This window comes from Equus asinus, chromosome 5, assembly GCF_041296235.1.
Source record: "Equus asinus isolate D_3611 breed Donkey chromosome 5, EquAss-T2T_v2, whole genome shotgun sequence".
In the NCBI taxonomy this organism is placed as follows: Eukaryota; Metazoa; Chordata; class Mammalia; order Perissodactyla; family Equidae; genus Equus; species Equus asinus.
In genome coordinates, this window is record NC_091794.1 from 76670292 (window position 1) to 76737098 (window position 66807).

The following is a 66807-nucleotide window of genomic DNA, read 5'->3' on the forward strand; positions in this document are numbered from 1 at the left end:
TGGAAAGGAAATCTCAACTATTGTTTGCCTTCGAGTGGCAAGACCCAGATACACAGGCCACCAACCAATATTGTTGGACTGTGTGCCTCAGGGGTTTAAGAATTCCGCTACCCTGTTTAATGAAACTTTGGCAAAAGACTTGAGGGGACTCCAACTCAGTCAGGGAACATTACTACAGTATGTTGATGATTTGCTGATAGCAAGTCCTAGTTACCAGCACTGCTTGAACAACACCATTACAGTGCTAAATCACCTTGCCTGGTGTGGCTACAAAGTATCCCCCACAAAGGCCCAGATCTGTAAACAACAAGTGGCCTATTTGGGTTTCAAATAAGCCAAGGCACCCGCAACTTAATGTCTGACCGACGACAGGCGATTTTGCAGGTGAGAGCTCCTCAAAATCGAAGACAGATAAGGGGATTCTTAGGTATGGCAGGGTTTTGCCGGATCTGGATTCCCAATTTTGGATTGATGGGCAAACCATTATATGATGCTTTGAAGGGAAAAGAAATGGATCCCCTCGTATGGTCAGGAGAATGCCAACAGGCATTTGAGGCTTTAAAGCAAAAGTGGTTGACTGCACCATCCTTGGGCCTTCCAGATCTAAAAAAAGAATTCAAGCTATATGTACATGAGAGACAGGGAATAGCTCTGGGAGTACTGATGCAATGTCTGGGAGAGGTGCCCAGACCAGTGGCTTATTTATCTAAACAATTGGATCACACTCCCAAAGGATGGCTCCCATGTCTGCGGGCTATAGCTGCCACCTGTAATTTACTCCAGGAAGCAGAAAAATTTACCCTGGGATAGCCTATCATGGCATATGTGCCCCACCAAGTGCTTGTCCTCCTTGAACAAAAAGGGGGATATTGGCTAACTGCCGGGAGGATGGGCAGGTACCAAGCTATTTTGGTAGATGACCCCAATATCACTTTAAGGACTGTAACAACCTTAAATCCTGCCACCTTATTACCAACCTCTGAAAATAATATTAACTCTCATAATTGCCTAGAAGTCTTAGAGACTGTGTGTTCCAGCCGATTAGACTTATCAGATCAGCTCTTGACAAATCCTGATTGGGACCTGTTTACTGATGGCAGCAGCTTCATAGAGGATGGGCAAAAATGAGCAGGCTATGCAGTGGTTATGGAAGGCGAGGTTATCGAGGCACAAGCCCTCCCCCCAGGAACATTGGCACAAAAAGCAGAGTTAATTGCTCTTATGAGGGCTTTGCAACTATCCAAAGGGAAAAAACTAAATATATACACAGATTCTAAATATGCATTCATGATAGTCCGTGCACATGGGGCCATACAGAAGGAAAGAGGGCTGCTGACTGCAGGGCAAAAGGAAATAAAATATACCCCAGAAATATTAGCTCTACTACAAGCAGTAACAGAACCAAAGGCAGTAGCCATTATGCAGTGCCCAGGCCATCAAAAGACTGACTCATATGTGGCTGTTGGGAATCGAAAGGCAGACAAGGCTGCCAAGAAAGCCACCAGAGGGTCTAAATTTTGGGGGGGCCTCATCCCACAATTGGACTTAAGTCAATGTGACCCCTCCTATACGGAGGAGGATTTGAAAAGAGCACAAGAATGGGGGTTTAATAATTGGGATCCTTCTCACAAATGGAAAATAAATCCTCATGGTCTCATTCTACTCCCTGAGGCCCTGGTGTGGCCTTTAATAAAATACTTGCATGAATGCACTCATTATGGAAGAGATGCCTTAGTGGACCTCTTACGACCTCACCTCAGGGGGCCTAAGCTACACCAACTGGCTTGAAAGGCCTCCTACTCTTGCCCAATCTGTGCCAGACACAACCTAAAAACAGAAAGGCAACCCTTGAAAAAGGGAACTCAATATTCTGGGGAACAACCTTGTGAGGATTGGCAAGTGGACTTTACACAAATGCCTAAGACAACCGGGAATTTCAAATACTTGTTAGTATTTGTAGACACTTTTTCAGGATGGGTAGAAGCATTCCCCACCAGAACTGAGAAAGCCACAGAGGTAGCCAAATGTTTACTGAAAGAGATTGTCCCTAGGTTCAGATTACCATCTAGCATCCAGAGTGATAACGGACCTGCCTTTGTGGCTGAAGCAACACAACGAGTAAGGTTCTTGGGATCAAATGGAAGCTGCATGCCTCATGGAGACCACAATCCACGGGAAAAATGGAAAAGATGAATCACACTCTAAAGAAGACAATTGCCAAACTCTGTCAAGAAACCCATCTAAAGTGGGACAAAGTGCTACCAATTGCCCTCCTCCGTATCAGAGTGGCCCCTGGAAGTGGACTTGGATTAAGCCCCTATGAAATAATATATGGGAGACCATTCCTAGCTCCATGGGGAAAGGGGGAGGACCCCCATGCAATTATGGAAATTAGATTAAAGCAGTATGTACAGCATCTGGGTCAAATATTAACTACTGCGCATGAGTTTATCTCCTCCAGGTCTCCTCTCCGTCTTGAAACTTCGCTACATCCATTCCAGCCGGGAGACAAAGTACTTCTGAAGGCAGGGAAGGAACAAGGGCCAGAACAACAACTTGAAGAAAATGGAGAGGGCCCTATGATGTGTTGTTAACGACCCATACATCCCTTAAATTGGCAGGTGTAAGACCGTGGGTCCACCACACTTGAGTAAAGAAATGTCCAGATAATTTCCAGCCACAAACGTCTTCTCCTGCTAAGTGGGAAAGTAAACCACTGGAGGGTCTTAAGTTGCTCTTTAGAAAACAATCATGAGATGCTTCATGTTGCTAATTCATTTCTATTCCTTGCATTTTCTAGTTGCAGCCTGGCTGGATAACTCCTTAGTGCGCATTGCACAGACCATTGCTAATGCAACACAAGCAGTGGACTGCTGGATTTGCCTTCCCCGAGCTCAGTCCACTCTGGATCATGGGATCATGGATACATCCCGTATCAGACTTTACTCAGGTTCCTGACAGAGACTGGGTCCCTACACGAGCTCTTAGAACATGCACCCTCATGTACTGGGTGCGCATTAGTCACCTCCCCCTTAAGAACTCCTCTAACATCGCCTGTCTTACACTTCCTCTCTCCTCTAGTACTGCCATATATTGGATTCAGGGTGCCCAATATATACCTGAATACTTTGAAATGACTCTGCCTCCGCCTTTGGGGCAACTCCCCATGTGTTCCCGGCAGCCCACCAGATACCCTGTGGAAGGAATTAAGGCTATAATTGACTATTCATTTCTAGAGTGACCCTGGATGGAACGAATTGGATGCAAAGTTGGTTACTATTTCTATACTAATAGCTTGCAGGTTACTATACTCACAATGAAGCTGAAAGTAAGGTCTTTTGTGCCCCTCCAGGACATGTTTTTGTTTGCAAAATCAATAATTACCCTTGGGCTACGGAATGCCTCCGCAATTTCACTTTTCCCACTCAGTGTCTCCTTGGGAATCTGGTGACTCCTTTCACGCTCCACAACCTAAGTGAATCAAAACATTGGGCAAGTTCCTTAAAATTATATACCTGAGTTACCGGAGACTTGCCAGGAAACATTCCTGATGGAGATGAATATTTCTTTGGGTATACTCTCTTGCCCTGGTGGGGAGTCGCAGACCATCAACATGTGCTCCGCAATCTGTCTCGCACCCTAACAATCATGGGAAATGAAACTGCCAAGTGCCTCCTCAATGTACAAAGCTCTCCCGACTCCTTAGCAAAAGTTGTATTAGATAATCGCATGGCTTTGGACTACATTCTAGCTGAACAAGGTGGAGTTTGTGCCATAGCTAACACCTCTTCTTGCACATATATAAACACTTCATCTCAAGTAGAGACTAGTATTGGAAAGATCAGACAACAGGCTACCTGGCTACAACAAACATTAGATCATCATGCTTCCATCCTAGATGGAATAAAAACAGATATGGGTGACTGGTTTTCAAGCTTATTTTCCTGGATACCAAAAAAAATCCAGTCTGCATTATCTGGCATTTTACATTGTGCTTTATCTATACTTCTATTGATGGCTGGGATACATATTATGTTTAAGTTCCTTTTCTGTTGTATTTCCCGTATTTGCAGGACTGCAACCAGAACACTAACCACCCACAGAAAAAACTGGCAAAAGCATGTACAAGCTTTCCATCACAGGGACCCCCTAGCGTCGCCCCAATACAGCAGGAAGCAACTAGACAACCAGGACGCCCCTTTTCCATAGAAATGGAAAGCACGAAATGACGGTGGGGAATATGTTACAGGCTGTTAACATCAGCCCTGATATCAGTCCCCCCACATTGAACCCAGCATATGTGGGGTTAAAACTAAAACCCCCCCCCACCCCCTTTCCTGCTTCTCTAGCTCCACTCATATGTAAATACCTGTGTCTTTAAACTTTGACTCCTTGAGCTTTACAACTAAATGGGAGTTACAAATTGTTAAAAACCCAGGTGGCCTGGTGTTGGAGGCACACTAAAGTTTAGCTAATCATGTGTCCTTGAAGTTTGCCAGGAAAGCCACTGTCTCAAGAATATCAAGGAGCGGAGGCTTCCCAGACCTCAACTCCTCACTCCCGGCACTGGAACCCGCCTCAAACAGGAAGATGAGACAATGTCAAAGGATGCCCACTTGCCATCCTCCTATCTCACCCCCCGCCCCCGCCTTGCTGCAAGCAGCCTCTCAAGGCCAAACGCAGGCTGGTGAAAAAGCGCTGACCTGCACAGCTACATGTTCCCCCTCCCCTACCCAAACCCCAAATAAAAATCCCTACCCGTTCCTCATCAGGGAGCTAGCAATTTTTCACGCATGAGCCCTTGCTTTACTCCCTGTGCCTGGCATAGTAAAAACCTTTCCTCTTCCACTCAAGACTCTGTTCGCGTTATTTGGGTTGGCATCATGTTCAGAGACTGAACTTTCGGTTACACTATGATGCGCAGGACAGCCCCCCACTACAAAGACTTATCAAGCTCAGAATGTCATCAGTGCCACGGTTGAGACACCTGGAATAGGGGAATGCTTTTGACTATTACTCAAATCCAGATGCAATAAAAGAAAATATTGACAAATCTGACAAAAGAAAAATAAAATTTTTGAAAGGTTTTATTTTGAACAAATGTAACATTTAATCTTTTACCCAATACTTTGCATTTTTTCCATCATAATTATGTAATACAAAGACAACATCAATATTTTTTTCAGCAAGTCCCATGGAGATGCCCCCAAATCCACTCTTTTTTACTTCAATGAGCCACATAAACGTTAACATTTTCTTTGTGGTCCATTATGTGAACAGGTTTGAGAACTCCCGCTGTAAATAATGCCCGTTTATGTCTTAATTGTTTCTAACTTGCTTATCGGACTGTCCTCCTTGCCACATCTAGGTTCATGTGTGCACATATGTCTGTGAGTGTGCAAGTGCAGATGTGTCTCACAAATTTCCTGGGGGCAAATATATCTGATATTTAACCTTTACTCCATGGCAGGCACTCTCCTAAGTGCTTACATACACTAACATATTTAATCATCACCATGAACCTATGAGATTGGTTCTTTTTTATCCCCCTTTTACAAAAGACATTGAGACAAAGCAGTAAGTAACTCGACCAAAGTCACACTGCTAGTAAGTGGTGGAGCTGAGAAAGGATTAGTTAACTGCTTGATAAATATGCTCTATCTGATGCTCATGAAAAGTCATGCTGAATTGCTTAAAAAGTTTAATCTATATCAACTTTTATCTTAGTTTTGCTAAGACTATTTATTTTTGAACTGAGCTTCTTTTACTTTGTTTTTTTATTGTGGTAAGAAGACTTGTCCTGAGATCTACCCACTTAGTGACTTTGCAAGCGTACAACACAGCATAGTGAACTACAGACACTGTGTTGGACAGCAGATCTCCAGAACTTACTCAGCTGGCATAACTGAAACTTCACACCCGTTGAACGACTCCTCATTTCCCTCTTCTTTTCAATATATGTCCATGTTTACTCTGTTCTCCTCTTCATTCCTATGTTGCATGAATGCTCTTAGTTTGTCATCATTATGGCAATCAATGGGCAAAAGCCATAGGCCATGTGTGCCTTGAAATATTAAATGCCCACTTGTTATATTTGTATTCATAAAAATTGTACATAATAAAGACTGTATAATATATAGAAAATTTCTGATAAGACTACCACTACAAATACATCAAACTCTTCTAAGGACTTGTATATCTTTTGAGCAGTGTCCACATAAGAGCTCCATTAAGACAAGAATTCTTTCTCTTGTCACATTGAGGCCTGTTTCTCCAGACAGACACAGTACAATGTTGAAAGCATTACGGCCTCAGGCAGCCCAAACCCAAGAACTGCCCGTGTGCTGATGCAGCACTTGGCTGGTCTCCTGTAAGCAGTGGCCCTCGGGCTAAATTTGAAAAGTATATCGTGGTGATGTAAGTAAATGTACAAATGGAAAAAGATTATTATTCTGGCTTCAAATGTCAATTCTACATAAAGATTATGGGTGCTAGAAGAGAAATTGGGGATAATATGTCAATAAATGACTTAGATAATGGCAAACAAGTGTCTTTTTTGCCCTCCTGTAACTGACCTGTTTATCTGGCAGTTGGTCTCCCGGCTGAAAGCACATGTCATGAGTAAGTCCAGGGCCATCAAGTTGATGTGCTCAAAGACCTCCACAATCGTGTTCTGAGCACCACAAATCTTCTCCCACTTGCCCTGGCACAGGAGGTCAAGATCAACAGCACCACCATCATCACACCGCCTGTATCTGAAGGCTCCTCTCTGACCCTGCCCTTAGGATGTGAGGGAGACAGCTGCGACCAAGCAGGAGCCAAAGATCACAAAGGTCAATAAGCCATGTGCTTCCTTGGCACGAGGAAGGGAAAATGCACCCAGCTGGGTGAGAAAGAGCACGGAGCAAACCAGGTGCCTGGTAAGTGGCTGAGTGAAGGATCTTTGGCCTTTCAATTATTACCATAATACTGCTTTAACACAGATAAGAGTCCCAGTAAAAAGACAGTCTCTGCTACAAGACCGATAATTACAGGGCTTCCTCCATCAGCAGTGCCCAAATTCCTAGACACCTCACCCCATCACTACTCTCAAACACCATAACCACACTTAGAATAAACCTGGAACATCAGGAGGAAAAAGAACCCATTTTCTACTCAGAAGTGGGAGAAAGAGACAAGCCGTGATTGGAGCAGCTGCAAGGAGCTGACACCCAGCCAAGCGCTGCCTGCGTCCACTTTACCTCCCCTGAAAATGTCCTACTCACACCACTGAAAGGTTTTGTGGCTTAAACTGCCACAAAGTCCCCTGTTGAATGTGTATTTGTGATAATAAGCATTCTTTCTGTCAAAATACAAATAAATCTCAACGTTTAAGTTCACATCAACCTATACTTGTTGAGCACCTATGCCTACGGCTGAGTGCAAAGAATTTGGAGGCCACAGAATAAAAGGCAAAGGGATTTTTTTAAAGCTTTTACCTGAGTGTCAATTCTTTAGTCAAGCACTTTCAACCTGAATTTTGTTAGTTTTACTGAGAAGAAGACGTGAGTTTAGAAGAAATGAGAGCAAAGAGGCGGCTTAAAGCTGGAGGCACTTTGGACAACTCAGCAGAGGGAAAGCTGTGAGAGGAATCTCAGGGAAGCATGGGACTGAGAAGCAAGCAAGAGGGAAGTGGTTTATCGAAAAGGAGAGAAACTTAAAGACCACCACTGGCTGGTTTGCAATCCAGCATAAAGCTGCGCAGCACCAAACAGGAGGAACATGCCCCGCCCCTCTAGCCTGTGCCTCTAGCTCTCTGCCTTGAGAACTCACACGGATATTTTCACCACAATCTGGCAAACTTCAGGTTAAATCCGCTTGTGTGAGCTTGGCTGAGAACCCAGCCAATGAGCTGCTAACAGCGGTTTTCGAGAAAATAGATGGGTTTGCAAAAGGGGGAGGGAAACCTGGGCTTTGTTTGTGGTTTTTAAAGTGTTTATGACGAGACTGTATTAATGAGGTACTCGTCTGATTTTTAAATAAGTGCACTTTAAAGGATATCACGTACAGTGGAGTTTGGGAATAGAACTCACTTATACACCAGGGACCGCCCATAGGAATATTCCTCTGCACAGTCCTCCTGCCCCTTTGGAGGGTGCAGGTCAACTCCTAAAGATCACCCGCTGTCTACAAGAGGAAACTCACATCTGCCACTTCAGTGTAGACACTTAGCCTTTGCTAGGTCCCTTACGACCTTCAGGCAAGTCCATTCCAAACTCCAAACCCTTGTTCACACGGACTCACTCTGCCAAGAATGCCCTCGTCCATATGACCCACATGTTCTAGTCCAGCACAGGTTTCATGGTAAATTGGAGTTTCCTCTGAATCTGAAGCTATTGTAGGCGCTCCTGGTTTCCTCACCGGTCACCTACAGCACCTACCGTCTGAATCCTACTACTTGGTCCTTGGTTTACTGCCATAGGATCTCAAAACATATCTAAGATAGATGACCAGATCTTCCTCTTTTTTTAATCACCCCAAGAACCATCCCAAAGCTTTACATAGACACCTATGGCTCAGTGGATACTTGCACATTGGTTAATTTCTAGAAATCATTCCCCTTTGACTCTCACTTGCCATTAAAAATATGTCTAATCCATTCCCTGTTGGAAGCATTTTGCAACACACCGGAGAACTTTTGTCCCTTCACTTACGAGCATTGTGCACACAGAATGGGCCATCACCTCGACATATGATTTCAAGATGTTAAAATTGAATGCAGGAGTTAGTAGGCAACTGTGCTGGAACCACTTGGGTCCATCGAGATTCACTAGTCCTTTTCCTGGAGAAATAAAAGGCACAAAACCTCATGCCATTTTATTAGATAAGCAAGGAAAGGTGAGGAACACAGACATCATGGAGTGACCGTGATGCAAAGGTACTCATGACATAGTGGAATATCAAAGTAGTGCTCATCTATTAAGACTGACTGAAATATCGTTATGTGATGCATGACTGTAATTGAGTAGTTCGCTTAACCTTCCTGAGGCTTGGTTTTCTCAATGCTAAAGTGTGATAATAAAAATCTACTTCATTGTGTTGCTGTGCACATTAAATGAAGGTGAATACATAAGGTACCTAGCCTGGTCTCTAGCTTAAAGCAGAAACACAACAAATATTCATCTCCTCTCCACTCCAAACAAATCCATGAACTACACTTGGAACACAAAATTCACAAGGAACTAGACAAGAGGGTCCACTCTAACCCCAGATATCCCTTCCTTGAGCCCTCGTCTGTGATCACACCTGGAAGTGATACAAAGTGAAAACACTCATCAAGGCTGATGCCTCACAACCTTCTGTTACCAGGGAGGTCACGAAACATTAGACTTTCAAAGGACTTTAACATTTATTAACATATAATTGCCATCATTCACTGAGTCCTTACTCAGTGGGCTAACACACTGGGCTTGTGATGTATGGTCCAGCACTGGTACAATGACACTCATTACACTAAATATTGAAAGCATGTTTCATTTAATCCTCCCAACAGCCCAGAGAGGGAATTCATCCTCATTTTCAAAGAGGAGGGAACAGAGGCTTAGAGAGATTAGATGATTTCCCCAGGATCACAGTCTCTAGTCAGTGGGGTGCGGGTTCATATCCAAGTCACTCCGAATCCAAAACCTACAATGTTTCATTTAATTCCTTCCATGTCTAACATAAATACCAACTCTATGACAAAAAGGCTTGCTTCATCTGCTCATGGAATATTACCAAATTGCACTTTGAAGCAAAATTTTACAGATTTTCATATGGGCCCAAAGTAATTCCAAAAGAAATACAAAGATCCCAGAAAACAAGAGAGAAGACAGAGTAAATGAAGAATATCAATGGTGAGGCTGCAGATTTAAAGACACAGATGGGACAGATTCTCTCATGTGCTGCCCTGAGAAGGAGACTTTGGGGAGAGAAGTGGACGAGGAGGGCTCCTAGGACGTTGGGCTGCACTGACCTTAGTGCTCCCTCTTAACCTTCCCATAGATGACTTCCAGTGGAGATCCACCATTCTCCTAACGTTGTGAATTCTGATTTGAGTTTCTTCAGGATGCTCCCCCATGCAAAGGGGACTGCAAGCGAGACAGTGGGGCACCCCTCTCATTTGTACATACATACCAAGACATGGAATCAAGACCATGCACGGGTACTTGGACTTGGATCTGTAGAGTCAAGCAGAGGAGACAAGAGACAGCATCAGAGGAAGATTACCGGTCACCATTGGTGAAGGTTATCTTCATTTGCCTGCACTAACCACAAACTGTGAGCAAAATGGAGCCCAGAGCTCACTCCCAGCACCCCTTGGCAGGCCCGGGTAAACCCCAAGGCTTGGTTCAGGAACTAGAGAACAGAAGGCCATGAGGCAGACAGGTTGAAAAACCCAGGTTCTTCCCTTGTTTACACTTCCTCCAACAGACACAGAGATTGCTGACAGCCACAAGGTTCCAGGACAGGAGTTGAGACAACATATCGCATCCTTTCTGGAAACCAAATGAACTCAGAGCCGGGACAGCAGACATCAGAGAGGGAGGTACACATGCCGCCTGGGGTCCCCTGAACTCCCACCTGGAGATGTTTAGGCTCTTGTGCTTTAAGAGGTGAGCTTGAGAGGAATCAGCTGGGGGAGGGGCAACATGGAGACTTTCAGGGAAAGGCTGCTTCCTTGTACTAGGTTTGACTGAGAGCAATGGAGACAAGGGCACAGGGACGAAAGACGAGGACATCAGACCACAGTCTTACAGAGTTCATGGAGCAAGGACTGCATGTTTAAATTTTGTGCTATGAGACATTCCACCATGGAAGCCACGGAAAAGGATTGGATGGGGGAGTCAGATGATGTGTGACCCCAAAAGGGAGCACAGTTGAGAAACAGGGAAAAAGGAAAAACAATATTTGGACTGCAATCAAGAGGTTAGACGGGTAGATTAACGATCTAGGAATCAGGTTTATGTACTGAACAAGTAGAGGCAGAGTTATTTCAGCATCCCCTGAAGACTCTGCTCAAGAAAGGGGCTGGGCCATGAAAACTGATAAAATCGGCCCATTCACAACAACATGGATGGACGTTGAGGGCATTAAGTTAAGCGAAATAAGCCAGATAGACGAAGACACACTGTGTAAGATTCCACTCATATGTGGAAGATAAACAAACACATCGGCACAGAACAGATTAGTGGTTACCAGGGGGAAGGGGTGGGGGCTGGGCACAAAGGGTGAAGGGGCGCACCCATAAGATGACTGACAAATAATAACGTACAGCTGTAATTTCACAAGGTTGTAAACTATCATAACCTCAATTAAAAAATAGAAAAAAAATTGTTTAAAAAACAAAGGGGCTGAGGGTACGGAGTGTTGCTGACACTGAAGTCACAGAAGCAACAGAGGCAAAGGAAGCCCCTGGTGATCTGGGGGTGCTGCCTGGCCTCTGGGATACACTGACCTAAAAGGGCCCACGGGAGCCTGAACTAGACCAGCCCTGGGGGACGTGGGATCCTCTTCAGGATTGGCGGGAAACCTCCCCACACTTTCTGCAGTGTCTTCTAAAGGCCCAATACAAATCTTTGCTGCAGAATTCCTTTAGAGTCCTGTGGGTTGTGCATATCTAACTCCTTAATTCATCTCCTCTCCAATTTCATGGGCTCTGAAGATCCCAGCAGAAACTTCACACCCAGTAGAGGATGATGGGAAATAAGGCAAGGGATTCATTTCACACAGGGGATGCCCATGGGCACAGTTTCAGCCAGGTCCCTTTTGAGGCCTTTCTTCTCACAGACCCTGCCCCCAGTGCCTTACTCAGCCCCCAAGGAGGTAGCTCATTCCAGGCCTCCAGCTGATTCTGCCCCAGACACTGTCATTGTTCTCACTGCCACAAGTTGGCACTGTTGGAAACTGGTTTTGCTGCCTGTAAGGCCACCTGGGATCAGTGCTGAGGGACCAGGGATCCTGCCCCAGCTTCAGGCAGGGGCCCAACCTAGGGGGTTGCCAAGGTCACAGTTCCTTTTAGTTGACACCCTCTCCCCATTTGTGTCACTATCCCTCCAGCCCTGTACCAGGAAAAGCTACCCTAACCAGCCACAAACCGAGGCAAAAATCATCCCTTCCCCTACAATCTCCTAAGTCCTCACGTTGAGCATAGTGCCCAGTCTAGAACCTCCCTGTGCACGAAGTAATTTAATTTCAAGGGAATCACTGCCCTTCCCTGCCACTGAGCCTGTCGGGACCACGCTGTCGATCCCCTAATCTCCCCCTTCCCATGGTGCAGCTGAGGGTGGAGCACTCGTCCCTTCCTTACCTGTCTGTCTAAAGAGCTTTGACTCAGAGTGGGACACTTCCTGCCAAACTTCACAAACAAAAGCTCCTATTACCCCCTGAGGTGTCCCAGGTAAATGGATACCTGTTCTCCCTACAACTCAGGGGACTGTCAGAGGACAAAGAGAGTCAGCTTCACAGTGGGCATCTGGTTCTGCTTCTGTGGAGAGGACCTCAAGATTTGTCATTTCAGACTGACCACCTGTCATAGCTACATGGATGGAGGAGGCAGGAAGAACCTCAGAGGAAGGTGTGTTAGTTTTCTATTGCTGCTGTAACAAATTACTGCAAACTTAGTGGCTTAAAGTAACACTAATTTATCATCATTCAGTTCTGTAGGCCAGAAGTCTAACATGGGTCTCGCTGGGTAAGGTCAGGTGTCAGCAGGGCTGCATTTGTTTCTGGACGATCTAGAGGAGAATGCATTTCCTTGCTTTGTCCAGCTTCTAGAGACCACCTGCATTCCTTGATTCCTGGATCCCTTCCTCCATCTAAAGCCAGCAACACTGCATCTCTGTGCCCCTCCTCTGGAGTCACATCTCCCTCTGAGCACAGCCAGGAAAGGGTCTCTGCTTTTAAGGACCCATGTGATTAGATTGGACCCACCCAAATAATGCAGGAATCTCCTCAGCTCACAGCCTTTAACTTAATCACATCTGCAAAGTCCTTTTCTCATGTAGGGCTACATAGTCTCAGGGTCTGAGGATGAGGACGTGGACGTATTGGGGGCCTGTTGTTCTGCCTACCGCAGAAAGGAATCCAAAAGTTAACTGAGGGCTTTGTCCAAGTAACGAAGCAGGTGTTTGAGCCGACATATTTGGCAAACACATCCAAGACAATATAGCATATAGGGTAAGGTCCCTGGGTAAGTATTCAGCACAAACCAATTTCAAATCATGGGCACTGTTTACTCTCTGTGCAGCCCTGAGCAAGTAGCTTTGCCTCTTTGGAGACTCAGTTTCCTCTATTGTAACATGGGCATTTTATAGTGTTTATTCATAGGGCGTGCAGTAGAAGCCCTGTTTCACCTTCAGGATCCCCCTATAGAACTAAGGCTCTCATTCTCCAGGCTCCTTGCTGTGTTGGCTGCTAATGGCTCAAAGCTGCTTCCCTCCCCTGGGATGCCCAGCTGCAGCTGGAGGGCACAAAGACTGAAGATCAGCTCCAGGACCTAATTCCAGGAAGAATAGAGCTCCAGAGAAGGTTGAACTTTCAACCTCATCAAGACTGCCACACCAGGTCAGGGTACCAAATGGGCAGAAGGAGACCCTAATCCATGAGAGAGCAACATCTAAGTCAATGAAGTAGAAAATCTTGGGTTCCCAGATTTCCCCTGAGCAACACCAGAATTTACTCTTAACTCGATTTGCCCAGTTCCAGTTATGAGTTTACCATTCTTGCCTGCAGGTCTTCAGATAACACCACTGTCCAAGGGGTTACATAGTGTCTGCCCTACTAAAAGAAGATCTCACGTAACATCACCTGGGACCGTGGGACCTGCTTTACCGGAAAGGAGGTGTGGCAGTGAACGCACAACCATGGGATCCACTGGCCCATCACGCACTGCCCACCAAAAAGTTTCTGTCCTGAAAACGTGATAGAAATTTTGAGAGTACATCTGAGGCTCCAACTGGAGACAATACCTTGTGAGGATTGGGCTCCATCCTCCAGAAGGCAAGACACAAACTACTCAATTGACCTGTGGCCTTGAGACCACAAATCGTCATCTTATTAACCTTCCATTTCTGTGTTTCCCAAGGAATTTTCAAAGGGAGCAAGTGAACTAAGTGAATTATAGAGAATATTACGGCATACCATTGAGATCCCCTTCAGGACTGAGGCACTTATTCCCCCAGCTGTCAACAGTATTACCTGCTGATGGCTCACATGTGAGTTCCTCTCTGGGAAATTCTCTAGGCCACGTGAACCAGCCTTACCCAAGTTTACACTGGTCCATTAGGGGCAGCCTGCAGCCAATGACAGGTCTGCATGGAGGTACAATGGTGGATTCCCCTCATCTCCTTTCAGGACAACTCTACAGGACACCCCAGATTCAGAGCTCATCATGAGATCGCGTGAGGCAACTGTTTCAAGTGCATCACTGTCCATATTCTCCCACCGCCCAACCCCTGCTGCCCTTGCTTCCTCACAGGTGTTGTTCCAAGCACGCAACTGGCAGGGTAGTATAAATATTAAGGAAGCTAACTTAGTACAATGCCAAGAATATAGTATTGTGCTAAATAAATGATAGACAGATAGGAGCAAAACTGCAGTTAGAGATCTGAGGTGTTGGTCCTGACTCTGACACTCACTTGCTTAGTGACCTGGAGAAAGTCAATTAATACCTCTGGGCCTTAGTTTTCTTGTCTCTAAAATGAGCCTAATAACACCTGATAAGGTGAAGAGTAGCTGTGATTGTGTTTTAGAAGGATTACGCACTGGGAAAATGTGGTGTTGACATTTACTTTTGCAGCTCTGCCGTGTGCCACACTGTTAGATAGTGAGGAAAAGCATTCTCACTTTCTCAGAACTTGCCTCTGATTCTCACTCAGATAGGAAGTGGTGATATACAAGGTTCCTAGCTGATGAGAAACTTGGCAGTTCTGTGCTTTTCCTCAGATGGGAAAAGCAGGCAAACATTTGGATTTGGATGACCATTTGCCAGAGCGACATTAGGGAAGATAGCAAAGAAGGAAGCTCCAGGAGTCCATATCTCCTCTGAAACAGCACTTGAACTGGCAGGAGGTGTCTGAAGCCACTGTTTCAGAACTCTGAGTCTGCCCGAACAAGTGCAGCATCCAGGGGAGAGCTTGATGAAGACATTGGTAAATTCCAGTCAGTTTGAGTTTTTCTGCATTAGTGGCTACCACCTCCCTTTCCCCAACCCCAGGGCAGGCGGCTGTGGGGACAGTGCACATGTTCCCAGTGCAGCTTGCTGGAGCCAGGGTGGGAAATGAGGCCTTTCCTCCCAGACTTGAAGATGTGTATTTGGGTTGCTGATTGCTGCTGTTGAAAGCTGAGGGACCAGCACAAATTGTTTTGGCCTCACAGGCTGAAGTGGTTTCCCAGCTAAGAGGGGATTTAAAGAGCAGAATATATTTTGCCCCCCATCCTGTGGCCAGACTTTAAAGAAATATTCGTCAGGTCATTGGCTGGACACAGAGAGACAGTGGAGAACAACTGGTTGACCACACACAACAAGGAATCATAGTTTGCAAAAACAGTTCAGAAGACACACACACAAAAAATGGCTTAAGGCCTCAAAAGCAAAATGCAAGTAATCAGTAAGAGTGAAAGAATTAGACCTCCATGTTACTACAACATAATAGTCAGAACTTCCAGTTCTTAACCATAAATTACGAGACACACAAAGAAACGGGAAAATATGGCCCACTCACAGTAAAGAATATGACGTAAACCATTCCTGAGGAAGCTCAGACATTGGAATTATTAGTCAAAGATGTTGATCAACAGTCTTAAATATATTGAAAGAGCTAAAGAAAACCATGGACAAAGAACTGGAGAAAATCAGGAAAATGACATCTGACAAAAGGAGTATATCAACAAAAAGAAATTATAAAAAGGATCCAAACAGAAATTCTAGAGCTGAAAGGGACAATACCTGAAAAGAACAATTCACTAAAGGGATTCAACAGCAGATTTAAGCAAGTATAGGAAAGAACAGAGACTTGAAGATAAGACATTTGAAGTTATCCAGTCTGAGGAGCAGAAACAAAAAGAAGAATGAGACAAATAGAATCTGAGCTTAATGGGAAACCATAAAGCACACCAAAATATGGCTAATAGAAATTTCAGGAGAAGACAGAGAAGTAGGAAGATGCAGAGAAAAAATATTTGAAGAAATAATGGCCAAAAACTTCCCATATCGGATGAAAGATATGAATTTACACATTCAAGAATCTCAATGAACTCTAAATAGGATAAATTTAAAGAGAGCCACACTGAGATACATTATAGTCAAATTATAAAAACCCAAAGAAAGAGAGAAAACTTTCAAACCAGCAAGAGTGGCATGACTCATCACATAAAGGGATCCTCAATAAGACTAACAGTTGATTTATCATCAGAAACCATGAAGACCAGAGGGAGTGGGACAACATATTTAAAGTCCTGAAAGAAAATGTTAACCAGGAATTTTGTTTCTCACAAAATTATCCTTCAAGAATGAATGAGAAATTAAGACATTCTGAGATAAATGAAAACTGAAAGGATTTATTACCAGTTCACCTGCCCTACAGGAAGTACCCAAAAAAGTCACTCTGCCTCAAATAGAAGGACATGAGACAGTAAATTTAAGACATAAAACATAGTTAAGAATGCTGTTAAAGGTAACTTCATAGCTAAATATTAAGGCTAGTATTATTGAACTTTTCTATTGTTTTGCAATTTCTCTTTTTCCTATTTAATTTAAGAGGAAAGTTCAATAAAATTATACATCGATGTTAATGGGAACACAATGTATAAAGACATAATCTGTGACAACCACATAAGGGGATGGGCAGAGATGTACAGGAGCACAGTGTTTATATGCTATCAAAATAAGTTAGTAATATTCAAATAAGACTGGCATAAGTGTAAAATGTTCATTGTAAGCCCCAAGAAAACCTCTATAAAATTTAATTAAAAATACACATGAAAGGAAAGATGAAGAGATTCATAGAGGCACACTACAAAAAATAAACCTAATACAAAAAAGGCAGTAATGGAGGATTGGGGAACACAAAACATATAAGACACACAAAAAACAAATAGCTAAATGGCAGAAGTAAATCCTTCTTTATAAGTAACCACATTAAATATAAATGAATTAGACTCTCCTGTTAAAAGACAGAGGTTGATAAACTAGATAAAAAAAAAATCTGGATCCAATTATATGCTGTCTAGAAGAGACACCCTTTAGACACAAGAACACAAAACTGTTGAAAGTAAAAAAATGAAAGGGGCCGGCCTGGTAAGGTAGTTGTTAAGTTTGCGTGCTCCAGCTTTGGCAGCCCAGGGTTTGCAGGTTAGATCCTGGGCGTGGACCTATGCACTGCTTATCAAGCCATGCTATCGAAGGCATCCCACATATAAAAAACTAGAGAAAGATGGACACAGGTGTTAGCTCATGGCCAATCTTCCTCAGCAAAAAAAAGAAGAGGATTGGCGATGGATGTTAGCTCAGGCAAATCTTTCTCACCAACAAAAGAAAGAAAGAATGAAATATATATTCCATGAAATAGTAACCAACCATAAGAGAGCTTAAGTGGCTATATTGTGGTCAGACAAAATGGATTTTGAATTCAAAAAGCTTGCAAGAGACAAAGAAGGACATTATATATTGATAAAAGTTCAACACAGCTAGAAGATATAACAATTCTAAAGATATACACACCTAACAAAGGAGCCCCAGAATATATGAATCAAAAGGTGACAGAATTGAAGGGAGAAATAGACGGTTATACAATAATAGTTGGTGACTTCAACAACCCACCCTCAGTAATGGATAGAACAACCAGAGAGAAGATTAATAAGAAAATAGAGGCTTTGAACAACTATAAACCAAGTGGAACTAAAGGTCATATACAAAACACTCCACCTAACAAGGCTTTCTTTTCAAGTGCACATGGAACATTCTTAAAGATGGACCGTTTGTTAGGCCACAAAACAAGTCATTATAAGTTTAAAAGATTCAAATAACGCAGAATATATTTTCTGATCACATGAAATAAAACTAGAAATCAATAGCAAAGAAAAACTAAAATATTCATAAATATATGGACATTACACAGCACACAACCAACCAATGTGTCAAAAAAGAAATCACAAAAGAAATAAGAAAATACCTTGAGAAGAATGAAAACAAAAACACAATATGTCAACACTTATGGGGTGCATGGAAAGCAGTGAGAGGAGGGAAATTTATAACTGTAATCACATACATCAAAAAAGAAGAAAAACCTCAAATCCATAACCCATTGTACACCTTAAGGAATCAGAAAAAGAAGAGCAAATTAAACCCAAAGCAAACAGGAGGAAAGAAATAAAAAGAATAGAGTGGAGATAAATAGAATAGAGAACAATAAGGCAGTAAGAAAAATCAACAAAACCAAAAATTGGCCCTTTGAAAAGATCAACAGGATGACAAACTTTTAGCTACATTGACTCAAAAAGAGAGATGACTCAAGTTACAAAAACAAAAAGGAAAGTGGGCACATTGCTACTGATTTTATAGAAAGAAAAGGGATTATAAGAGAATATCATGAATAGTTATGTATAACAAATTAGATAACCTACATGAAATTGACAAATTCCTAGAAACACAATCTACCAAACTGACTTAAGAAGAAGTAGACAATCTGAATAGAGCTGTAACTAGTGAGGAGATTGAATCAGTAAACAAAACCCTCTCAAATAAGAAAAGCCCAGACAAGATGACTTCATTGGTGAGTTGTATCAAATGTTTAAAGAAGAATTAACCCCAACTCTTCTTAAACTCTTCCAAAAAGTTGAAAAGGAAGGAACACTTCCTTACTCTTTTGATGAAGCCAGCATTACCCTGATACCAAAACCAGATAAAGATACCACAAGGAAAGACAGCTACAGGTCAATATTCCTTAAGAACATAGATGCAAAATTTCTTAATGAAATACCTGCAAACCAAATTCAGCAGCATACTAAGAGGATTATAGATCTTGAACAAATGGGATTTATTCCTGGAATGCAAGATACAAAAATCAATCAATGTAATACACTACAATAATAGAATGAAGGGGGAAAAAACCACATGATCATCTCAATTGATGCAGAAAGAGTATTTTACAAAATTCAATGCCCTTTTGTTATAAAAATACTCAATAAATTAGAGAAGAGAACATCCTCAAAATGCTAGAGGCTGTTCATGAAAAACTCAAGCTAGAAACATACTCAATGGTGAGAGACTGAAAGTTTTTCTACTATGATCCGGAAAAACATAGATGCCCACTTTCACCATTTCTGTTCAACATAGTACTGGAAGTTGTAGCCAGAGCAATTAGGCAAGAATATAAAATGCAAAGCATCCAAATTGGAAAGGAAGAAGTAAAATTATCTGCATTTGCAGATGATATGATCTTATATGAAGAAACCCTAAAGAATCAAGAAAAGGTAACTAGCAAACAAACTCAGCAAAATTGCAGGATACAAAATTAACACAAAAAAGATCAGTTTTATTTCTATATACTTGCCATGAACAACCTGAAAAGAAAACTTTTAAAAATCCATCTGCAATAGCATCAAAAAAAATACTTAGGAATAAATTTAATCAAAGAAGTGAAATACTTGTACACTGAAAACTATAAAACATTGCTGAAAGAAATTAAAGACACAAAAAATAGAAAGACTTTCTATCTTTAATGGATTGAAACACTTAATATTAAGATGACAATACTACTGAAAGCAATCTACAGACTCAATACAATCCCTATCAAAATGTCAATGATGATTTTTACGTAAATAAAAAAACCCATTCCAAAATTTATACGGAATCTCAAGGGGCTCCAAAGAGTCAAAACTGATTCAAAACAGAAGGCCAAAGTTGGTTTTATTTCTGATTTTCTGAAATCCTCCTGATTTCAAAACTTACTACAAAGCTATAGTAATCAAACCACTGTGATACTCGCATAAGGATAGACATATAGACAAAAGGGAAAAACAGAGAACCCAGAAATAAACACTCACATATGTGGGCAATTGATATTCAGCACAGATGCCAAAACAATTCAGTGAGGAATAGCCAGTCTTTTCAACAAACGATGCTGGGAAAACTGGATATTGACGTGCACAAGAACCACAGAACCCAACTTTACCAAACCAAAACAGGAAGAGCCTGGGTGATTGACCTACAGGAGTAATTGCTTCAAGCTGCTGCCTTTGAGATTGACTGCCCCCTTCCTCTGCCTTTCTGTTGCCTATAAACTGAACCAGGAACTATCCAGGAACAAAATACTAATTTCCTTTTAAAATATGGCAACCAGCACTGAACCTGGTCTGTTCAAGATGGTGATCCAAGCAGTCCAACATTTTCCTCATTCCCTCCTTCCTTCAATCATCAAACCAGTAAGTATTTCTCGGCACCGTCAGTAGGCACAGTGCTGTGTTCCATGCTATGGGAGCATAAGGAGGTATGAGACCTAGTTACCACCATCAAGGAGTCCTTGGTTTGTGTGTGTGGACAGCAAATGGATGGGAAAGATACTTACTGGTTAATAACTGTTGACCACGGCCAGCACAACTTTCTAAGAGTTCAGCTCATACTCTACACACAGTTGTACATTCTGCTTTGATCACTTTGTTATAAGATTTCCTCATATCATTAAAAATCCTCTAGAAATGTCATTTTCAGTGACTGATACGTCTAGCCACATGTTTAACCCGACACTTTCTCATAACTGCCCTGGATAGTGAGGCTCGCATTTAGGCCAATATGTGGAGCTGACAACCTGAAACACTCTCCTGCTGCTTGGAAACACTGGCTAAAACAGAGCAAACAGGAAATACACCCTGGAAAGTTGGGGGGCCACCATGTATGGACTGGAAGCTCAACCCAACAAGCATCTCTCTACATTAACAGATAACAGCCAAGTCTCTGGAGTCAGACTGCCTGGGGTGTAATCCTGGCTCCACCTCTTACCAACAGGGTGACCATGAGCAAGTAGTGAACCTCTTTCTGCCTCAGTTTCCCCATGTAGAATTGGGGAATTTTTTTTTAAAAAAATCTGTTGTGTAGGGTTTTGTGGGAGAAAACACATAAAGTTCTTTGCTCAGTGCCCCGAACATAGCAAGTGCTCTCTGAATGTTAGTGATTACCAAGCATTATGAGCCCAACTAAACAGAAGAAATTGAGGACTCGGGGAGGGAAAGAAAGAGTTACAACCAGAATTCAGAGCCAGGCTCCCTGACTCCAAAGCCCTCTCCACGACTGCCCCAGGTGGTGTTGGTGAAAAGCCCCTGGTGGTGAGCCAAGTAAGGGAAAGGGTCAGGGTCCAAGAGTCCTGAGTGCAGAAAAACAGGGAGACGGAAACTATCACAGAACTAGGGGAAGATTGGCCTGAACAGATGTAAGTAGTGAGATGCCCTGGAGTTGCACAGGAGCCCAGGATTTAGGGGAGAAAGAAAAGAACTCTGGTCCCATCGGTTGTGTGATGAGTCACCTGTCAAAAGGTAGAGCAAAGGAGAAGGGTGATGGGAGTGAGAGGTTAGGTGTGCGAGACAGCAAGTCAGGAGTAAATGGGGCCTTCTTGTGTGATGAGCACATGGTCCCTGGGGAAACCCAGTTTACCTCTCAAGTCTCTGCTCCTAATCCAAGTCCGGGGAGCTCACTCCCTCACAGGGAGCCCGTGCTGGTGTTCTCAGGTCTGTCAGACAACCCTTCCTTAGGTAGATCTGAAGGCTGTCCTGGCAGCCCTGCACTTTAGGACAGTGACTGTTCATTCCTGAGTCTCCCCTCCTCCAGGCCAAGCACCCTCAGCTGTTCTCAAAGAACAGGCTTCTAGATGCTTCTCTGCCCAAGTCACTCAACCCAAACCTCTCTACCTGGCCCTAACACAGACATTACTCTGTGGGTCCCTGCCCTGTGGAAACCATAGCCAGGAATCTAAGATGTCATGTCACAGGAAAAGAGGCTCACCTGCCAGTCTAGGAGGGTGAGGTCAAGTGTAGGGGGCCAACGGGTGGTTTCCCCAAGACTGGGGAATTTTCCACACTGGTGATTTCATTGATAAAACCCTGAGAAGTCACTGCCTACCGAGTGGCCCCAGCCTGGAGCCCAGAGGGACATGCGTATTTGCCTACATGGTTACTGCCTCTGCCACCATGGGCACCATCTCTGATGTAAGAGTCTCAACTGGCTCTGGCCAGATCTGCTCATGGACAGACAGCAGCCGCAGCCATTGACAGGAGAGCTGACAGACCAGTGGGCACCAGAATGGCCAAGAGAGGAGAATGGACAGGCAGAACACAGTTTAGCTCCTTGGGGTCCCTGAGGGGAACTAATGACAGTGCCAAGGGGCAGGGTTTTCAGGAAGCTGACTTTCTTGGGCACCAAGCAATCAGAAAGGAGGCATGCTGCTGTGCTCAAAAGGGTCCCTAGGCCACTGCTTGGCCATTATGAGGGGATCCTAGAGGACCAGGTAACATAGCTGGTGTGGTAAGAGGCTCCCACTGGTCAGTCCCTGCACTGCATCCAAGGAGAAGGGCGGCACCAGTGATGGACATGACCTGGACCACAGAGAGGCCTTCTGAAGTAATTCAAGCAAGATGCCTCTCAGGTAAGGGCAGGATTGTCTGCCCCACCGCCACCCCCGCCCCCACTAGAACATAAGCTCCATGGAAGCAGGGACTTGAGTTATTCACTGTTGAATCTACAGCGATGTGGATGGCACTTGACACAAAGTAAGTTCTCCACACATAGTTATCAAATGAATGAATGAGTGATTCCAGCTAGTCGTCTACTCATTCATGTATTTTTGCATTCATGGTAGTAGAAACACTTTGGGATATCTGCCCAGCTCACCTGCTCTGAGATCTCTTCCCCCACAAAGGCTGGGCCTCTGAAAGACCTATTTAACCCCAGGCACCATTGATTGTAGCAAAGGGACCCCTTGGCCATGATATTACAATCACATTCTCAGAGTAGGAGTCACAGGGCCACTGAGACATGACATGTGGTAGGACAGTAGTGTGCCAACCCCAGGAGGGCACAATGGCCATTCTCCACGGCAGAGACCCAGCTCCAAAGGACAGTGACCATTGTTTGTTTATTCGTGGCTATATCACCAACTTCTAGAAACATGTCTGTGACAAGATAGAGCCTCAATAACTATCTGTTGAGAGAATGAATGCATGCATGTACAGAGAGAAAGAATGAGAGACTCAGTCCTGGCAGCTCTCCAGTCTCTGGTTCTGCCCCTTCCACACTCGTGCTGCCCCCTGCCCTTGGGCTCCATGAGACACCCCTGGATCCTCAGATATCTTTTGTCCCTTTTTTATCTTACATTAGCTCAAGATTATATCTGTCATTTGCAACAAGAATTTTAATGAAGACTCACTCATTCACTGTCCTACATGTCCTCATTCAATCCTTCATGCACTAATTCCTTCTTTGAAAATCAGGCATAATTCCTATGAACCATGCTCTATGCTGGCCCCAAGAACACAGAGATCACAGATATTAATGGTAACTTTGCCAACGTGGTGCACAGCAATGAGAACATCGAGGAGAAATGTGATAATGGAGACACCCAGGGAGCCTTCAGAACCTCTGGGAAGGTCACCTTGCGGTCAGCAAGCTTGGGTTGAAATGCAGCTCACCTGGGCATAACCTTCAACCTTCAGTGAGTTTCCTCATTCTTCAGTGAAACATGATCAAGTAATAATCCATCCCTTACTGGGGTTTGCCTTCAGCAGTACATAGTTGTTCTAGTTTCCTAGGACTGCCATAACAAAGCACCACAAACTGGGTGGCTAAAACAACAGAAATTTAGTGTCTTACAGTTCTGGAGAGTAGACATCCAAAATCAAGGAATGAGTCGGGTCGGTTCCTTGTGCAGGCAGGGAGGGAGGCATCTGCTGCAGGCTGTCTCCTTGGCTAGTAAATCACTCACTTCTCCATCCATATCTTTACATCATCTTCTCTCAATGTGTGTCTGTCTATGTGTCCAAATTTCCCCTTTGTATGAAACACAGTCATATGGGATTAGGGCCAACTCTAGTGACCTCACTTAAACTTGATTCCCCTGTAAAGACCCTATCTCCAAATAAAGTCACATTCTGAGGTACTGGGGATTTGGACTTCAACACATGAATTTGAGAGGGACACACTTCGAGCAATAACTCTAATATATTAAGTCTGTGAAAAAGTTTTGTACACCATGGAGTCCATGTCTGACCTAATTTCTCTAGGCAGTTCAGGGTAAGGGCCCACAGCTTCACCAACAATGAGGCAGAATCTGGCCTTAGGACAAACTTTGGACAGCGCGCAAAGTATGGAGCAGAGCCCAGGTCCTGTGAAAACTCTTGTTCTAAACTCTTCCTTCTGCTGATAGATCTAGAACTACCTCCCTGTGCCCATCCTGCCCTTCATCCCCACTCCAGCCCTGGAACGAGAAGGGTTTTATTGATTTACCTTTCTCTTGGGGACAGTTTGAAAATGGTGAGGAGCTTCAACAGTTAATGAAATGGGTAGAGAAGTTCCTGCGTGCCTGTCCTCACTGGTTGTGGGGAAGCGAGGTTGCCGCACAGACATCACAGATATTACAGGTAAACTGTGGGGAAATAAGGATACCCTCCTGGGCTGTGACCCTGACTACATGAAGGTGATCCTGGGGAGATCAGGTGAGAGTAAAACCTGCATCCTAGCTGGAGCATCTCTTCTCTCTTGGGTCCATGCCCCTGGGTCAGTGAAATTCCAGAAGAGACTTGCAGTTCAGCCATCAATACCTGACTCTTACAAGCATTGTCCCAGCACACAAACCAACCTAAGGCCAATACTATTTGCCTAAACTGAAGGCTTAAATAGCTCTGTGGGACTGAATTTCTTTTTTCTTTTCTTTCTTTCTTTCCTTTTTAACCAAGTGAAGATGATCTGTTACGTAAATTGCCCCAGATCTGAAAGACAATTTCTCTTGCACACTGACTTGGGTTTGGCATCTCTAATTGGCTTCATCTCTCATGGGATGGCTGAGCCACAAACTGGAGGAAAACCACAGGCTTCTGTCTTTTCTCAGGCACTGAGGAGAGAGCCTATGTTTCTTGCAGGTTCACCGTCTTGGTCCTGTGGGAGTCCTGCTGCTAGGACACCGAGTCTGCCACCCTGAGCCCACAGTGACTATGAAGACAGACACAGGTAGGGATGGGAGGCAAGTGAGAGGTGGCATAGGCATTGTTTGGTCCCCTCCAGCCTCCTGTAATGCCCTTCCTTACCTTTCAGACCCAATGTCTCAAGGATATCGCAGATTCCTGGCACCCTGGATTGGGAAGTCTGTCTAACTAGGACTGTAGTCCACCTGCCAGTTTGGTTTGCCAGGAGCTATCTGTTTGGCTCACAGAGAACAACAGGCGCCCCGCCACCATGTCATCACCCTCATCTCTGGATCAAGTTTCATTTCTCTCCTTGTAACAAGATCCTCCCCCTTCCTAAAGATTGTGAGAGCCCTCCTGAAGCTCAGCTTCTTCCACGTCACTTATCAGTCCTCACAGACGATCTCAGCCTGACTTTTATTGAAGTCCGTCTATGACCTGCCCCTAGTCTTTTTCAGCCTTTATCTCATAGCTGTCATAATCACTTCCTATGTACCAGCCATCTGGGAAAACTTTCAGTCCTGAAGTGTACTGGCCTTTCCTGTCTTTATCCATGATGAGCCTTCTTGTGACATCCTTGGTTCCTCCAAAGTTGTCTGCAGTCATCACTCTGATCCCATTTCCTACCTTCACACAGACACCCGTCACAAGCTGAGAGTATGGTTTGCTCTGGTTGAATGGGCAGATGTGGTTCCAGCACTGGCGGATGCTGACCCCAGACTTCCACTATGATACCCTGAAGCCCTACATGGGGCTCATGGCTGACTGAGTCTGGGTGATGCTGGTAAGTCCTTTCCTCTCTAGCCTGCACATGTTCACACACAAAAACCTTACAGAGTCCACTCATGACAAATGTGTCTGTCAAACATCCACCAGACACAGGCGCCCAGAATAATCCACTCAGATTTTATTCTGAGACCGAGCTTCCCCCAAGTAGATGGAACAGGAGAGTACCTACACACCAGCTTGGATCCACACTTTGGTTATTGCCAAGGGAAAGGAGGGCCATGGTGGATACAAGGTGGGCTCTCCTCCCACCGCCACATCTTCATCCCCATGGACTAGAGCAAGGGTCCTTCCCCGTGGATAGCACAAGCTGACTCTGTGGGCCTGGTCAGTGGCAGCTTCAGCATAAGGTGGCCAAGCCAGGATGTCACTCAGGTGGGCTCTGGCCTGGAGCCCAGGGCTTCCGCATGGCATTGAGACACTCCATGGAAGAAAATGGAGACCAAGTCTACACCCTAAGACACTCTCAGGTCTATACTGCCTGGGCCCCACCCACCGATCAGAATCAGGTCCTGCCATCACATCATCTCCTATCAGGACTGGAATTTCGCACCAGCTGTCCTCAAGCTAACATCTGAGGAATGAAAGGAATTGAAGTCCCTGATGATCTTTCCTTAAATGCCCCAAGTATTAACTCCTGAGGCTTTCTCTTCCATTGACACATTTGTTCCCTAAAGTTGGACTTCACCTGTCCCTCAGTTCTAGCTTAGCCACAAGACAGGGAAGATTCCCCTTTTGTCACCTGAGAAACCATGTTTTCTGCTCTGCCAAAAGGATTTTATCATTGTAAATGGTGCCTAAAATTAATACGAATTCAGACTATTATGAGAGATCATTATTAATTAAAAAATAACGTTTCTGAAAAAATAGACCTCACATCAAAAACACTTGCTTAGTCTTAATTTGCTATAATGCATCTGTTTAGAAAGAGAGGAAATCTCTAAAACCTATTTAGATAGACAGAGAGAGAGCCGGGCCTTGTCATCATGGGTCTTCTTGGGGAGCACAGGAGGATCAATGTTCTCCTTGCACCACAGGGCAAATGGGAGGGGCTCATCAGCCAGGACTCACATCTGGACATCTTTGGGCACGTCTCCATGATGACCCTGGATGCCATCATGAAGTATGCCGTCAGCCACCAGGGCAGCGTCAAAACAGACAGGTCAGTGATCACCCTTCAGCTGCACGGGGCCTTTTCTTACCAACGATATGGACTTACCTGAGTGGCACTGGGGCAGCTTGGAAGCTTACAGCGCAAAAAACAACATTCTGCCAAGAACCCCTAACAATGGTCAGATTCCATCCCAGACCAAAACCTGACTCAGCCACAGATCACTGATCCTGGGCAAAGGTAGAAGCCTGACTGCCCACGCCACTTATAATGAGGGACTGAGGGTCTCAAGGGCTATAGGACAGCAATGACTAATGCCTGTCCCCACTGACTAAGGAAACCTCCACCCAGAGCCCCACTGCACCCCCAAGTCAGAGGCCTGCCTCTACTCTAGTCTCTTCTGCATCCTCTTCTTTTAGGGACTCCCAATCCTACATCCAGGTCATTGGGCACCTGAACAATCTTGTTTTTCCACGGATGAGGAATGTATTCATCCAGAATGACATCATCTACAGGTTGACCCCTGATGGATGTTGGAGCCACCAGGCCTGCCAGCTCGCCCAGGAACACACAGGTTGGACTCCAGCTCCTGGGCTGCTCCCTTCCTTCATCAGACACATCCCAAGGGGACTACCCTTGACCTCTCAGGCAGAGCTCGGACCCCTGCCACCCCTTCAGGAACTAGGACACACCAACACCTGGAGCAGGGGGTGGGAAATGAGATATCATTGTGCCAGGTGTTGTGCAGGGATTTACAAGTGGCACCACCTTGGTCATAGCTGAATGAGAACCCTTCCAGCAGCATTCAAGCAGAGCCTCCATGAGCTGTGCTATTGAGAGGAGGCCTGACCTGCAATCAGCTGATGCAAGAGCTCTCACCCCTAATGTGCACGCCCAATGCTAGACTCATCCTGATCAACTTGGCACCAAGATTGGGGCAGGGGAAAGATGGGGCTACTGTGGGTTGCTGCATCTGAGCAGCCAGAGCTTCCAGCTCTGCCTGGGAACCACTGTTCTGGGACAGACCAAGGGATCAAGCTGAGAATGTCTCACCTGCAGAAAGAAGGAGAGCTGGAGAAGTTCAGGAGGAAGAAGAGACACTTGGATTTCCTGGACATCCTCCTCATTGCCAGAGTGAGTGTGTGTAGGCGAGGCCTGAGGCTTTGCACAGGAGAGCAGAAGAAGGGACAAACCCTGACCTCTCAGCGTGCTTTCCCCAGATGGAGAATGTGAGCAGCTTGTCTGACAAGGACCTCGTGCTGAGGTGGACATGTTCATGTTTGAAGGCCATGACACCACAGCCAGTGGCATCTCCTGGATCCTCTATGCTCTTGTCACGCACCCCGAGCATCAGCAGAGGTTCCGGGAGGAGATCCAGAGCCTCCTGTGGGATGGTGCCTCCATCAGCTGGTGAGTGCTCAAGAGATGGGAGAGCCCTGCCCACTCAGCTAGAGAAGCCCCTGGTCTGCCCGGACACTGCCGGCCCTTCAGGTTGGGCTTTGGTTTAGGAACCACCTGGACCACTTGTCTGACACCACCATGTGCATCAAGGAGGCACTCCAACTCTTTCCATGGGTACCAGGCATTGGCACAGAGCTCAGCAAGCCCCTCAACATCCCTGATGGATGCTCCTTACCCAGAGGTGTGAACTTCATCACGTTCCCTAACCTGAGCACTCTGCAAGAGTGCAACAAGGAAGGTCAGATATCTATGTGTCCTAGAGCAGCTCTGAACCTCTCTGGGTCTTGTTTTCCCCTCAGGAAAATCAATACTTACATTGTAGTTAGGATGAGGTATGTGAAATGCCTAGCACACACCTTGAACCCAGCAAAATTCAATAAACAAATGCTAGCCTCTGAATGTGGGCTAGGTAATTAGCCCTAATATGCAAATTCCCTGAGATATGAGGAATGGAGAGACAATCAGACAGGGGTCGGGGGAGATGTGGTTCTTTCCTTATGGGATCTAAGCAAATGAGGGAGATCAGGGAATCCACTGTCATGGATCAGATCGCCCAGTATCTGAGGACCCCCACAGGCAGAGAACAGCTGACTACCAGATGTGAGACCCCTGCCACAGTTGGAGACAACCCTCTGGCCCACCTTCCATTGGATTTGAAGCCCAGCTCTGCCACATCCTACCTGTGTGATCATAGGCAATTCGCTCAGTCTCTCTGAGCCTCAGGTGCCTCATCTGAACAATGCGCCTACGAGATCCTTTCCTGCAGGATGGATGTAGGATTGAATGGGTTAATGCATAGACCTCCCCCCCCAAGGGCTCATGGATGGCACCTGATAAACATGAGTTGTCATTTGAGTTGCTCCAAAAAGTAAGCCCCCAATTCTTTCTTGCTTCTCAATCCTGGGTCCTGGTTATCTCCTCCTAATCTGTGCACATGAGCTTTGCCGTATCCACCCCACCTCTCTTGCAGCAGGCTCATTCCACTCAGAGTGATGGGAAGTGGCTCTCACGTCTTTCCTGCATGCACATGCCCCCTCCTGCCACAGGGACAGGGACCCACCCCAGGTGTATGATCAGTCTGCTCTCTTCTGCTTTCGCCCCACAGGACTCACGATTGTGCTCTCCTTTTATGCCCTTCACCACAACCCAGAGGTGTGGCCGAACCAGAGGTGTGATGGTCGCGGGAGGAAGGGATGGGATGATCTCTCCAGACCAACAACTCCTCCCACTCCCACCTCAGGCAGTCCTGTCCCTTCGTGGATTGGAAGGAGGGACTTGACCCCACCTGTCCTGGTCCTGGGGCTCTCTCTGCAGGTGTTTGATCCTTCGCGGATGGTACTGGGTCCTGCTCAATACAGCCACGCTTTCCCGCCCTTCTCAGGAGGATCAAGGTGAGACTTCCAATACTTGAGGGAGGAGTGTCACTGGGTGCACAGCCGATGTTTGCGACCTCTTACGTTCATATGGTGTCTGCATTATGCCCCTTGTCTGTCGGTGTGTTGGGAAGGAAGTGTGTGTCTCTACACAAAAGAAAGGTGGCATTTCTGGGGATGCCACAAGGACTTTGACCCACTGACTTTCCCAGTGGCTGCCACAATCAGTGACAGTGGCTGTTCCAAAGTTCAGTGTATTCCGGTGTTTTCCACACTTTAGGAGTATGACTTTTCAGAATTAGAATTTTTCATGAAAATTAAACTTCAGATGGTTGTTTTTCTCAATTATCAGTCATCTTAACAGCTGGTTTCTCTCTTCTCACATTCGCAGTCCAGCTCAGGGCCTTTTCTCCTTAATTCTCTAATCTGCCACTCACTGTTTGAGTGATGTTCCCGTGTGTGTGGATTTCCAGCCACTTCCTTGTCTGAACTGTTCAGCCATATACATGGAAGGTTACAGTAGCCATTGGAAGAAAGTTTCACCCCAATGTGTGTCTTCTCTATATTTTCAGTCTATCCCAATAGAATTGGACTGCGTGTTAATATTCACACAATGATGACAACTTTTCCAGTCAGCAAATTTCTTTACATGAATTTCTTTACATACTATGGTCCCAGGGTCTACACGGTCCAACGATGGCAAGAAGCATCACAATGAGGACCATCCACTGCTTTTGAGAGAAGATCCACTATTCCATGTATGACACACGCCTTCGAAAGCTTCCTGGTGTGTAAAATCTAAAGCACACTCAAGACAGCTGTTGAGCTGGACGAGTCCACTCCAGAGCGCCTGCCGTGAAAATCCTCCAGGGCTCCTGAAATCGTCCTGTGAAACAGGAACTTCCACAAACACTGTAAGTCATTACTAGAAACAAGATATTTCTCCATCCATAATTCTGTGAATTCTTCAAATGGTGGATCAACGTTCACAGAACAGGCTTTAAGCAAATTGTTCTTCCCGAAATTGGCTCTAGGATTTGGTTTCTCCTAGAACAAGGTCCTTCCACATAGACATTGGCTGCAGGCTGTGGCCGCCAGTAGAGGACAGGAAAGCACTAGGCAGTTCAAGGTCTAGGTCAGTACTAATGTCTACTTTTATTTTCTGCCACACTGGGGTTTTTCTTCCCAATTCAATTAACTTCATTCAATTAGAAAACTATGTACTAAGCCTGGCTCTGTGTGCCAAGTCCTGTGCTGAGAGATGGGAACACAGAGATAAAAGACACCGTCCCTGCCTCCAAGACTTCACAGTCAAGAAACAAATACCTCTACTCAAGACACACATCATTCATTCATCCTTTCTTTCAGTCACTCATTCACTCATAGAGCAGATTGCTGGATGCTCCATGTTCCTGGGACCTTCCAGGGCACAGGATGGTGATGTGTCCTTAAGTAAAACACTCATGGTGATTTGGGGGTCTGGGGGGAAGAGGTAGAGCCAGCAGAGGGGTGAGGGTGGCTGTCATTGGACTTAGCCTTGAGCATGTGGCAGGCAGAGGTGGAGGGAGGCATTCTCAGCGATCTCAACAAGAGCTGAGCTAGGAAGTGGAGCTGGACAGGTAAGAGGTGAGTGAGGCAGTGACCCATAGAGGGCTTTGGTGCCAGCTGAGGCATTTGGACAGGTCCTTCCCATGATGGAGGGCCAGGAGGGTCTGAGCTGGGCTGTGGCTTCAGTGTAGACACACGAGAGGCAGGCAGACAGAAGAGCCCAGGTGAGGAGACTGAGGGATGGCAAGGGGGGACGTTTCTGGACTAGATTGGAAGGCTACAGAAGCTGGTTGACTGAGGGCATGAGGGGGAGGCAGGGGTCTGGACCATTAATAGGGAGGCAGATGGTATAACAAGCCGAGGGCCGCTCACCTGTGGACCCTCCAGGAAGCTTCCCTGTTGCCATTCTGACGTCCTCACACAGCCCCATCCTGTTCTCTCTCTGGGATCTTTGTCCCTGTGTGTCCCCCTAGAGGGTGAGGGTCTGAAAGTGCAGCCCAGCCCACCCCCTACCATGCCCTGACCTAGTTTCCATGTTGTGAAACCAGAAACTGCTTCTGGAGGGAGTGCACAAGTTCATAATAACAATTTTAGTGATTTACTTACTTGACTGGTGACTAGAGCGCTGACCCTCACCTACCGGGATTTCAGGCCTGCTGAGAGGAGAGGTAGCGTCTAGGAGCTAGTCCTGGGGGAGAGGTAGGCTTTGTCAGAGGCCAAGTGGAGAATGTAAACCAAAGCTTGGGGTAGAGGTGTGTGACCTGGAGGGACGGGATGGGGGCTGGGCCACATGCAGGAGGGCCCCGAATGCCCTGTTCCTGGCTGGGGCTCAGTGGTCAATGCCTGCCCAACTCCAAACAGAGTTTGAGGCCACTTCTCACTTTGCTTCCCCTCCCTGGCCCAGGAACTGCATCGGGAAGCAGTTTGCCATGAACGACCTGAACGTGGCTGTGGCCCTGACCCTGCTTCACTTTGAGCTGTCCCCAGATCCCTCCAGAGTCCCAGCTCCCATTCCAAGAATCATGTTGAAGTCCACGAATGGGATCCACCTGCATCTCAGGAAGCTGCTCTAACCCTTGTGGGGACAACGATGGGCTCTGAGGGGCCCCTGCAGCCATCCTGTCTTCCTGTCGCTCTCTCCTGCCCCTGCCTGTCTGCCCACTTCCTGTTTTCTCTCTGCCCACCTGTCAGCCTACCTGAACTCCTGCCTCCTGAACATCACCCTGTCGCCCTTCTCTCTCTCATTTTCTCCAGGCTCCCTACCTGTTTGTCTGTCTGTCTCTGACTCACCTGCAGCTCTGACTGTCACCTTACTGCTCATCACCTGCCTGTTGTCCAGCCTGTCTGCCTTCTCCCTCTTTCCCTTTCTGTCTGCCTGTCTGTCCCTAGATTAGTTTCCTTTGCTGTAAATACTAATTTACTGCAGTCAGAATAAAACAATGCAAATTTCTTCTCTTACAGTCTAGGGTCAGAAGTCTGAAATGGCTTCGCTGGTCCAGAACCAGAGTGTTCCTAGGGCCACCCAACCACCAGGCATCTACGAGGGAAAAGCTCTGTTTGCCTTTCCAGCATCTAGAGCTGCATTCCTTGGCTCCTGGAGCCATCCATGTTCAAATCCAGCAGCATCTCCAAATGTGTCTCTGCTTCTGTCTTCACCTGACCTTCTTCTTTGTGAGGACCTTTGTGATTACACAGGCCTCACTCAGGTAAAACAGGATGCAGTAACAGGGTCCAAGAATTCAGACATGGACACCATGGGGAGCCATATTCAGCCTGCTGAGTCTCTGTGTAACCACCATCACTCTGTGCTCCCAATTTCTTCGGTGTGTGAACTGTCTACCTGTTTGTCATTCACATACCCACTCCTTCTTTCCCACTCTCTGCAATAAAGTTCACAGTGTCGCATGGAGTGTTGTCCTCCCTTGGAAGGAGATGGATGAAGAGAAGAGAGAGAGAAGGGGAGGGAAGACAGAGGAGACAAGGAAGGGACATAATATCTGCTCTGTGGTGCCAGGATCCCAGCAGGGCCAGTCGTGTCCCATCGTCTCAGAGGCCACAGCATGGACGTCTGTCCAGGAGGGACTTGGGGCAGCCCAGTGGGGCAGATGGGTTGGCTGGAGGAAGAGGACATCACACCCCAAGCAGCAAACAGCCATGGCACCTCCCCCACAGGACAGCCCCTTGACAGTCCCCTGCGTCTCTGGTCCGCCACCCTCAGGTAGGAGGGGCTTCTTCAACCCCGTCACACTGGCTGACTGTGTGGGGGCTGGTCCTCCTGTGACTGAATCAGGTTTGTTTTGCCCGCCACATGAAATGCCAGTCAGCAAGACGAGTTTGAAGCAGAGAAAGGGTTTATTCCCACGGCAGCCAAGAAAGGAAATGGGAAAACAAACCTCAAATGCACCTCCCCAACAATGGGGATTAGGGATATTTATGGGATAAATGGGGCAGCGAAGTCTGAACTGCGGGGATAGAGGATTGGAGGGAAGGAGAAGTGAAGTAATTGATGATCTGCACAAGTGTAGTCAAGCTTCCTGACTCTCCGTAGGACACGTCTTCACAAAATGATGGCGTCAACATGATCTGAGGGGGGGCCCCAATGTCAAAGGGTCACTGTCGGTCATCCACCCAAGCCAAGTTGATGAGGCAGTGGTCTTAACAGGCCTGAACTGGACAAGGAGTCATCTCTCAATTCCTTAAAAAACTTAAGCACCTGTTACCATGGTGACCCAAGCATCAGAGATGTTACCTGGAGGCTGGGCTTTAGTAATGCATTATCTAATTACTTTTGCAAACAGACAAGTAACTGAAGATAGTTAAAGCTAGTTGGTCCCTGCTTTCACTCCTGACCCTGGGTCCTGACCCAGCACCAGGCCCCTTTGCACTCCTCCACTGGCCTCTCTCAACCCCGCCCTGCTCTCTTGCTGGTCCTGCACACAGGTCCTTCCATTTCTCACCCCCGCCTTTCCTAGCCCAGAGCCCAGGATGCCGTAGACACAGCTCCCTGCAGCCTCTGCCTGTGCTGTGATGCCACATTCTGCCTCTGGGAAGGGGCTTCTCCCCCAGCCAGTGCTGAAACTGAGAATGAAGGAGGAAAAATTTCCCTGGATTGGGGTGAAACCATGACTGTACCACAAGGTTGACATGAGGGACAAAGTAACCAAAGTTTCTGAGCTGGTTTGCAGAACAGAAAGAGGACCACTGATAAGAAAGCAGCTTGCTGATAGCTCCCCGCTACAAAACGTTGCACAGAGGCATTGAAAAGCTAGAGTGACTCATTGTAAACTTTAGATGTCACAGACTAAAAACCCACTGCATCCAACAGGTAGAACTCCCCTGAATTTGCACATGCAACCCGTGAACAAACATGAAAGACAGTCCCGCCTGTGCAGAGACTCTTCAAACTACAGCCCCAAGGCCACATGCTCCCCCTCCACTATCTAAAACCCCAAATAAAAACCCTTGCTTGTAGCTTTTTGGGGAGTTCAGGATAACAACATTAGCTGCCCGTTCTCTTCACTCAGTGCTTTGCAATAAGATTTCTTTCTTCCGCTACACCAGGTGTCAGAGATTGGCTTTCTGTGCAACCAGTGAGCAAATCCATTTCAGGTGCAGTAAAGGTACCTGCAGCCAGGACCTCCCTCCCAGACCCCTGCCATCCTAGGTCACTGGGCTAGTTCAGCCCTGCTCTGAGAAAAACAGTGGACACTCAGCACTCCACCTGGGGTTGGGGCATGAGAGTAAGCCAGGAGAGTCCTGGACAGGAAAGTCAGCAGGCCCCTGGCATCAGGTGCTGCAGAAGGGCTCGGCTGACCACCTCAGAGAGTACAAGACAACGAGAACCTGGAATTCTGGGCAGCAGGCCATGGACACGAGCTCTAACCACAGGATTCCACAGGAGATAAAGACAGTGACCAAGAAGGGACCCTGCTGGCTCCAGGCAAGGGGAAAAGCCCAGGCTGAGTTCACACGCATATGCACACCCCCCCGACACACACATACAGACACTGCTGTGCAGCCATCCCTGCGTGAGCCCCTCTCGCATCACACTGTGCACACACACATGCACAAAAATGCCTGGGATCATAGGAGGCAGCAGGGAGTGTTTGCAGAGCTGGGAGGACTAGCTCACCTGTCCCCAGCCTCCGTCCTCCCCTCCCACAGGGAGCCTCCCCCTTCCCTCAGGCTCCGGAGCTCTCAGCTCTATTTCCCACTGACTCCTGCCACAAGAGAGAGTCGGTGCTCCCTACGGAGTCTTGGTCAAAAGAGGCCTGAGTCGGAAGGCCTCAGCTCAAGCTCCTCCCTGATGAGCATCTTGGCAGCTTCCTTCCCTTAATATTGAAGTGGGAGGATGGCCTCCTCCTGTCCTGACTCACAGGCCTCCTGATAATCCAAAGACACTGGGAAGTAGACACATCTGAGACTCGGGCACCACCCATGGGCCAGAGGGGATTATGACTGCTGGGCTCAGCTCCCAGGTGATGGCTGCTGAAACCCTATCTTCACTTGAGCAGAAAGAGGTCTGTCCAGGGCCAGGACCAAGGCGAAGGTTGGTGGCAGGGGAGACAGCCTGGCTGGGGCTTCGGCATCCCAGCTTCAGGTGGGCAAGGAGGTGTGGGTCTTGAAAGGGCTTTGCAGGAGTGAGCAGGTGGCCCATGCCAACCTTCCAGGGCTGTGGCCCTCATCTGAGGAGGGAAGCATCAATAGCAGGAAGGATGTGTCTCCAGATGGTGCATCCCCAAGGCGGCATAGAGACCTCCCAAGTCCCAGGGCCAGAATTCCCCTCTCCCGTCCCTCCCCCATTCTCCATGCCCTCCCTTCCACAGCTGTCTAAATCCTGGGTTGGAGCCCACTTACTGGCCTTGGGCCTGAGGCCTTAGAGAAGAGTGTGCTCCCAGCCATCAGGCAGCTGCTGCAGGGACTCCTGGGGAAGGGTCTCTGGTTCAGCATGGGCCCCACCTAAGGCCTCCCCAAAAGTCCTTCCTTACAGCTTCGGGCCTCACCTGCCTCAAGCCCTGATTCAAGCACCATCTCTTCCAGGAAGGCCCCTCGAATGCCACTCTGCCGCCTTCCCAGCCAAAGCCCAAGTGGCCAGAGCACCGGGTGACTGTGAGACACATGCCGACGATGTCAGGAATGCCGCAGAGACCTATCTCAGAGGGGCAGAAGGCACATCCATGAAACCATCTTCCATATTCCTCGCCCTGGGTCGTGGTCGCCTGGGACTTTGCTTGAGAAACTCATTCTTCTGGACATTTGTGCTTTAGGCAATTTTTACTTATTTCTGTTATATTCCAAATACACACACAGAAGTGAAACAAAGAAGCACATCTCAGTGAAGGGACAAAGCCACCTCTCTGTCACATGGGGTGGGTGAGTGCCTGGTCATAACCATGAATCCTGAGGCACAATTTCCATTGAGGTCACAGAGGCTGGATGTAACTTTCTGCTACATTTTAAAAAGACTGCCAATTATGGGAGATAAGTGAAGATTCTAGAAGCGAGTAGGTGCAAGCCCTAGACATACAGGCATGATAAGCATTTATAGACAACATGGCCCTGCCCTCGAGGTGATTGTCTACGCCAGTGCCTCCTCCCCTTCTAATCTACAAGCCCCCGGAAGGCAGAGAGCCACAGCTACTGCACAACCCAGCCTGGGGAGGGCGGTGCCCAGGGACAGGCCATGGCATGGCCTGTCCGGGGCCCTACTCTCAGCAGAGCTGCTTCCCAGAGCCCGGGCCCAGCGGCTTCAGGTGCAGATGGATGCCATTCCTGGACCGCAGGACCAGCTGAGGCAACGGGATGGGCAGCCGCAAGGGGTCCAGGGCGAACTCAAAGCGCAGCAAGCAGAGGGCCGTGACCACCTTCATCTCGTTCATGGCAAACTGCTGCCCAATGCAGTTCCTGCGGTGAGAGAACAACACGGCATCAGGCTGTGGATGTCCAGGGTGAGGGATGCAGTGCTCTTAGTGGCCAACAAAAATCAGTAAGGATTGTGAGGAGAACAATTGGCTGATCGATTGTTTGACCTGGGCTTAGGAGACTGATCTTGGGGGCATGGTGAGGGGTCCAGACCGGGTAGATTCACATTCTGGCTTGGGGCTCTCTCTAGTTATGACTCACCCACCCACCACCTGACAGCGACATGAATAGGCTAGTGGCAAGAAGAAGGTCCCTGGAACTCACCCTGCCTTAGAGTCACCACAAACCCAGCATGGCCCCCTCAACGCAGAGTTCCCCAAAATGACGCCTCCCTCACAACGTCTTCCATCCTCACCCTCCCTGCCCCTCATGTCTGGGGAGGTTGGGCCTCTCCTTACCTGGGCCCAGTGGAGAAGGGCATGAAGGCAAAGGGGTGGCGCCTGGCCACATTCTCAGAGGAAAAGCGCAGGGGGTCAAAGACCTGAGGGGACAGGCCTTGCTTAAACACCTGCCAGGTGGTGGGGAGGCGGGCCCCCACAGCCTCCCACCCTATGTGAGCCCAGGCCCAGGGATGGGGTACCTCAGGGTTGGGCCACACTGCGCTGTTCCTATGGAGGGCGTAGATGTGCAGAGAGACCAGGCTGCCTGCGGGCAGAGCAGAGGCCTGGTGACCAGGTGGTCCTGGGACAGCCAGGTCCACCTCCTCACTGGGCCTGGATCCCACGGTGTCCCCACAGCTGGGCACCAGCCTCTGCTTCAGCACTGCCACTGACAGACCCTTCTCGACCACCCTCAACACATCAAAGGGCTTTTGATCATCATCACACCTGCCTCCTGCAGCCCTAGCACTGGGCACAGCACCCGGAACAAAGATGATACTGAAGTTACCCAACCACAAGGTAGGACAAGCACCAACCATTACACACCTTCCACTTTCAATTAGCTGAGTCTCAAGGGAAGTTGTAATTCATAACGTTATTGTATCAATAGTAACAGCTATCATTCATTGGATGCTTACTATGTGCCAGATACCAAGATAAACTTTCTTTACAAAGCCACCACTTACAGTTGGACAGGTTGTGCACCGCACAGCATCATAGTCTATGTGCATGATGCTTCCTGAAGTTGTTCAGGGCACAACCTGCATGGTAGTACCTGACAGCCCTGATGAACATTGTCTTTAATCCTGACAACAACCTGGTAAGACAGGGACTCTTCACACTCCCATTTCACAGAAGAGGAAACGGAGGCTGAGGGGAAGAGGGACCCATTCATTGTCCAGCCAGGATTGGAACCAGGCCAAACACAGAGCCTGAGCTCTTCCCCATTGGTACACAGATTTGGCCAAAGGCACAGAGAGTATCAGAGAACTATCCCCAAAGCCACCCCATCCACCTGCGGGTAGGGAGCGGCCATCCACGAAGCTGACGGGCTTGCTGAGCTGGCGGGACACCTGGGGCACAGGCGGGTAGAGGCGGAAGCTCTCCTTGATGCACATGGTCAAGTAGGTCATCTTGCCCAGATCATCCCTGCCGGCAACACAACCAGGCCGTCCTGGGGATGGGGAGCCTCAGGCTCCCACAGGAAGGCAGGCTCCAGCCCCAGCCTCCCTTTCATCTCCAGCACACACCCGAGAGTCAGAGGGACACAAGCACTCCAAGTGTCCAGGCCAGACTGGACGTGGGGTGGCCACTCAGACCCAGGGGTTCTGGTGCCACTTGTCTCCATCCCTCACTCATCTTCACTGCTAGGGAGGGAAAGCACAGGACCCTAGAGGTGTATGTGCACCCAGCCATCAAAGACAATGTCAACTCTGTGTCTTCCAGGGCCCCACAGAAGCCACACAAGGACAGTTCTTTAGTTCTGCTTCGTGTCCCCTTGTGGAGCTAGAATGGAAAGGAACAGGGGCTGATATACACTGGTCAAATGAGGTAATAAATGCATGAACAATGACAAGTCAGATAAAAATATATACATATTTTTTTCTTTTCCCTTTTGCCACCAGGAAGCTCAGAGTCGTCTGACTACAAGTCTGTATAACACTTTATTACAGGGCCCCAAACCCTAAGGTTTTGAGTCTGGTCTACATTTTTCATTTGTATTTTACTATTTTGTTAAATAATGTCCTTCAAGTTGCTTCAAGCTCTAGATGCAATGAAGTGATCATAAAATAAATATTTTAACTCGCTGCCTCCAGGCTGTGTTCACAGTGTTACCCAACCTCGAATGCCCAGCCCTTTCTCGCTTTGCCTATCTGAGTTTCACCCTCCCTGGAAAGCCAACTCAAGCCCCACCCATTCTGACTCCTCTGCCCTCAGTAAGGGGCCACTCCATTTTCCCTACTCCAGGGTTTTCTCTAGTTGTGGTCAGATGACTTTGTCTCTAAAAGCTCCCCAAAGGGAGCAACTTGGCTCCTCCTCTCCCCACCTGCACCCCCAACAAGCCCTGACACACGGCTGGACACTCTGGGAGGTTTTCAACAGCTGACCAATAAAAGTGGGTAGTGAAGACTTCGTCCTCCAAACCTTAGGCCCTGGAATCCTAGGTCAGCCCCCCTCAAGTGAATCTGAAGTTTCTCCCATCGACTGAGCATCTTCTGCATCCCTGCTGTGGGCCTGCCTCATGGAGCCCAGAGAGAAAGGTGAGGTGTGTGACCAGATGCTAAGGCCTGAAGCAGGGAGGCAGGGAGAGAGGGATATGAGGGCAGGGGTGGAAGCGGAACCTGTGGGAGATGCCTAGAGATCATGCTGCAAAGAGAGATCAGCATCGATCGGTGTCCTGTTAATGAGTTCAAGCTTGAACCAAGAAACAGAAAACAATGGAAAGGTTTTCAGTGGTGGAGTTTGGGAAACAGCCTTTTCTCCTCCCTAGACAACTCTGGAGGCTGCAGGGCACATGCAAAACGGTGGAGGGATCAGCTCCCCTGGCTTTCCCAGCTCTGCTCATCCCTGATTCCCGCCTCTTTCTCTCCCAGAGCTCCCTGCTCTCTGAAGGAACCCAGAAGGGTCATCGGATTCTGCCATCAGAGGAGGCAGCACACAAGAAATCAGGCTCCTGTTGAACCTTCTCTCAGGACTCACACCTGGAAAGCCTCCGTTGTGGGAGGATGGGCTCAGGGGTGCGTCCATCACAGCTGCCCAAAAATGTCACTCACTGGTGGGACCAGGAGAGCTGCCACCACCCTCACCTGGCTTCCAGGAGGGCTGTCTCATCCAAGGATGATACCAGACAGCATGGGCACAGTCCTTCCCTGGGGCTGAGCAGGACAGACTTGGCTCACCTGCAGCCTCACTCACCACTGGAAGGAGTCTCGGTCGCCAAGGACCTCGCGCACCTCCTCCCGACAACGCTGCTGGTGCTCGGGGTACAGGGCCATGCAGTAGAGAAACCAGGAGATGCCACTGGTGGTGGTGTCATGGCCTTCAAACATGAATGTGTCCACCTCAGCACGGAGCTCGGCATCTGACAGCTTGATCCCATCTTCATCCTGGGTTAGAGGAGGCATAATGACACGGCCCAAGGCATTTGAGGTGGGTACCAAGAGGAAGCCATAACAGTAGTTGTCACATGTAGGTCCCAGGGAGGGAGGGACAGATCCTTTTCAGACTGAGGGTTAGAACCTTCCCGCAGATTCCTATCTGTTCTCCCAAGCCCAGCTTCCCTGCCTCCTACTCCAGGGAGCCTTCCCTGATCCCTCTAGCCACGTGACCTGTGACCTTACCCAGCCCTGACTGCCAGTTCTGCTCACTTGACACACAGAATGCCACCTGGTGGAGGAAGGGATCTCCGTCAACGTGCAGCTCCTGTCTCCTCCATTAGACTGTAAGAGTCTGGAGGGCAGGGCCCGGTGTTTCTCATCTTCTGCATCCCTAGCACAGGAACAAACCCAAGGTGGGGCTCAGGGAGTTTGTGAGCAAATGAATAAAGGCCCAAATGAAAGGATGAATGAATGAATGAAGAAAGTCTAAGATTCTAGGGTACAAAGATTCTTCTCAGTCTTAGAAGTCTGAAGTTGGTCTTCAGGCCTTTCAGCATGTGACCCAACCTCCTTCCAGGACATCTCTCCCCAGGGCCACAGCCAGATACACCCGGCACCATAACACGTCCAAGCCTGTGCTGATATGTGCCATGGGACAAGGAACAGGTCATGTTTGCAGGAGAAAGAAGACAGCAATGGTTCAGAGCTCCTGCTGCTGTCCAGTGAGCGCCGTCCCAGAGGATGGTGTGCAGGCCCTCTGGGACCAGTTCTCAGCTGGGCAGGCACTCACCCGAGCCCCCAAGAGAATGTCCAGGATGTCCAGGTGCCTCCGAGTCCGGATCTTCTCCTGCTCTTTCTCATCCTGCAGGGCTGCCTTCCGTTCCCTGATGACCTGGTCTGGGCCAGAGCACAGGGTGTCACTGGCTGGGGACCCATCCTCAGCTCTAAGGGGAACCAAGCTCTTGCAAAGGGAGGGACCCTGGAGGGGCTGAGAGGAGACGGACTAGAAGGTGGGCTTTCTATGGGTGGGCCCTGCGGCAAAGGCCCACCTGTGTGGTCGTGGGCCACCTGGCAGGCACGCAGGAAGCGGCGGCCATGGGGGGTGAGCCAGTAGATGAAGTCGTTGTGGTACTGGAAGGACTCGATGCGCTGCTGTGTCAGCAGAGTGAGCTCACTGACCGCCTGGTAATAGCTACTGTCCCTGCACAGCCGAGAAAGGGAGGGTCTCTCAGACACTGACCTCCAGCAGAGCCCGAGCAGCTCCATTCCAGAAGCCTCCCCAACTGCAGCACTTTCTGCCTTCCTCTCCCTGTGCTTAAGTCTCCCCACTAAAGCGAGAATCTGTCACCCTGCCATGGGCAAGGTCCTGCTCCCCCCGAGCTGGGGCTCCCCAGGGCAGGACCCTATCTCCTCTGAGACCAGGACCCAGGAGTCCTGCCAAGTCTCCCCTCGGACCTGGCCTGGGTGGAGAGTGTGGTCAGCCCCAAGTGCCCCCTGACCTGTGACCCAGGCCAGTGTCTGCTTTGCCAAAGGTGCACTTCATGAGTGTGTCCAGCGCCATGTGGCCCACATCACAGAAGATGTCAAAGCTCTTATTCTCATGAGCCTTCTCCTCCCACTTGTCCTGGAGCAGAGAGATGGAAAGTAATGTGAGGGGCTTGCTGGACTGGGTGCCCCACCCCTGCCCTCCAGAACCCACAGCCTGTCCTCCTCCCATGCACCCCCAGTCTCTGGCCTGGCCTCCATCATGCCGGAATGCGGGGGTGGGGGCGGGTAGGGGCTGCAGTTCAGAGGGCAGGACCAGAAGGCAGGTCTTGCACATGCACAAGGACACTTCCTCCAAGACTGGGCAGCCTGCATAGACGGGAAGAGGAGGCCCGAGGGGTGGTGAGCTCCCCAGCATAGTCTGTGAATAAGTCAGGCCTGCAGTCATGCTGGGGAGAAGTTGTTGCAAAGGGAAGATCCTAGCCCTGGTAACCCCTGGGGATTATTGGGCCTGAGACCCTGAGCCTGCCTCTGACCCCAGCATCCCTTTTAGAGATGAGGCGCTAATGATGTTGTTTTAGGCAGTTGAGGGGGACAGAGAATGAGGAGGAGACATTTTTTAAATGTGAAAGACCTTCCTAATATCCTCACACACAGGCAGCCCTCAAATCTGCTACAGTAGGAGCCTTCTTGGGGCCCCACGGAGGTCCTTTGGTCCGGGAGGGAGGGCTGGGTCTCCTGGTGGAGACGAGGGCCAGGGCTGCCTGGCCACTGGGACCTTCAGCACCTGGTCAGCACCTGCACTCAGCAGGCAGCAGGTGGAGAAGGCTCAGCACTGCTATGGCAGGCAGAACGGGGCCTCAGGGCCTCAGGCATTCTCCTCACTGCCCTCCCCCAGGGAAAACCGGGTGGGGAGGGTCTGGCCAGCAGCCACAGCCTCCAGGAGCCTAGCAGGGTGCTCACCAGCATGGTGTGGACAGAGTCGGCGAACACAGCCACGTAGGGCTTCAGCACATCAAAATGGAAGCCAGGCGTGAGCAGCTTGCGGTGCTGGACCCACTTGGGCCCATGAAGGACCAGCAGGCCTTTCCCTGGGGAAAGGATGGGAGAGGGAGGGCCAGTCAGTCCACACAATCCTGCCCCCCACCCCAGCAGCCTGGGGACAAGCACACCCCACCCAATCCCACACCTGTCCTGCCTGCCCAGCCTCATATCCCCACCCAGCTCTGCCTTCCAGCCACCCAGACGGCCTCACAGCCTCTGTGACACCTGCCTTGGTCCTACCACCCCTCCTTTCCTCAGGCCCTGCCCTGGTCACCAAAACCCATAAAATCTCCTAGGACCAACTTAGTGCCACCTCCTCCAGGAAGCTGTTCTGCACACTCACACATTTTCAGAGCCCTGGCCCTGCCTGTTCAGGGAAAAGGACTCACCTGGCAGGAGAAGGTACCTGAGCCCTATTCCCCCACCAACCAGGGGATCTCCTTCCTCCTTCCCTGTCTCCCCACGGAGCAGCTGAGCTTAGGAGGGGCCCTTTGGAGCCTGGTAGTCTGGTTAATGGGATAACTGACTAAGTGGACAGGGCAGGGAGAGGCAAAGCAGGGAAGGATCCTGGTCGCCCAGCTCCAAAGGTCTGGGCTGGGAGGGCAGGTGCCCACTCACCAATCCACTGAAGGAGGAAGTCATAAACATCTGGTGCCTTAGGGTCTGCAGGAAAAAGAGAAGATCAGGCGAGCTGGGGACTGGGGGATCCCACAGGAGTCTTGCTGATAAACAGGATGGGGACTTCAGCTGCCCCGACTCAGGGGGCAGGCCTGGGTTCCTCCCCACATGGTGCTCTAAGACCTTTGTTCTCAGGAAGCCCCACCCTCTCCCAGGAGCACTCACCCCCTCGGCTATACACAGCTTTGGCATAGTCAGGCTCATAGATGTTCAGGAAGCCAAGGAACTGCCCATACCAGAGTGGGTGGGCGTAGGGGAACTGGTGGGCCCAGGACACCACCTTGTCCAGGCTCCCCGTCTGCTGGATCTGAAATGGCAACAGAGGTCCAGGCCACTCAGGAACCCAACATCACCAGCCAGGCCCCAAGACCCTGGGCAAGGAAGAGAGGAGGCTGCCCAGACAGGCCCTTCGAGGGTCTCTCCCTCCTCCTGCACCCCCTCCCAGCCAGTCCCCCAGTCCTATCCATCTCTAGGCACAGGCCCCTCTCCAGCCCCACAGCCACTGCTTTAAGCCCAAGCCACCCTCTTGTTGCACTTGGCTTGACTCAACAACCCCAGACTGGCCAAGCTGCTTCCATCTCCTGCCTGCCACCAATGCTCTGTCCACACTGCAGCCAGAAAGAGCTTTCTCTTCAGCGCTAAAGCTTTTTCATTAGAAAGATTATACCAGCTTGTGCAATACAGAAACACCTCGACTGCACCTTTAAGTCATTTGGCACATTTTTATTGAGGACCTGGTATATCTAGGACACTGTCTAGACGTCTCAGGGGAATGAAGCAGACATGGTCCTGCCCTTTCATTTTATGGAGAAGACTGATAATAACTAAGTAAACTATTAGGTAAAATCATTACAGACAGTAGTGACTGCGAAGAAGGAAATAAACACTGTGCTACAAGACAGACCAACAGGGAGACTTGCTTAGATGGAGTGATCCAGGATGGCTCCTGTTTGAGATGACATTTCAGGTGGAATCCAAAGGATGACAAGGAGCTGGCCAGGTGAAGAGTAAGGGAAAAGCCTTTCTGGATAGGGAACAGCAAGCACAGAGCCTCTGGGGTGGGAAAGAGTGTGGGGTCTTCCAAGAGCTGCCACTTGGTGGGACAGTGGCCTGAGATGAGATTGGAGGGACCATCCAGAGGGAGCTGTGTGCTCTCTGGGGGTTTTATAGCTCAACTACTCACCCAGAAGAGCTTTATGTAGATGCAGTTTGTGATAAATACTTTTCTGAAACCTTCTGCTTTTCATTTAACATATCTTGTCCCTCTTTTCAAACTAGTCCATAACCGTCGTGTGGCATTCAAGGCCCTTGACTGACATAACGCCTGGAGGCACCTAGCGCTGGATCCCGCACAGACTAAGCCTCGACTTCCCTCCCTGCAAGCCTCCCCTTCCCAACACCTTCCTCCAAGTCTCCTCCCTGCCTCTCCCGCCACATCCTACTCCCGATCACCCCCAAACTGTACTAGAGAACGTGCTCCGAACACGCCCTGAGATCCTTCCACCTGTGGGTAAAGACTAACCAAACCTTGTCCCCGTACCATGGGAAGCTGACCTTGGGTTACACTCTCCAACTCGGTCTCCCAGGAAACCTGATAACTCGAGAATGCTACCTGTGTTGCTAGTGTGGAAATTAATCAAAGAAACCTTAACTAAGTTGGAGTCAGGAGGGCCTGGAGGGGGAACAATCACCCCTACCCCATATGTCAATTACACAAACCAGGAAGAGAGGGATGCTTGCATCTTGGACAGGAGCTAAAACTACCTTACTACTGAAGGAAGATTTCTCTCCCCACCTGGCAACAGCCCAGCCGATGAGAAATGCTGCAGCCCAGCCAATGAGAAGCCGTTGCTGCCCTGAACTCTTACTTCCCCCCAATGGACTTTCCTTTAGAACAGCCACTCCCGACTGCATCTTTTTCTCTACAAAAGCAGCTCCCTCCTTTGTTTTCTCAATTTGCCTATGGTGCCATAGCATGCACATTCCAAATCGCAATTCTTTTGGCTATTCCCGAATAAACTAATTTTGACAATAAAATAATGAGCAATTTTTCTAAGTTGACACTCGGCAACATGGCTATGGCAAAAATGAACATGGGTCAGTAAATAACTTCTGAACTGGGAAGAACCACAAATGAACTACCAGGAGGACACCATGCTTTACGCCTCCCTGAGTTTGGTGACTCCTGTAATGTGCGTGGCCCCTGCAGGAACCCTGGGATTGTTAGGGGACACTGGAGTTCTGTGGGGCATCGGGATTCTAAGACAGGATGGGCCCACACCCACTGGCGTGGATCGCCCACGTCTGTGGGGATGTGGAGCAGAAGGCGTGACGCTGACTTGCTGGCAAGCTGCCCATATACTCGGAGTGGACTGATGCTCGCTGTGCCCACGGTAGCCTTGTGAGTGTGAATGCTTAGAGCTAAGATGGCTTCCTGGGTGTGGCATCACCTCGGTGCCTTTGCTTAGACTATTCTTGCTCATCGTACACCCTTTATCCAGGACGCCTGCTGAAATTCCACCATTTGCTTGACATCCAGCTTGAATGCCCTTCTCCAGAAACCTCTCCGGTCCTCCGTGACTGAAATCTCTACCTCCTCTGGGCTTCTCCAGCACTGCTGGGACCTTATCCACATTGTGCTTGGTGTTACAATTGCTTGCATCCAGAACAAAAGAAAATTAATACTATTAACATTGACCTTCATGAACCATTTAATGTTTTCAGACACTGCGCTAATCCTGCTATTCAAATTTCCTTTAATTCTCAGAAAATTCTGTAAAATGGGCACTACCATAATTCCATTCCACAGAGGAGGAAAGGAAGCTCGGTCACATATTTCGTTGGCCATGGAGCTGGGATTCACATCGAGGACCCCTGCCTCCACCTCTGGGCTGTGAGTCCAAGTGCACAGATCACACTGTGGCATCTCCAGGTCACCGTGGAGCTCTGTACAGGGCCTCAGACACAGTCCAGGTGGTGGCCCCACCAGCACTTCCTGTGTGGGAGCAGCAGTGCAGATTTCCATTTGTTTTTCCTGCAGGCCCTAGTCTGCGTGCTCTGGCTAGTGTCCAGTTTTACCTCTTGTTTCCACTTTCTGTCTCTGCACATAGAGAATGGAAGGGGACAGATATGTGTTGAGTATCTACTATATGCCGGGTTCTATGTGAGGGAGTTCACAGATTGCCTCATGCACCTAATGTTGAACAGATAATTACTCCCATTTTACAGATAAGAAAACTGAGGCTCAGCGATGTGAACTAACTTGCCCATTGCTTGTAGATTAGTGTGCTCTAACTCAGGGTGGAGCACCACATTCTCTTATGTACATTGAAGTCCTTCAGGGCTGCTGTGTTCAGTTGCATAAATTGTGCACTGCAAAATCCAGTGTGTGCCATTCATGTTGAGGTCTGTGCAAGTGCTGGTCCTCCTTTTCGTCCTTGTAAGGCAGCCTTTATAATCCTAATCCACTCAACTAACCCATGTTGTGTCTTCCAGGAAACAGCCTTGAGGAACGACACAGGGCACCTGATAATGTAGCCCCCAGGGATTCTTGTCTGACCCAACCCACTTCCCAAAGGGCCCTGGGTTTGGGCCTGGCTGCTTAGGTCTCCAGCCACCCATCGGTGCCTTCTCCGGGGTTCTTCTCCTCCAGGCTCTCTGCAGAGGCCAGTGTAATCTCCCCATGGATCCCCTCCCTCACCACCTCTGAACTCAGCATCCTGAGTTCAACCCAGGGAGGTTGTAAGAGTTTTCACTGCCCTTGTGCACACCTGTCAAAAACTGCACAGCATGATGTAGCTCATCTTCTGGTAAGAAGGGATCTTCTGGTGTCCCTAACCCCTTCCCTTTCTTGCCTCCTTCCTGGCTCGTCTCCCTGGAAATGTCTTCTTCCCTCTGTGTCTCTCTTGTTTTTCCACCTGCCTTCCTGGGTTTTCCTTGCCAACTTTCTGATCACCATGGCTGTTCCACTGCTCTCCATTCCTCGCAGGTCCAGGGAGCACAACTGGACAGAGAGCAATGAGAGACTTAAGTCACAGGGAAGCCAGACTCACGGGATCTCAGGGTTGGAAGGAGCTCTTGGCGGATCTGGTTCATCTGAGCTCCACTCCACTCCTCATCAGCCATGAGTGTGACTCTCTGCCGCATCTTTGCCAGGGACCGGAGACCCTGATGTCATGCTGACCACATGTTCACAGCTTGAGCTGGCCCCTGCCTCCCTATGCCAGCTTTCTCCTATGTGCCCTGATTGTCTCAGGAACCTGGTAGGAATGAGGACAGCTCTCTGCACCTGGCCCCACTAGTGGAACTGCAGCCTCTCCAAGAGGACTGGGCATCCCCTTTGGGGGCCAGATGGCTGCCTGGCCAGCTTCTCAGGGTTACACAACAGGACACCTCAGACCCGTCCTCAGATGCCCCAAGCTGGGATCCCCATAGAGCTCTGAAGCTGGGCTAGCTTGTTTTTCTCCAGGAGGAAGGAAGTAGGGAAAGAGCAAAGCATGGAGGTGATTCGCTGAGCCCAGCTCCCCAGCCGCACTCCCTCAGCCTCACAGTTGCACTCCTTGTTGGCCTCGCCAAGAAAACAAATCAGGGTGGATTGGCAAGAGCAAGCATAAGTCACTACCCTCTTCTCTGCTCCCCCACAGTCAGAGTAAGCTTTGCTCCAAGCATCAGATCTGAGACTTCAACATCACCTAGAGGAACCACACTCCGCCCTTATAGGTGAGAACAATGCAGCCCACAGACCACAGGGAGCTGTCCCACATGAGTCAGGTAGACTGCGACACTGACTGAGGCTCTTTTGCTGCCTCCCCTGTTAGCAAGCCTGCCCAGGCCAGCAGCCAGTTGACCTGGAGGTCAGTTGGCCAGTCTTCAAGAAACAAGCTGCCTGCTCAGCCAGTCAGTTCAGCCACAGCTCTCCCAGGGGGCTGCTTGGGAACAAAAATAAATCTGCTCAAAGTGGGGATGAGAGGTCAGAAAAACAGATGGATAGGGAGGGGAGAGGGCAGGGCTTTCCTCTTCCCCACCATAGTGGGGCTCCCTCCAGGCAGCTCATGCTGATCTTCAATCCCAGTACCCAGGGTGGCCTGGCCCAGCACCTTAACCATGTGGGAATCTGGCCCCAAGAGCTCACACATCTCTGGGGACAGAAAACTGACTGCTTTTCAAACAGCTCAGCCACCCTTGGACTGTCTTAATTACTTAAAAAGACTTCTTGGTCACTGAGCAGAAAGTCACCGGCCTGTGGCCTCCCCCATGAGTCTCCACTCTGTCTCTGGGGCAACACAGGCTCCCACAGCCCTGGACGTCCTGCAGGGATTGGGGCTTGGGGGCCAGGTCCTCCTGGGCCCACTCTCCTCCAGGATGGACATCCTCAGGTGCCCTTAGGGGCTCTAGTCCCAGTCATCTCCCCCACCACACAGTCACTGTCCCCCCGACGAGATTGGTCAACACTCTGCATGTGCATGAGCCCCAGCCAGTGTCAAGAACAGCAAAGCTGTGTCTTCAAAGCTCACGGGTTAGGAGCACCCACAAAGAAGAACCAAGAGGGACTTTGGGTGAGATCGACATGAGTGACCACAACTCCCCTAGGCACAGATATTGGCTAGGAAATGCTGGTGGTGTGAAAAGTTAACAGAGGGGAGCCGTTTTAAAATAGAACCGGAGCAGCCATTTCAGAGGAACTGCCTGCACGTCGTACCCTTGAAACTTTGGACTGTTAAACTGGGCCAGACCTTTAGACTGGGACAAACAAATATTGTCTTCCAAACAACTGTGAAGCTAATAGGAAAACAGACATCTTGACCACAAAGGTTGATGATGACGGACTCTCTTCTCTCTTAAATTGGTTGCTGTTTTTGAAGACTGACAGTGGGCCTTGCCAATGTTTCACAACTTTCAAGCCCAGGGGATTCCATTGCAAAGTGTATGCCCTGCCCCCAACCCTCTCTGTGCCAGCACCAAAGAAGAACACAGCTCCAGGGATGACCCTGTGGAGGAGGAGCACAGGGAAGCATCCAAACACCTAAGAATACAGGAGAATAGGGTCCAAGAAGTGCCCAGGAGTCCAGGGGGCTACAGATATTTGTCCTCACCTTGTGTGAGCAGCTTTACTGCCCTGAGTCAGATCCCCCAGGAATTCATTCACATATTCAAAAGGGCATGAACATCCACTCTCAATGCCAGGCATGGTGCCAGATCCTCGGAACACAGTGGGAACAAGACAAGCCCTGCCCTCCTGAGCTTACATTCCAGGTGGGGAGAAAGGAAATCAGCAAGAATCAAATACAACAGTAAAATAATTTCAAATAGGAAAACTCTAGGAAGAAAAATACAGCAGGATAAGGGCAAGGCTGCTACTGTAGACGGGAGCTGCGAGGGTCAGGGAAGGCCCCTCTGAGGTGACATTTGAGCAGAGATCAGCAGAAATGCTTTCTAGAAAGCCCCGTGGCATTGGCCACAATCTGCACCTCCATAACTTCTCTTTCCTCATCTGTCCCCTCCAGCCCTCTGCTCCTGGCTCCCAGAAAAGTAGCCTTGCTTTACTTCCCAGAGAAAATAGAAGCCATTAGATAAGAAATCCCTAAAGGTCAGCCACCAGACCTGAAGAGCCAGCTGCCCTCACCCAGCCTCCCCACCTTCCCTTCCGTTCCAGTAGAGGAGGCATCCAGGGTCTCTCCAAGGCCAATCCCTTTGGGTTCCCACCCTCCCTTCAAGCACCTCACCCATCAATCAGTCCCTATCTCTCCCACATCACAGACCCCACCCTCTCCACTGGCTCCTGCCCTTCTGCATTTAAAAGAGGCTCAAGTCTCTCCCACTTAAAAAAGAAAACAGCACCTCCCTTGGTTCCACTCCCTCTTCTAGCTTACACTCCACTTCCTGCTCCCTTCATTACCTAACTTCTCGAAAGAGCTGACTCCACCGTTTCCACTTCCGCCCTCCTCAGCCCCCACCTCTCTGACATTGCTCTTGCTAAGATGACCAGTGCCCTCCTTGGTGGTAAGCCCAGAGGACTTCCAGATACTGTGACACAGTTGATTCCCCTCTCTTTCTGGAACTCTCTCTTAGATGTCCTCTCACCTCTCCTGATGCCTCTTCTCAGCAGCTCCTCACCCATCATTTGTTAATGAAAGATGGAGGCTCCCAGAATCCAGCCCTTGGCCTCTTCCCACACTGCACCTTCTCCCCATAGGTGCTCACCAGCTCCCATGGCTTCCTTTCCCATCCTCCTGACACTGCTTCCTAAATCAACAGCTCCTCCCAGATTATCTTTCTCCTGAGCTCCAGAAACAAGACCAACCACCCCTGGACATCTCTGCTTGACACCTCCAGACCCCTCAGACCCAGCATCTCCAAAGACGAACACAGCACATTTGTCCCCGAAATCTGCCTCTCCTTCTGCACCTAGGAATGGAACCACCATCCACCCTGCTACCAGCCAGACCCATGGAATGGAGTTTTCCCCGTGATTTATAGAGATACCAAGGTGGGTGACCTGTGGAGGCTGCCCCTCTCCACTGCAGGTCCACCAAGTGATTCTCACATTGGAATCCAGAAACTGCAACTAAGAGAGCCAGATGGAGCAGCTCCCATGAGGAGGGTCCTGCCATGACACTCTCCAAATCCAGAACCCAAGGCTCCTGTGCCCAGACACTGACAGCTGCCGCCAGGCCCTCAGCCTCCTCTTCCTGGGTCTCAGATCCTCACATGTTTACGTTTATAAGTAGGAATTCATTCCTCCTGGTTACAGTCCAGTCTGGTGGATCAAGGGTCCTTTTCTCTCTTTAGGAGACTTTGCCGAACTCTGCTCTGATCCAGCTATGTTGATGCCACAGTGTAACAAAGCTCCAGGGGCAATCCTGTGCCCCCTTTTCCTAGTGCATGAAGGGCGCCTCACTGACACCCCACGTCTGGCTGTGGTGGGGCCTTAATGCCTCCCTTTCCTGTGCCCACGGTGCCAAGACAGCCGTTCTACCTCTCACTTCTCTCTGTCTCGCTGCCTCACTCCAGCAACATCTGCCTGGGTCGCTGCCTCCGCCTCTTCCTGGTCTCCCTAAATCATCTGAAGTCTCTGCCAATCTAGTCACCACCCAAAGCCAAAGAAACCTTTCCCCCAAATGAATTTGAGCTTGTCACTCCCTTGTTGGAATACCTTCAATGGTCCACAAATGCTCTCAGAATAAAGTACAGCCTTCTGACATGGCCTACAAGGTCCTATATGACCTGCCACTACCCATGTCCAGCTTCATCCTCTCCATTCTGTCTCCCTCTCATCACTCTATCTGTGTAGAGCTGGTAACCTAGACACATACTAGACTTCGAGAAACAAATATTTGTTGAACAAACCTATTTCCTGAACCCGTCAACACTCTTTACAGCATCTATGCCTTTGTGCAAGTAGTGTCTTCCACTCTTCCTTCTGCACGTCCACGGGCTGCTACTTCCAGATCTCATAGGCCTCACCCCCTCCCTGGGCCCAAGGATCTGGAACACTGAGCTGTGTTATTTCTTTCCTACAGACAGGGGTCCTCTCAGGCCACCTCTAGTCTTGTTTCTTCATCCTCTGGCCTCAGCATAGAGCCAGGTCCAGAGTTATTGATCAGATAATGCTAGTTGATTGGAAAAAGAGAGACTTCATCAGGCTCCCAAAGACTGGGTTGATTTTGGAGGAAGGAAGAGGAGGAATTCCTGGAAGCGAATGCCTCAGGGTGTTTTGCAGCAAGAAAACCTCTACAATGCTTTAGCACCTGACATCCATCTACCCAGCAGTTTGCAAAGCACCTGTACTTGATCTCTTCTGATCCTCTTCTAGCCCAGTGAGGTAAAAAGGCTTATCTCCACGTTATTGACAAGGAAAGGGAAGCCCAGAGAGGAGGCACAGTGAAGGCCCATGATCAACACTGCCGAGTGAAAATGAGCCAGAGCCCCAGACCAGGACTCTTCACTGCACAGCACAAGGGGAAGGGGAGGGTCCCAGCAATGGGTGGGGCCAGAGAAGACGCCAATGCAGTGTCAGGAGATCACCTTTCCCGGCCTGGGAGCTGTCATTTCCCTTGCCCACCACCACCTCCAACACAGGCACACAGACACACACAGGTCAGATTCATGGGCCCCTCCCAGGGGCCCCAAGCTCAGGCCAATAATATGGCTGAGCACCTCCTATGTGCAAAGTCCTCCCTGGGCCCCAAGTGGAATGAGGAGGACCCTACAAGAATAGGACATGAGCCTGCCTCAAGTGGACCCATTCTGAGAACTGAGGAGGATCACAGGTAGATGCTTCCAGGGCCTCCAGACTGTAACTGGAGATGAGAAGGGAGAAGTTAATCCTGATGGACAGCTCTTCCCAGCCCCGGACCCTTCCTTCCACCACCAGTCCTCCTCCTTCCTGTCCTATCCCGTCATTGCCAGGCCCAGGAATCAAACATCAGTCATTCTGTATGGACTGATCATGTCCTAAGTGAAAAGGCACGAGTCCTGGGCCCAACCTCAACTCACTTCCTGAACTACCACATGGACATAGGCAAACGCCTTGCCTTTCTGAACCTCAATTTCCTTGTCTTGACATTAGAAAAAATAATCCCTCTCCTCCCTCCCCATTTCTCAGGCTCAGGTTTGGCTCCGACCTAGAGCAGAAGTGCCAAGCCCTGGAGGAATGCAGAGGTGTGGGGGCTGCCAAGGCTCCCAGGAAACCTTTGTAGCTCCCAAGAGCAGCAACTTCTGTAGCCCTGCCCACCACTCCTGGCACCAAGACTCTTCAGACATTGTGATACAGCCAAGAAGCAAGAGCTCAACTGTGTTCCAGGCCCTCCACACACTCTCAAGGTGGAAGGCAGGGGCATTTGGGAGAAAGAGGATAGCCAGCTCCAACATGGGGGAGGGGGAGCCAGGTCCCTGTCCTAGGGAAGCTCACGGGCTGAGGGCAAACCCAGGCTTGATGGAGGCAAGTAGAAGTGGAGAGGACACGAGAGGGAAGGGATTGAATGTCTCCTTAAGTGCCTCTCATAACCCCTTTAGGGTTGGACCTCAACCTTCCCATGACCTCCTGTGGACTTAGCAAAGCCTCTCCCAAACCCCTCCTGGTCCCTCCACTTGTCTTCTCCATCACTCTCTCTCTTCTGTGGACTCCCCCGACTCCAACATTCACTGCTTGTTTCTTTTGGTGATGCCTGCTCTGTGCTATGCCTTGTGCGGGACCCTGAGGGTACAGTGGTGAAGCTGACCAGATCTCCATCTTCCAGGTCTAGTGAGGAAGATGAACCAGTAAACAGAAGATGACAACCCAATGGGACAAGTGGTGAGATACAGAGCATGGGGCTGATGCTCAATCCTGGTTAGGCACTCCACCTCGCCTGGGGCAGGGAAGGCTCTGGTGTCCGTTTTCCCCTCTAGACAGGAAGCTCCTTGAGAACAGGGCCTGGGTCTGATTCATCTCCCAGACCCATCCTTTCCTTTGCTGAGTGTCTCCAGGATGCATGTAGGTTACCAGGCCATCCTGAGTGGGTCATTATTTGAAGGGGCAAGAATAAGCCTGGGCAGTCCTCACCCAGAGGTCCAGCTCATTCCCAGCATCAATCATGGAGGAGAGGCAATTCCCTAGACTGCGAATGGGAAAGTGTACTCAGGAGGTGGAAGAAGTCATCACACCTCTCTCTGAGCCTTAATCTCTGGCTTCCCAACCCTGGCTGCAGATCACAACACTTGGGGAGGTTTGCAACTTCAGACTCCTAGTTCCACGATGGTAATTAGGATCTCCAGGGGCCAGGGGCCAAGGAATCTGCTTCTCCCAGTTGATTCCAAGCAGGTGTCCCTTTCCCTGTGTTCAGTAATCTCTGGTCCAGATCCCCATTATGACAGGGAGATAAGAGGTGTTCCTGACATTGGGTGCTAAGGTGGGCCCCACCACCACAAGATAACGGGGCAGAACAAGCCAGGATCTGAACCCAAGAAGATGCCACAGCTCCAAAGCCAGCCCAGAGGTGTGGCAGGGAGAACCCCACCTTCGGGGCACCAACTGCTCAGACACTCGGGGAGGTCTCTCAGGTGACAGCACTCATCTCTGCCTTCACTTTCCTTTTCAGCCTTACAAATGGAAATCTTTATATTGCACAGAACAAAGTGGGCTTTGGTCACCCTCTAAACAACATTGCCTAGTTCTATCGGACTGTCCAGGGGATTTCTCCCCAACACTCTTGCTGAGCCCTTAGCACAGTGTTGCCTGAACCTTGGCCCTCAGAATGATGGGAAGGAGTCTGTGGCCTGCTTGGGCCCCAACTGTGAAGTGCTCCCCATCTGTGGCCAGCTCAGAAGGCAGCAGTGAGGGGGAGATCAGTGGAAAGCTGAACGGGAACCATGGCTCCAAGGTGTCACCCCCCTGCCCAAACGTAGCGTCTCCCTCCATGGCCCCAGAGGATTATGCCAGACTCTCTGAAGGAGAGGAGGCCATTTTTTTTCTCTGCCCCTCTCTCCCCTCCACGTACCTCGAGGGCGTGCCCGAAGAGCCAGTGCGTGGGGGGCCCTGGGAAGCTGTCCATAGCCCTGGCCAGCTTCTGCCTCCGCAGCAGCAGACTAAGGAGCTTGAGGAAGCCTAAGACCAAGATCAGTCCAGAAGCCCACAGGCCCAGGTGGGACAGACTCAAGGGGAGCAGGACAGGCACCATGGCTGGAGATGCAGCCACCTAGTCTCTGGCCTGCCTCCTGCTGTCCCGGGTTCCCTTGTACTCTGGATCCAGGCACCTGCCAGCTCCCACTCCCAGCCACGCCCTACAGCCAGTAGCAGCCCAGGCTGGGCTGAGCTCCACAGGGCGGAGACAGCAGCCTCAGGAGTCACAGACAACAGAGGAGACAGAACTCAGCTACAGAGAAACCAGGCGGTGGACTTCAAAGAACCCAGGCAATGGCTGTCCGGCCTTGGTTCCTTGGAGGAGCACACAGAAGGCAATTCTTGGTGTGATCATCACATGATAACGACTGCCTTTTCATCGAAGCACCTTGTATGTTTCAGGCACTTTCGAAACACTCTCTCGTTTAATCCAAACAGGCAGGTCATAGGTACTTGCTCTTCATACCCATTTTCCTGATAACGTAACTGAGGCTCAGCTTGCCTATCCTCTCTAACGAGTAAAGCTTCCACTGTCCCCATCAGTATGGACCACGGGGAGGGATGCATTTATGCCAGGCTCATGATGCTCTGAGTCCTTTGTTGTGAGACAATTTCAGGGACAAGATTCTAGCCCCAGAAGGGAGATCCTGGGTCAGAAAGAAGCCAACTCCACCCCCAAGACCACAGTACAAACTTGACGCTAAGGAACATAGAATATTACTTTCAGGATGGTAAAGAGAGATCATTACAAGCAATACTCCTGGATTGATGGAGCGAGACACCTGGGCCCAGAGAGAGGCAAGGAACAGTCCAAAGGCTCACAGCAGGGTAGTGGCAGCTCTCAACTCCCCATCCCAGGGTTCTGTTGAAGAACAAGCTTGGCCCAGGCCCCAGGCTTGCCTGGGGAGAGTCTGTGGTTTCTCCCTCCAGTCTTGGGTGGTAACAGTCAGCGTCCCACGGGAAACAGAATTCACTGCTGATGGTTCAGATGAAGAGACTTGGATGCAGGGCTCCTTTCAGAGGGGAGGCAGAGTCAGGAATCAAACAATGATGGGGCATCCAGAGAGGAGCAACAGCAGAGGCCCATCGACATCCCTAGGCTGAAGGAACAGGAGAGGAAACAGCGTTGCTGGAGCCTGGTGGAGGCAGCTATCGCCGGGAACGTGAAGCCGGAGCAGGGAAGGAGCAGAGAAGAAATGTGTCCGCCTTTGCTCTCCCACCCTCCAATCTCTTCCTGGTGTCTCCTATCCGCCAAACCCAACCAGGAGTGAGAGGACAAGGAAACCTCGAGCAGTCAGTGTTGGGAAACCAGCTTCCCAGCAGGGCAGAGAGAGCAAAGACTGGGCCTGGCGTGGAGGTGGCAGGGGGAAAACCAGCAAACAGGTCGACTTGGAACTCAATCTCAGAGCTCAGATCACAGGTGCAACTCAGAGAATGGTAAAGTGTCAACATGGCCTCCTCCTCCTCTGTTGAGGGGACACCACATCCCTTCCTACCCATAGGCAGAGGAGGCAAGATGACAACACTGCAAGGGACTTCCTGAAATTCTGCATTCGTGCTTCATGTCCCTAGATCGAGACTTGAGTGCCCCAGGAAAACGCAAGTCATCCAGGTCAGAGAGTAAGGGAGCAGGAAGACCTATCAGCAGACTTCCATGCTTTACGGTGAATTTGTTTATCAGCGTGGTCTCAGCCCGGCAGGGTAATGAAGGCAGTGTTTGGCGGAGAGCCTCAAGGAGCTCCCACCCGACGAAAGAGCCACGGCTCCTGGCAAGGCCATTTAGGATTCCCCTAGTAAGTGAATAGGGCTAGCCTAGAAGCGGGTAAGTGGGTGTTGTGGACATGGGTTGAATGCCTCCAAATCTTTGAATTATGGGAGCAAATAAATCCTCTTTATTGTTCAAATTCAATTTGAGTTAGTTTTTTGTTACCTGAAACCAAAGGATTCCTAAGTCCAGGAAAGTGGGCAAGGCTTGGTTAAGTTGGGCTGAAACCTGTGTAAGGGGCTAGCCTGCGACAAACTGAATGGAATTACCTGGGAAGGGACCAAGTGAGCATAACGTGGTAGACGTTAAGCAGTGGGCCTAGCCTGGGAAGTACTGAGAGGGCTCATAGAGGAGCTCTAAGTGAGATTAGCCTGAGCAGAGCTCCCTCAAGAGGGAGCAAGGTACGATCTGGTTATGGAGAAACTGAAGGCCATGGCTTGGAGGGGAAGCAAACATCTGGGGGATATGAAGCAGAAACCACACGGGGAGGAGCAGGTCAGGAAATTGCAGTGTCAAAAGCAGAGCTGACAAGAGCCTCAAAGGGAACAGAGGGGTGAGAAGACGGGACTTTGTCTTCCATGCTGACAGGAGCCACGGAGGGATCTTAAACAGAGGAACAAAGGTGGTCAGAGGCATGTTCCAGAAAGATCTCCCCCTTTGTGTGTGCAGTGGCTCTGAGCTGGCCTGGTGTGGAAGGGGCCGGGAGCCTGGCTTGGCAATCAAGAAGAGGAAGTCAGAGGGAGGCCCAGCATGGTGGACACTGCTTATGGCGTTAGAGGTCCTGCATACCTTCTCCTGCCACTCCCAGCACTCATGGTCTGTTTGTCACACACCCTGCTCTCCACTCCCTGGCTGAAATCTGACAGTCATCCCCACTTCTAGAGCCTAGGACAGGTCACCATGTGGCCAGAATCAGAGACTGGACGGCAGCCAACTCCCAGGTCCTGGTCCTACCAGTTACCCGTCCAGCTACCTCAGTAGTGTGATTCTTGGAAGCCAAGGTGTGCCTCGCTGACACTTTCACCCACTGGTCTAAGTTCCACCCTCATGCGCCAAGTAGAAAATGTCAGTCATAAGGAAAAGCTTACAGGTGAGCCTCGCTGCCGTAGTGTGCTTGTCAGGAAGATAGAGACTGTCAGGCTCTGCCTTTATCCAAATGTTTTCCGGTTCTCTTCCAGAAAGCCTTCCTCCACACCCCTCCTCCACTTCAGAAACACCAGTTAGAGCCAGTCTTCTGAAGTCTGAAGACTTTGCCTGCAACTCTTCTTGGATTTGTTGACCTTTTCCCTCATGGCAGGTTTCAGAGTGTTTGTCTTGTCCTGAAATCTTCCCGTTCTGCTGCAAGCCAGAGCCTGAGCTTGTCTTTCCCTCACTTTGCGTGGCTGAGCTGAGACAGGCACGATACCAGCACTCAGGGATCCCATGACCAGGCGCATAGAGGAAAGAATGGACCACCTTTGAGGGTTGTGCAGGCACTGAGGTTTGCAGGGTTGAGAGAACATTGACAATGTGCACCCACCATAGCACACTGCGCATACCCACCCACGACTCCATAAACCTTCAGAGGAGGGTCCATGTCAGGGTTGTCTCTGCCACCCCAGCAAACAGTAGGCACTTAATAAGTAATTGTTTGTTGAATGGAGGTTGAAGAGATTGGCTATTATATCGGGGGTTGTGGGGAGGAGAAAGTGAGGAAAGGTTGACTGGCTAATGCAAAATATACTGGAAATACCAAACTATTGTCCTTCTGGACAGCACATTTGGCACCTCTAGTGGCTGGGTCCCAGTAGCCGCTGCCTGATGAGGAGCCCAAAGCTCACCATCATCCTCAACCTGACACCCACCTCTATTTCCCAGGGATGTCAGGCACACTGAGGGAGTGCTGAGTGTGAATTCCTGATAGGGGAAAGGAGCGACCAGATTATATCCAGGAGGAGAAATGTTGTGTCTAAAACAGTCTAGATCTTGGCTGCACGTGGGGTCTCCTGGGCAGCTTTAGAAATGTCTGATGCCCTCAAGGCCTCCCTGTCCTCTGGGCTTTCCCACTCCAGTGTCTCTTGCTCACATGACCTTCTTCAGGGGATGGGGGAACATCTGGAGGGCATGGCAATGCTCTGTGCACATGGTAAACTTGGTTCACAGGTGAAGGATCAGTGCCCAAAAAGAATGAGGGGAGGCAGGGGAGATGGCTTCCCCCCACTCCGGCATGTGGAACTTCCCGATCTTTGTGGTCTGCCCAGCTCCTTCCACCTAGGCTGTACTAGCCCATGAGCAATCCCAACCAGCTTTGGCTGAGTATCTTGCTCCTGAAGGTGTGAGATACAGGAGAGGGAGGGGTGGAGGGTGTAGGTGGGGAGGGCAGGAGGGCAGTGAGGGATGTGAAGTGGCTGGGCTGGGCAGGAGTTGGTCATTCTGCAGGCTCTGTGCTGAGTGGAGGCTCTGGAGACGGTAGGGGCCTCCTTCCAAGGTGCTCTGATTTACCCAAGGATGGCTTTGCCATGAGTACAGCTAAGTAAGGATGCAGCATGATGGGGGAGGGCATGTCTCAGATCCATGGTCTTCCAAGGGTACCACCTGGAATAGTGGGATCCTTCAGGTTCCAGAAAAAACTGTGAGCCGTGTATCACTCTGAAGAAAATGAGTAAGAGGTGTGTCCCTGGGAAGGACGCTACAATCTTGGCAAATGGGAGGAGAAAGGGAGGTGAGGGAACAGAACAGGTAAAACCCAGCAGACATGAGCTACAGGAATGGAAGGAAGGCCTGTCAGTGCTGTGCAGGTCAACACCAAAGAGGAGGACTGCCCTCATCTGCATGCAAGAGGAGGAGCCAGGAGTGGTGCCACTTGTCCCCTATCAGTCACCAAACGGACTCATTCGTGCATCAACACATGTGTACTGAGCACCTACCACAGGCCAGAAAGTCTGTTGGGACTGAAATAAAATGATAAACAAGACAGACAAGGAGCTCACATTTTAACGTGGTTCTGCCAAAAGAAAGACTTCTCCCTGAATTCCCAGGAGCCTGCGTCCAGAACTCAGGCATTCCCCTGCCTGCCAGGTGACCCCACTCCTGGGAAGATAAGTTCTATATAAGCCCAGTCAAATGAAGACCATTGGGTGGGAGTCAGGAAATTCAGGATCTGGTTTCAAGTCTGTCTCTGGCTCACTGGGTGACCTCAGATGACACCCTCTGCTCTCAGTGCCTCAGCTGCCCCATGTCACTGAATCAGATGGCATCTAGGGGTTCACAGAGTTGTGCTGAGGATCCTGAGATCATGGCAGTGCTCTGTGCTCTCCTGTGTGCAAACTGTGCACGGCTGCTCTGGCAGCATTTATGCCCCGTCTCACATCCTCTCTGCCCACCTTTTTGCTCTGACCATTTCTGCAGTAGCCAGTTGCACGCAGGTGTAGCCTGTTGGCACCTCCCCTCACTTCACACCGCTTGTGCTCTGTCCCAGGGCTTGCCTGCTGCTGCCAGCAGGATAGCTGTAGGAGGCTGCCTAGACATTCAAGCACAGGTATACACACCTGGTAGGCCCAGAGGACTGACACCACTGAGGCTACCTTTGACCAGGGAGGAACAGGAGCTAGTAAGTAATAAACAAACACTCTCCTCCCCACACCCCGGGCAAGCAGTTCTGAGGGGCATTTTACACAGTTCCTCTGAAGGTCCCTGAGCAGGACTGAGCCTGGTTGCCTCCAGTGGTAACAAGCTCAATAACATACCTTGGACTGGCTTTGCCTCCTTCCTGTTCACCCTTCCCAGGCACCTCCCTCCTCCTACTTTCTGGGATCAACTACCTACTAATGAGCCTTTCCCTCAAGCTCTGCATTTTGGGGGAGCCCAAGCTAAGAAGTATGGCTATGTGACTCCTGGTCATAAGACTCTGTGTGGATGGGGGTTGCTGGGGTGTCAGTGATCAGAAGCTGGGGCAAGGGGAGGGATTACATGCTGATGCTAAATGCAGGTGCTAATCCCATTTTATTGCGCTGATTGGTGCAATGGACCCTGAGTCAATGGGAAACTCTAACAGCCTGGTCCTGGGGAATCATGGAGCTTGGGAACCCCCACATGAATACCCAGTTTCCCAGATACCAAGAAAAGAAATACGGGTATTTCTCATTTGCTTCAGAACCCATAGCAGGAAGGGATGTGTTTGCCACATCAGAGAAAACTTCATGACATTCCTAAATGACCTATCTCCTTGTCTCTCTCCCTCCCCTTCTCTCCTTCCTTCTCTTCTTTCCTCTTTGTCCTTCCCTCTCCCAGCAGGGGTGATGACTCAGCACTTTTCCTGACTGGCTCCCCCTGGGGCACAGTTGGACCAGTTGCCAGTGTGGCCTCAGGCAAACAGCCCTTCTGTTCCTCTCTGGAGGCACCTGGGCAGGAGGGCATGTTTCCCGTGAGGGTGGGCTCTGGTATGTGGACTCTTGGCCTTTGTCTTCTGGACAGCTTATCCCATGAGATAGAAGTGCTTCAGAGTAAACATCACTGCCCGGCTGGTGCCAAGGCCTGGGTATGGGCAAAGTGGAGGGAGACGGCTCAGGCTGTGGAATGTGGGCAGAGCAGGGCAGGATCAGGAGGCCTGGAAGCTGGCCATGTTCCACGCAGGCAACAGCCAGTAACACAACCAGGATTCTGCCCTTGGACAAACAGAACTTCTAGCTCAGCCCGCAGTTGCCAGCTAAAGACCACCTCCCCCAGCCTCCCATTCAGCTAAAGAAGGTGGGACTAGGTTTTGTGACTAGTTTTTGGCAGAGCTGCGAGCACAAGTGATGTGTACAACTTCCAGCTAATATCTCAAAAGGAAAGGTGCGTGCCTTCCCACTCCCTTTTATCTCCTCCCACTGGCTCGATGGCAGATGTGGTGGCAGGAGCTAGCAGCTATCTTAGATCTTTAGTTGAAAGCCACGTGTTGAAGGTGGAGAACAAGCTAGAACACCTGGATGCCTGATGCCCTTGCAGAGCAACCCACCCGACCAGCTCTGGACCACCTTCCTGCTCAAGACCTTCATGTGACAGAGAAAGACGTTGTTGTCTTGTGCTGGCTTCTCTATTGGGAGGTCTTTTTTGTTGCAGTAGGCTGCTAGGGATCAGACCGGTGCTTTCTGCTCATTTCCTACCCATCCAGATAGTCAACATCATTTTGCTTTCACTTGGCAGAGACAACAGACTTCCACTGTTTGTTTCAGGCTGATTTAAAATGTCCAGCTATGGGCCACAATTTTCCTCTAGAAGGCACATGAGAAAAAGCAGGGGAGCTCCCAGCACCATCTTTCAGGTCTCAATTTATATGTCAGCTCCTTGAAGACGATTTTCCAGTCAACCCAATTTAAAGTACGTTTCCCCGGACTACACTCCAGCTCAGCCCACTCATTTCCTTCACGGCTCTTAGGACAACGTGGAATTATCTGGTTCTCATCCATCTTCCACTTTAGAACACAAGCCCCATGAGGGCAGGGGCCATGTCTGTTGATCCACTGAATTCCTAGTGCTTGTCACAGTATCTGACAGGGAGTAGCACTTAAACATCAAATGAGAGATGAATCTGGAAACCATTTAAAAATTCCCGTTCAGGCTTCACAAGAGTTCTTAGCACCAGGAAAATATATAGAATAGCTTGATAATATCCCAAATGAAGGCTTTCTTATCCAAGAATCAAATCCCGAAAACCGTAAAGAAAAGTTTAGATATCTTACTTCATGAAAACTTAGAAGTTCCTTCCATATGGTAACAGACAATATAAATACAATTTTAGAAAAGTAAAAGAATGTGACAAAGTTACAAAGAAAAGTTGCAAAGATTACTATCCACAATACATAAAGAACCCATGTGAATCAAAAAGAAAGACAAAAAACTCCATAGAAAAATAAACATAGATGATGTACAAATCACAGAGAACAAAACAAACATAAACGCTGATGGCCAATAAGCGTGTTTTTCAAACTGCAAATAGCTTAAATACCCAATGATAAGAAAATACTTAAAGAAATTATAGTACATCCATATTACAGAATATCATGAAGCAATGGTTGGGAATGAGATGCATTTTGATTACTTGACAAAAGCAAAAACAAATATAGATATGATCCCATCTGTAAGAATACAGACAGACATATGTACACATGAATGTAGAGGGAAAAGTCTGAAAGAATGCACACCAAACTATTCTGTGTCAGGAAAAGCTGTAGGATTGGTCAGGGCAGGGAGGCGTGGGCTACGTGAAGCGGGATTTTTACTGTTCACTCGACAGACTTTTCTAGTGTTGAGAATCCCTTACCGTGACCATACATTCACCTATTACTTGTATAATTCTGAAAACTATTCTTAAAAACAACAGAAAATGGATGGAAGTCACCTAGCAAAATTCTTGGTATCTAGCATTAATAGTAGCCAGAATCAAGCACAAAAGATATGAAAATCTCCCACAGTTATCAAGAAACAGGTCTAGGTGACGCCTCCTGTAGCCCCGTTGTCAACCTAAAAAGAAGAAACTGGTTTAAGAGACAAAGTGTTTATCTGGGATCAAAGAAGTACAATTCAGAGTCCACAGATTTGGGCAGCAATCAAACAGAGTCCCACTGGGGAGCAAAAACCAGTGGTTTTTAAAGACAAAAAAGGAATGTTTGCATAATGTGTTTACAAAGAATTTTCATTAGTGTTGGCAGCAGAACACTAATCTTCGCTAAACAGGATTGTTGCTAAGGCTATCACTAAGCAAAAGTTTTTTACTGTGGAAATTGACAAGCGTTCTTGCACAGTCCTTAGAATATTTGTGGTTTGGCCCAGTTTGAAAGTGCATGGTTCCACTCGGTGAGGACATCCATAGATCCTATTTCCTTAATGGCCTCGCAGCTCCATATTGAAACACCTTGACATAAGAGACTCCATTTTATTTCACCCTTCACACTGTGTTTTTGGATAACATGCAGCTGCACAGAGACCCCATCCCACCCCCTAGCCCTCCCACCACACTTTGATTCCTCTCCATTTTCTTGGACCATTTGATGTAATTTAACTTGAAAACACAGTATTTACAATCATTGTACCCTGGGTTCTAACATTAGAGACTTTCTTCAGGTGCAAGTGGACCCCATGCTTGGGCTTGAGGATAATCTGGAGCAAGAACACAAGAGCGCTGGTGGGGTCTGGAGTCACCTTAAAGAGGAGCAGAATCAAAGCAATGGCCGCCTTTAACTCAGCCATGGCAAAATGCTGCCTGACGCAGTTCCTGCACACAGCGAGGGAAAGAAAGAGATACTTGAAGAAATGCTGTTTCTCCTGACTCTTTAAGGAGATACTAGAACAATTGGGATGTTAACAGTAAAGCAACAGTTTCACAGTAAATGCCATGGAAACTTCTGGACTTTGGACAATTGTTCCCTGCAAGAATGTGAGCTGGGAGCCTCCAACATGACGCCCTCCACGAACAAGGTGGTACTTGGATTTGTTCGTAGATTGTGTCTCCTGTGAGGATCTAATGGAAAACATCATGCCTATAGTTGACAACACTGCATTGTATAGTTCAACTTTGCTAGGAAAGTAGAACTTAAATGTTCTCACACACACACAAGAAGATAAATATGTGAGTTGAAGGATGTATTAATTAACTAGTGGGGGAGATTCTTTCACAATTTATATGTACATCAAATCACCACAATGTACGCTTTAAATATCTTAGTATTTTATACATATATTATACCTCAGTAAACTGAAATTAAAAAGGAAAAGAATTGTTTCTCCTGCATTGGGGAGGGGCGGGGGGGGCTGCGTTGAGCCTATGAGCAACAGCTTACACTGTGGGTGCAGGGGGTTTGCCACCCCAAAATGTGTCTCTTTGGCTTGAGGACTATTTTAGGTTGATTATTTTAATAACAAAAGACTCAGGAAGAAACTCTGAACTTCCCTCTAACTGCCTCAAAGAATTTAAGACAGAAGGCCTGTCTCAGGAAGGAGCTATCACCCTCAAGAACTATAGTATAATGTGAACTAGGCGTGGTAGACAGGGAGGAACCTAGCAAGGCCCATTGGATCAAAGTCCTCTCTGTGTCCTATTGACTCTAGATGGCCCAACAACTTTTGTTTACCAAATATGAACTCTTACCATCTTCCTGTAAATGCCTCCTTTCTCCTTTGAAAGTCCAGACCCCTGCCCCTTTTCCCTAGTCCAGAATGACATATATTCCACATTTTGCCTGACTGTCTTTAGAATTTATCACGCTTATGTAAATTTGCTGTTCCCAAATATTAAACCGTTTGATTTTCTCCTGTTAACCTGCCTTATGTCATTTTAATTGTTCAAAAGTTCATAATTTGTCCATAAGGACCAAGAGGGGAAAGGGGGAATTTTCCCCTCGCTCACATGGGAGAGCTTTCTGAAGCACGGTTGTACAGGATGTGATAGAAAAGGGCATTGTCCTTTGTGAAACTAACTGGACCTTTCAAGGGTTCAAATAGGCACCAAGATCTGCCTCATGGTCAGGTGAGACGATGGGGTTCCGTGGAAGAGTTTATAGTGCTGAGGGGCTAAAGGGAGAAAGCTGTTCCCAAGTAAACATTGTTGTGTTTTTTCAACAATTTCACATTGTCCTCACCTTGGTCCAGCTAAAAACGGTAAGAGGGAGTGGGGGTGTCTCTGATCAGAATCATTCCAAGGGAAACTCAAGGACTCAAAGACCAGAAAGGAGAGGGCAACCCACCACCATATCCAGAACACCATTAACACATTTCGAAAGCTATTACTTAGCACTGATGAACAAAAATATACTGTGAGCCATATATGTAATTTCCAGTGTTCTGGAAGCCACATTTTAAAAAGGCAGAATTAATGTTAATGATAGAATTTATTTTACAGAAAATAGCATCATTCTGTACCTGCGGGCCCTCCAGGACCAATTCAATGACACCAACTTATCAACAGAGTGATTAAGAATTGTCTTTCAGGAAATCTGCAAAGTCACATAGCCAGAGCATGCACATAAGAGGAAAATCCTGACCTGAAATGACTGTTGAACCAAAGATCCTCCTTCCCATGGGACCCGAGGATGAGACACGACCGACATTTGAAAGTTGGACTGTTATCAGAAGTGAGAGTTTCCTCCTTCAGGAAGATTCAGTGTTAAAATTCGTTTCCCACCTAATCAAAAATGGTTAGAACCCTATCATAAAAGTTTAGATCCTCATCATGTGTTTAGAACCCTCTCAGAAATGTCTAAAACCTTACCATACACGCTAGAGGCCCAACAATCGAGATCTGTCCTGCCAGCATTTCCGTGTGCCAGCCTGTTCTTGGTAACCTCTTAAATTTCACCCCAAACCCTGAATTGGGGAGACAGATCTGAGGGCACGTGCCCCCTGCCTCCCTGCAGATTGATC

General features: G+C 48.8%; 1 protein-coding gene across 4 annotated transcripts; it reads right to left on the reverse strand.

Annotated features, from left to right (window-relative positions):
• Positions 1–36716: 36716 nt before the first annotated feature.
• On the reverse strand, positions 36717–55894 carry LOC106833737 (cytochrome P450 4B1-like). Of its 4 annotated transcripts, none has more exons than XM_044770727.2 (12): positions 55546–55894; positions 44234–44375; positions 44009–44053; positions 43310–43437; positions 42361–42485; positions 41911–42062; positions 41652–41758; positions 40680–40870; positions 38779–38912; positions 37964–38028; positions 37782–37864; positions 36717–37365 (listed from the first exon to the last, which is right to left on the reverse strand). In XM_044770727.2, exons 1-12 carry the CDS (start codon positions 55723–55725, stop codon positions 37173–37175), a joined length of 1545 nt encoding a protein of 514 aa, XP_044626662.1. In that variant the 5' UTR covers positions 55726–55894; the 3' UTR covers positions 36717–37172. The 4 variants fall into 4 exon arrangements, with proteins under 4 accessions (XP_044626662.1, XP_044626665.1, XP_044626663.1 ...); XM_044770730.2 differs by having other exon boundaries at positions 42361–42715; positions 55546–55788; XM_044770729.2 differs by lacking the exons at positions 36717–37365; positions 37782–37864; positions 37964–38028 and adding an exon at positions 38044–38231 and having other exon boundaries at positions 55546–55802.
• Positions 55895–66807: the final 10913 nt, after the last annotated feature.

Coding starts and splice junctions, on each gene's coding strand:
- LOC106833737 (XM_044770727.2), bottom strand. CDS start 55,725: ATGGTGCCTGTCCTGCTCCCCTTGAGTCTGTCCCACCTGGGCCTGTGG. Junction 43,438..44,008: donor CTTCCTCCTTCAGTGGATTG/GTGAGTGGGCAC, acceptor TCCTTTCCCCAG/GGAAAGGCCTGCTGGTCCTT. Junction 42,063..42,360: donor GACACTGGCCTGGGTCACAG/GTCAGGGGGCAC, acceptor TCGGCTGTGCAG/GGACAGTAGCTATTACCAGG.